At 32.1% G+C, this 71552-nt stretch overlaps 6 protein-coding genes and 1 pseudogene across 8 annotated transcripts; 3 read left to right on the forward strand and 4 right to left on the reverse strand.

Moving 5' to 3' along the window:
• Nucleotides 1-3912: 3912 nt before the first annotated feature.
• On the reverse strand, nucleotides 3913-6431 carry LOC111316987 (homeobox-leucine zipper protein ATHB-6-like). The gene is made up of 3 exons (XM_022919268.2): nucleotides 5774-6431; nucleotides 5186-5559; nucleotides 3913-5050 (listed from the first exon to the last, which is right to left on the reverse strand). The coding sequence occupies exons 1-3, from the start codon at nucleotides 5832-5834 to the stop codon at nucleotides 4496-4498; spliced, it is 990 nt and encodes a 329-aa protein (XP_022775003.1). The 5' UTR covers nucleotides 5835-6431; the 3' UTR covers nucleotides 3913-4495.
• Nucleotides 6432-17437: 11006 nt separating this feature from the next.
• Nucleotides 17438-25024, forward strand: LOC111316986 (ATP-dependent RNA helicase DEAH11, chloroplastic-like). The gene is made up of 3 exons (XM_022919267.2): nucleotides 17438-18612; nucleotides 19625-22763; nucleotides 23596-25024. Exons 1-3 carry the CDS (start codon nucleotides 17686-17688, stop codon nucleotides 24807-24809), a joined length of 5280 nt encoding a protein of 1759 aa, XP_022775002.2. The 5' UTR covers nucleotides 17438-17685; the 3' UTR covers nucleotides 24810-25024.
• A 94-nt stretch (nucleotides 25025-25118) lies between these two features.
• LOC111316988 (transcription factor bHLH94-like) lies at nucleotides 25119-27763 on the reverse strand. 3 transcript variants are annotated; one of them, XM_089753359.1, is made up of 4 exons: nucleotides 27105-27763; nucleotides 26602-27012; nucleotides 26396-26501; nucleotides 25119-25570 (listed from the first exon to the last, which is right to left on the reverse strand). In XM_089753359.1, the coding sequence occupies exons 1-3, from the start codon at nucleotides 27552-27554 to the stop codon at nucleotides 26409-26411; spliced, it is 954 nt and encodes a 317-aa protein (XP_089609485.1). In that variant the 5' UTR covers nucleotides 27555-27763; the 3' UTR covers nucleotides 25119-25570; nucleotides 26396-26408. The 3 variants fall into 3 exon arrangements, 2 of the variants coding, with proteins under 2 accessions (XP_089609485.1, XP_022775004.2); XR_016333055.1 differs by having other exon boundaries at nucleotides 25121-25570; nucleotides 26227-26501; XM_022919269.2 differs by lacking the exon at nucleotides 25119-25570 and having other exon boundaries at nucleotides 26093-26501.
• Nucleotides 27764-34966: 7203 nt separating this feature from the next.
• LOC111316992 (histone H3.2) lies at nucleotides 34967-35702 on the reverse strand. Its single transcript, XM_022919272.2, has one exon. It carries the CDS (start codon nucleotides 35570-35572, stop codon nucleotides 35162-35164), a length of 411 nt encoding a protein of 136 aa, XP_022775007.1. The 5' UTR covers nucleotides 35573-35702; the 3' UTR covers nucleotides 34967-35161.
• A 13248-nt stretch (nucleotides 35703-48950) lies between these two features.
• On the forward strand, nucleotides 48951-50193 carry LOC111316135 (E3 ubiquitin-protein ligase ATL6-like; annotated as a pseudogene).
• Nucleotides 50194-58006: 7813 nt separating this feature from the next.
• Nucleotides 58007-59360, forward strand: LOC111316136 (putative clathrin assembly protein At4g40080). The gene is made up of 2 exons (XM_022918145.2): nucleotides 58007-58512; nucleotides 58597-59360. The coding sequence occupies exons 1-2, from the start codon at nucleotides 58079-58081 to the stop codon at nucleotides 59243-59245; spliced, it is 1083 nt and encodes a 360-aa protein (XP_022773880.2). The 5' UTR covers nucleotides 58007-58078; the 3' UTR covers nucleotides 59246-59360.
• Nucleotides 59361-63307: 3947 nt separating this feature from the next.
• Nucleotides 63308-70782, reverse strand: LOC111316137 (protein DETOXIFICATION 27-like). The gene is made up of 8 exons (XM_022918146.2): nucleotides 70400-70782; nucleotides 69768-70309; nucleotides 69522-69608; nucleotides 69242-69298; nucleotides 64555-64793; nucleotides 64330-64448; nucleotides 63747-63836; nucleotides 63308-63641 (listed from the first exon to the last, which is right to left on the reverse strand). Exons 1-8 carry the CDS (start codon nucleotides 70688-70690, stop codon nucleotides 63594-63596), a joined length of 1473 nt encoding a protein of 490 aa, XP_022773881.2. The 5' UTR covers nucleotides 70691-70782; the 3' UTR covers nucleotides 63308-63593.
• Between the last annotated feature and the right edge of the window lie 770 nt (nucleotides 70783-71552).

The raw sequence follows: 71552 nt of genomic DNA on the forward strand, positions 1-71552 counted from the left end.
TTTTTAAGCTTGATAGATTTGAATGCGGATTGAGAAAGTATCTTCCCACCTTAAATTCTTTTAGACAAAAAAATTATAGTGACAAAATTTAATATTAAATTATAGCATAATGATAAATTTATCTTTAATTAAAAAAAAAAAAGGAGAAAACCTAGGCTTTGAGATTGAAACATTTTTTTTAAATACAAAATGACAAGATCTTTTCCATACAACCATTATGAGCAGAATTTAACATCTTATCCTCATCATATTCTTACTTTTTCACCACAAATTATAAAACAAGACAACCTTAAGGCATTATAGACTAAAAGGCAAAACCACTAATAAGTGGGACTATGGCTTCTAAAGCCTTTTGGATTTACTACAGCTTGCATACAATAGTACTTTTTATTCATTAATGTGTAAAATGCTTTTCTATTTTTTTCAAATGAAACATCATGTTCTTATATAATATTTTAGTATCAACATTATTAATTATTTTTTATATAAAATTATATTTAAAATGAAATATGACATAATAATAAATATATCAAATTTACTCGCAACTTTAGGATTATTATGTTTCCTAGCTTAATCATCATTTAAGGACCTTTCAAGGCTGCTAATGGCCGAAAAAGTATCTAATTTGGTGAAGTGGAGGGAGGGATGCCAATAAAGATGATAGCTTAATTTGTCTCGACGGATTTTGATTTTATTTGATTTGATATTTTAAGGTGATTTTTTTAAATTAATTTTTGGATTATATTAGATAAAAAAAATTAGAATTGAATTTTAAGCAAATTTGACTTAACATAATTTGATATATATAAAAAAATTATTTTTTAATTTTATATATACATATTTACATAATTTTATATTTATACTAAAAAATAATATTTTATAAATTTTAAATTAAATTAAATTTATATAATATCAAATCAAATTAACTTCATATATAAAAAAAAATTATAAAATCAAATCAATTCAAATATTGTAAATATAAAATAGACGAACAAAATTACGTTCCGACCCGTCCCGTCCTTCCTCGTTTAGATTTCTGGATGCCAAACTCTGTTTGTGGACAAATTTGGGCTTCAAACAGATACAAATAAAGTGATGAGGAGATTTTCACGAATTGAATATCCACATTTGAAATAATATGCATAGGCTCAGACTGAGTATACACGTGTAGAAGAAGCGTCAGAGAAGAGTTTAGTACAGGGAACTAACAACCACAAAAAGCCGGTCATGTTTTCAGACAAAAACCAATCTTGTACTTCACCCTCACCATGTGACACACCCTGCACCTTCACATTAATTGCTAGCAACGGGACTGGTTTTATTTTTACGACTTTTCCAAAACAATTTGTACTGGCGTACTACAAAAACAAACAAAAATAAAAAAAGCTAAAATTTAGAAAAAGATACAAATTAAAAATAAATAAAGAAAAAGACAGTATGCTTTTTGGAGCCAAGTGATCAAATATAGATTACGTGGCTTAATCAGTGGATTAGTGCATGCAGCGAGTTGTTTCATTTTAATTTTTATATTTAAAGTTATCATAAAATTTAATATTTTATCAATAAATTATTAGATTATTAATTATTAATTTTATTAGTGTTCGATTCCAGTTTTATGCGAGGTTAATTTTTGTATAGTAATTAATTATAAAAATATAAAATTAAAGTATAATATAATATGTTATCATTAACACTAGAGATAAAAAAATGATTTGATTTACCGTACGTAAAAAAGGTGCACGTTATATTTAAAAAAAAAAATCATAACGAAATTATAAATACACAAAAGAAAAAAAAAAAGAAAAAGTTTTCAAACACCTTCTAGGATCATAGGATGAAGCTTTGCAAAATTAAGTTTCAAATTTCAGTAACTTTATACTTTTATGTTTATTATATTGAAAAAATAATAAAAATCATAATTTGAAAAAAAAAAAAAAGGAGATGCCTAATATTTGATTGTCAAGTTCAGTGGCCAATAAAATTATTTGATTTTGCATATTATATATAATATTAAAAAAATATATTATTAAAATAGATAAATTAAGGTTCAATGACTTTCATTAAAAAAAAAAAACTTAATCACTAACATATAACACATTAGTAAACCTCGAAATAATCATTTAAAAAAAATAATATGAATTTAAGGTTTCGAATACAAAATAATCAATACCCCTTGATTCTTTGAATTCGTTTCTTTTATTTATCTCCCTTAAATTAAAATAAAGTAAAAACAAAAGATCATCGACATTCTCCTTTTCTTTTATCAATCTTTGAGTTTTTTTTTCTAAATTTTTTTTTTCTTTTAGTAAGAGAAAATTTGGAATTTTTTTAAAATTAATTAAAAATAATTTTAAGTTGAAAAACTTTGGGTGGGATGCCAACTTTAACACAAAAAAAGTGAAGGATTTAATGTTTAGTGTTAGCAAAACAAAAAGCTGCGGCTGCTTCCAACAGACGCTTTACAATCATGTGGTGCTGCTTTTTAGGGTTTCTTTAATCATCTTTTGTCTTTTTTTCCTTTGATCTTTAAAGTTTCTCTAGCGTCTTTTATGAGAGGAGTCGCATTCTGGCATAGAAGAGAAGTTTTTAGTGTTAGGTGCGGACTTTTGGTTTGTGCATCCGCATGTGTGTATGTAAAGAGAGATTTTAAGCCAACTAATAAAAGGAAAAAGAGTTTAAATGCTGAAGTAACTAAATAAAGATTCAAATATGAATATGTAAACAATGATAAAGTACAATAAAAATTTTCCACACTCAATTATTTTTTTCTCTTCAACCATGCACAAGAAAATAAACAAATTGAATGTGCTTTTTGCTGTTTTTATATTAGTTTTTTTTTTTTGGGGGGGGGGGGGTGGTGCAGCAGAGAATTTGTTTTCTCTACTAATCCTAATGTAAAAAAAAATTATAACCAAAGATAAATGTTTACACCACATGATTTTTTCAAGTAATTTTGTAGAGTTTTTGCAGATCTGATTTTTTATTTTAAAGTTATGTTAGAACTCTCTTCTTTAAAAAATAAATAAAAAAAAAAAAAGAGAGACCCTCTGCATCGATCTAAATGATGACTTTTGTCAAAACAAACACACCCTTTCCTGGAAAAGCAAATATTCTGCAACATTAGAATTTTGGGCGAACCAATCACTTTAATCATCCATCTTTTTCCCAACAGGATCATTTGCTTTTCCATTAGCCACTCATTTCTTTCTTTTTTTTTTTTCTCTTCAATTTTGCTACTCAAAACTACAACTATTGAGTATTGACATGCTCTTTTATTAACTACCAAGCAAATTCCACATCACTTGAAACTTTTGAGTCATATTATTGCTTTTGGAGCTTGTCAAGATTTAAGACACCCTTCAAACATTGGACTGAAAATTTCAATCTTTGATTTAGTTATACCCATGGATAAGGTTCCGATGTTCACAATATTTCAACTTGTTGCAACACCAATTTATCACCTGAATTGGTACTCAGGTGATAAAACTAGGCTGTGTTTAATTTGTAAAAGGAATCAAAAAGTAAATCCAAAAAAAAAAACAAGAAAACCAAAGAATTCTTGTATCCAATATTATATTCTTTTGATAGTCTTAATTTTTTTTTAAAAAATTGACACAAGTTTTAAACAGTATCTTCAAAATTTCAAATTTGATTCATATATATTTTCCTAGAGCTACAAAACTATGCTAATCCCTTCTATTTTTTTTTTCTTCAATTTAATCTCTATTATCTCAATTGTTTAAGCTCCCAGGCCAGAAAATAGAGGAATTTGGCATCATCAATAGGAAGCCTGCAAGCAACTAGGAAGCAACTCATCAATTGGTAAGAATGATATAATATATATATATATATATTTATATATATATATATATATATCCAGGGTATCAGAATTGAAGACAACTAGCGCCAAGGTCCGGCCAAAAATTTTTAACTTTCAAGAAAAATCTGAGCCAAATTCAGTTTAAAAACACAGCAAATTATAAATGACACGCTATTAACTTGAATTTGGAAAAACTACAATTTGGCCTTCAATTTTTATTTTTTTATTTTTGCATAAAAGACACATGAAAGGAAGCCCTGGGAAATGATGATCGATGATTTTTTTTTTTTTCTTGCTTCTCTTCATTAGAAGGAACTTTTGGTTTCCCGGAGATTTTTCCATTTACAGCACGAGAGAAAATAAAATCATTCCCGCACGCCCCTCCGATTTGGTGTCACTTCTCTCAGACTCTTTATCTCTTTCTTCTTCTTCTTCTTGTCTCCCTGCCTCTTATTCAGCTCCAAATTCCCATTTTTTTACTATAATTCTTGACCTCCATCTTTCAATTTTGCACAGGCGGAGATCAGGGTAGTTTAACTTCTAAAATTCCATCTTACAAAATTCTTGGAGCTTCATTTAAGATACCCAACTTGCCTTTTTGCCTTATTTTTTTGCATTTGGTTTGGTCCCATATTACATACATGTTGATTTTGGCTTGTCTTAATTGCTCCTCATTTAGTTCCATTGTTCAGGACAATACCAATGAAGACTTGGAGCTTGTTCATCTGAAAAGAAGTTGCAAGCTTCATCTGCGGTGAAGAAATTTTGTTCTTCCATCTTCACATATTGGTGGGGTTGATAGGTCGTTTTGGAGAACTGGAAGCAATTAATGGAGGATGGTGAAGAAGAAGATGAGTTGAAATTGAGTGAAGAAGTTGTCGATGACATCCAAAGATGTTGGCTTTGTAGGACCTCAGACGAAGAAATAGCCGCGTTGTTGGGGCTGTTGTTGGTGTTGTTGTTGTCTTCATTCAAGATAGCGCTCGAGTCACTATCTGATGACCCATCTTTCAAGTCTGGGAAAAGGGTGGCGCCAACTGATCCATTGCTGTTTTTGAAGCTCTCATAGTTGAGTTCTGCTGGCTCTGATGAGGTAGCCAGAGAGGAAACTGGATGTGGTTCACTTTGTTCCAGTGTTTTATTATCAGTTTCAGGCACAATCACCTCCTTCTTCACAGAAATATTGCTTTCTGTGCTCTCTCCATTCAACTTTGCCTTCAGCTCTCTTATCTGCATCATCAAAAGAAAAATTAGAATAATTCAAATGATACCAAGATCAAATGGATGGAGTAAAAAATGATCTTTGCACTCAAAACAAGCTAAAAGCAAACCAAGCTAGTTATAAGATAAGTGAATTACTATTACCTCTTTGAGAAGAGCTTCATTGTCATGCTGGAGGGTTTCAAAATTGACTTTAAGAGATTCATAACTGGTTTTGAGAAGGCCATAATCCCTTTCCAATTGTTTGGTCTTCCATCTAGCACGGCGGTTTTGGAACCAGACAGCAACTTGTCTAGGTTGCAAACCAAGTTCTTGAGCTAGTTTCACTTTCCTCTCAGGTTCAAGTTTGTTTTCAACCTCGAAATTCTTCTCCAAGGCCTTAACTTGATCTACACTTAACCGCCTCTTCTTCTCAGCAACATGGCCTGATTCTTCCACACAGCCTTCTTCATCTATTCCATCTATCATGGACTGAAACTCTCTACTATAAATATGGTCGTTTCTTGGACTTCGTTCTTCTGTAACAATATAAAACATACAGACAATTAAGATACTAAAACAGGGTATTGTCCAAAAAACTGAAAAAAAAAAAAAAAGTTAACTTAGTTTCACATATGAATGCGAATCTAAGATTGGTTTTTCTTTTCTTTTTTTCTTCTTCGGAATGACTGAATTATGAGTAAAGAGACAAGAAAATAAAGTGAAGTTAAAATTGGGATTGTTTTATTAAACCTGTGGTTGGGCAGATGGAGATCAAAGCACCCAAGGAACCTGAACTGCCAAGTCTCTTCATGGTTGATGAACTTGACGAAAAGAACACTCTTTTAAAAACAGATCGCTTCTTCTTCTTCTTCTTGCTCTGAAAGTCGTTAGTTTTTGTATATGTGTGTGGTTGTTTTTTTAAAAGTGATCAAGGGATGTTGTTGTAGAGATGCAAAATTGTATCATTTGCAAAATCAGTAACTCCCTTGTTTAAAAGAAGACCAACTTGTACAAGGCTGGAGTAGTTTACAACTGTACAACAACCACTTCCCTCTCTGAACTTCCCCATCATATTTCTTCTCCTTGTTCAACACTGTTTCTTCTCTCCTCTCAGTTCCCATCCAAGACAAGAAAAACCAAAAAAAAAAAAAAAAACCCAACAAGCCAAACTTCCAGCAAACAAAAAAGAAAAAAAAAAGAACTCCCTCCCAAAACCCAAACCTACAAGAGAAGAAATCAGAAATCTGTATTTTTTTTCTCTCTTGTTCTCTCTTTTCTTTTACATCATTACTCAATCACATTACGGCAGTCTAAGATTATTCATCTAGAAAGCAAACAAAGTTTTTTTTTGTTTCAAGAGAGAAGAAGGGGAAGATTTAGTGCAGGGAGCTTTCGCAAATCAGTACCCAGCTAGCCTAACCACTTTCTCACACTTTAAATAAAACTAAGATGGATGGGTCACATTTGGGTTAGAATCTGACTGGGGTTAGGTACACTGAACAAGGTTGGCAAATGCAAATGAACCCAAAATTCAATCCAAATGCAATTTTCAGTTTACCGGTTATAGCCGGTTTTCGACCGTCTATTTTGATTTGTTTTTTTGCAGCGTGAAAATGTTGTATTGCGAAAGTGGTGGTGCGGCTCGGCTTATAACGGCTTGGCGCGGTATTTCTCTTTTTTGAGCTTTGAAGATTTGGTTGGCGTCAGCGTATCATGGCCCTCACAACTCGTGGTCGGTGCGATTAATCGCCGATCCTTTCAATAATTTCTTACAATTTTTTTTTTAAATTCAACGTAAAAAATACATAATCTTTTCTCAGTAGATTATCAGATCATCGATGCCTTTATAATTTCATCAAAACTTACTGAAAATGCAATTATGGACGGAACAATTTAAAAACTAGCTAAACACTAGTTTGAAAATTTCCTATTAAAAATTAGATATGATGGTATGTGTATTTCTATTATATATAAATCATTTCGTTTATTAAAACAAATTAATCATTGAGTAACATTTGATCAATTCTTAAAATAATTGGGTTGAATTTTGGTGAGATTGCAGGCAACGGTCCATTGCTCCCAATATTTATTTTTTTCTAGTTTTGAACAAATTTATTACAAAAATGCCAAACCTCATTCCATTCAAAATAACATGCAAATATGATTAGAAATGATTTAATGGCTTCAGTGCAAGTGCCATTGTTATTTTGGTCTCAAAGGGTCACTCCAGTGAGGTAAGAATGAAATTCCTATCATACTACAGGTGACCATGGAACGAAGCCTTAATAAGTAACACTATCCCTCTAATTTCCTTCCCTTATCGACGGTAAGTACCATACCCTGAATTCAAATCTGTAACAATCGACAGCTTTTTTTTTCATGAACTTCAATCAAGAATGTTGATGCTGATGACGTGGTCACTAGGGTGTAACAAATAGCATTGTCCATTTTGATAGCTAAAGGAAAATTTTGTACAATATTAATATTAATTTTTTGATGCAAAGCTTCAAGGCAAAGTTAGTTAAGCTTAAGCTTTTTCAACTCTTCCACCACAGGCAATCATGGAGGGATCTTAAAGGTTCACATTGCTAGTAAAAAAAGAATTGCACAAACATATGTATAGCTAGCCAAAAACTTAGAAGAAAAAAGAAAGAAAGGTTAAAGTAAACACAAGCATAGGGTGATTAATTGAGTGCACAATGTAATACTTGAATATTGTATAGGTTAATTTGTTTATATCTTTGTTGAAATGTCATTTTCAATTGATGTAAACAAAAGTTTACAGATGGAACCAATCATCAGTTTGACAAAAAAAAAAAGTTTTTCATCTCAGGGTTGTTATGACCACAGTTCAGTCTTCATTTTCGTCATTTCTTTTTTTTTTTTTGTAGATTCAAAATCTGTCCCATTTATTTTGAGGTTGATGTTATCCATATTTAAGAGTTATGGCTTATTCAAACAACAGCTGAATTTCATTCTACATGTATTTGTTTTAATGATGTATAGTTATATCATCGATTTTTTTGTACAATTTGTTTACTTATGAAACTTCAATGTAAACTCATAATATATTTTTATTGATTTATGCAATTAATTTTTAAAATAAACATTCAATAAATTTTGAATTCAAATTTTAATATTTTTAATTTTTTTTATCATTAAATTACTATCTTTAGTTATAATATAATATTTATCAGCAAATTAAGGAAGTCTGAATGGTTAAAATTTGAAATCAAGATTTCGTGTTCAAACCATGAAAATATGAGAGAAAACTTACGAGATTATCACTTGGGATCGTGTAGCTTAAAGAGCAAGTAGTTGATATCTTTCTGCAACGTGTTTCTTGCCACAAAGAGATAGTCCAGAAGATGTGCCCTTTGGGTTTCAAAATATATATATATATATATTTACATTTTAATTAAATGACTAGAAATATGAGCCGGTCCATCATATATGCCTTCCCTTTCTCTATTCGACCTTTTATTTTGGTCAGGATGGGATGGAGAGAGAGAGAGAGAGAGAGAGAGAGGAGAGGACATGTTGCCTGCCCTTTATATTATTAGTTTAGTAATTTTCTTTTTTTCTTTAAAGAAAAAGAAAATTTTGGGAAATTCTATCACGAAGTTAATGGGGAAAACAAGAAACAGGTAACTACTTTTACAAATATATTTATATTTTCTTTTCTAATAATATCGTACGTTCTGTCAATAAAATGCTGTGATGGCCTTAAATAAACAAATAAAAAAAATAGTATCACCCATTCTTTTATGCCTGCGACCATTGACCTGGAAGATGGTAAATCAACTCAATACATTTACTTGTCAGATAAAAATTAAAAAAAAAAAAACTTCTAATCTGAAGTTAAGGAGAGAGATAGAATGATTGCTACTGTTTCAATTAATCACTGTGAGGAACTCGTTTAAGATTAAGAGCATAACAATTAACACCAGTGAACATAAAGAAAAAGAAACTTTGGCAGATCTATTGTTTCAACTCTTGTTAGTTAGCAAAAAAAAAAAAAGAGAACGGAACATGGAAGGATGGCACGATTGCACAATCTCTAGCTTTCTTCTCACTAAGATCATATGAACAAAAGAGGAACAATCTTTTCTCTCTTGGGAAATGGGAGAGACTTTCATTTTTCTTATCCTGGATACGCCATAGGGCCACCAAAAAGAATCAAAATGATTAGGTTGTACCCATTGTGGCTAAGTGAAGCCTAGAGATAGGCCCTAGTAAAGATGACCCACACGGCCCAGTGAAAATGGGAACAAAATGTTATGATGGAATTGGAATTGGAATTTGGATGTAGTATCATCAATTTCAGAGCACAAAGCTTAAAACCAGAAAACCTTACATGGAGCCAAAAGGTTCTAAGCCCCAAAACTCAGAACAATGTTTGAAGTTGATTCATTTATCAATACATGTTGAAAGCAAAGGATGTTTGATCAAACTGATCAATTAGAGAAAGCTCCTGTACAGTCAATTTTTTCGGAGGCAAATTTCACCCAAGCTGTGATCAGCAAAAGCACAAGTGGGTATGGTCATCAAAGAATGGGGAGCCCACCACCATGAAAAACTTGGTTGATGCTATACGAAAGGTGGGACACAGGAACTATTTCTTTGATGACAACAACACGTGTGAGTTAGGTTTCTCGGGTTCTCAAGTTTCAAAGAGAGGAAATAATGAGTTATGAGCATGTGAAAACTGCCATGTTCTCACATAAAAGGTTGAAAATTTCTTTTGAAAAGAAATTGTTTGCACCCACGAAAAAGCATATCAGAGAAAAGCTGTCTGCTATGACGCCAAGATGGTCCACGATGATCTATTGAGCTTCAATTACATACAAAGATCTAATCAAAGTGTTGCTGAACGCAGACCATTTTGAAAGTGAAAACCCTGATGAAGAAAATGGGATTTACAAACATTGCGTTCTGCAATCAAGCAGGAAATGATTATTGACTAGACTTTTGAAATGTTTGAGTATTTTCTGCTACTTTTTTCTTCGTAGTAATAATCGAAACCAACTTGACTCAAATATAAAATCGCTATTCAAATCTCCATCTTTATGTTTTTGACAGTTCTTATTGGTAGATAAACTTCCAATCAGAAGGAATATGCTAAAAACCTGTAATAAACACGTAAAAAATCCACTGGTCTGGTTCTATGGAACTCCAGTATGGGAAAAACCTTGAGCAAACAGGAATGAGTGTAGGACACATTGATTGTTGTCGCTGACTGGTGCAAAAATTCCCACAGAACATTGTTGGCTTTCATCTACTCATCATTGATGTATGGACATTATGACAAGGAGCACAGGTTCAACAGCACCTTAGCTTCTTGATTCGGATAATGATCACTCCTTGAAGAAAGTTACAAAAAGGAAAATGCCTACAGATAATGATTAATTTCCACCGAGAATATGTTACTTTGTCAAGTGACCATAACTTGCAGTCTAGTCATGAGTCACAGAGTCATCAGCACATATCCAATACTGTGACACCGGCGAATGGCATATACCCAGGTTTATACGTGGCCAAAACAAGAATATCCCAACCTTATCTCCCTAAACAGCTCAAGTTTTGGTCTGGTTTGAAACTTAAGTTGATAAGCATATGGGACAGTGAATCCGGTCAGAAACACTCAGGGATAGCAGTGCCATACATAGAACAGTTTGGAACTGATCAAAAAGTATCCTGCAACTGCAAAGCATGTATACTTGAATGATTAAAAACGATTTTTATTAATATACAATACCATATCATCACCAACTTGTTTCTGGATAACTTTCAGTCAATTTTTGAGACCTGAGAAAAGGTTCTTTTTTTGTTGCGAAACAGGACATTGAAGATCTATACTAACAGATACCATGAATTAGCCTTTTCTCCTACTGCAGCCAGCTGAGGTAGGCCCAACACCCACCAAGCTGCAGCTATATGTATATATATATATATAACGAACATCTGCTGGAGGTTTGTGCTTAAGCCCCGGCTGATTTTGTAGAACTTTAGTAAAAAGCTCATATCTATCAATCTTCAAAGTTCAAGCTAAATATTAAATGAAAATCCGGGTAGGTAGCCAGCAAATCTTAGATCAATAGAAAAAGGTGAATTGCTAAATTCTAGAAGCCTCAGAGACATGCACGGGGAATTCGTTATAGGTTTGATACACTCATCCTGTTACAGATAAACGACAAAGAGAAGCAAATATAACTCTGTCATCCATCCATACATATTAATCTTAGCCCTCAAAAGCAAAAGGAAAACCTTATAGCCATAAAGCAAACTTTGAGTGAATTAATCTACCACTCAGAAGGCGATCACATGGCATTTTGTTGAGAGGCCTGCTCTATTTCCAGAAAAAGATGATTGATAACCAAGTTTGAATAAGACGTTTCAAAAGTGACAGGAAACAGGCACTTGAAAATTGTTTTCATAAGGTTTTTTTTCTATACTTTGGAGAGTAGGAAAGAGAGGTCTTTTTGTCTTGGATAGCTCCTAAGGGCTATGAACAAGTGTACATAGAATCTAACAGGGATACAAACAAAACAAAAGAAGAGGAAAGAAAAACAAATACAAGGGGCCAAACCTGGAAAAGTTCATTGGGGTGGGTGGGCTTTTTAGAGTGTAGACCCCTTAATGGTAGGCAGCTTTTCTATTTTGCTTTCTTTTCTATTTTGTGAGTGCTGTCCAAAGGCTAAGTTGAAAAGCATGGGAAAGCAGAATCTTGCTAATGACTTTATTTTCCTCAATTACATAAAAAGTTGCATTTTTTCTTTCTCCTTTCTTTTTCCCTGCCTCCTAAAATAGAATTTTACATTAAAAAGGAGAGAAAGACCAGTTGGAGAAGTCTATGGAGTTTGGCTCATGAGCTGGTTTTCATGGAGAAGCAGCAGTTTACTTCAAACTGGCTTGGGTATAAAAATTTTGCTGAATGTGAAAAATTATCATATAATCCTCTCTCCCATGACAAATAAAATCCCTCATGGATAAAGACTTATTATTCTGGCTGAACAAGGCCTTGTTCATTAATATAAATGTTAGGGTTATGAACAAGGCCCTATGATTTTCCTGTCAAGCAAGAAAACAAATAACTAAGTACCATGATCTAACACAATAAATGTTGGTTCTCTGACAGAACATCCTCAACTTCTTAAGGGCATGACTCTTGTTTTATTAAAGCACAAGACATAATGTCCTATGGTGCTTTTAACTTTCCAATTCAAGTGAAGTATTTTGGTAGCTAAATTTAAATTAAAGATCTGTTAAATGACGATACAAGCACCAATAAATCTTGCCGGATGCTTGATTACTCATAACAGTCTAAAGACATCATGAAATTTCACAAAAGGATAATCATATTTTAAGCAGTTTGATTGCAGAAAAAAAGTTCTTGTTTTAATGAAAGTCCCATGCTCGGATTGAGATCAGGGTTTTTGACCTTGCAACTGTTCACTAACAGAAGGAACAAGCCCCTAAGTACAATGATATAAAATACTACCAAATGTTTTTGATCGTTGAATTCACTTATTCTGAATTTAATCCTCAATCCTAAATCAGCACTGTGTACTTTTAAGTCTTTCAATATATACACCCATGTGCAGAAAACTAAACCTACATTTAATACCAATTCAACTCTATAGTCATAGGACTCGTGTCACATTCTTAATCAACAAATTTACTTCAACATTTTGCATCTAAAAATGAAAAAAAATAAAGGAAAGAGGAGATATCATTTCAATCTTTTGCACCATCCAGTTCCATTCCCCTACTTGCACCACCTACTCAACCCACTCCACCAGCAATGCAATATCCAGTACAATGTGCTAAAATAGAAGATGAAAAAATAAATGTAACTATCTATGTGCTAATGTGCATAGTTCCATTAGAAAGAGAGAAAACACTGGTTTGTCTCCATAGGTAATTGAGGAATTAACAGCTATGAACTTGTGTCAAATGAAGATCCCATTTTTCTATTGAGATTGATTATTTATGAACTTGGATTCAACCAAACAACAAGCCCACAAACAAAATGGTGATAAGATACTTCCCAATGCTTTTAGTATTTCAAAGGCACCTGTTCCAACTTGATACATCAGAATTCAGAGATAACAATTTTATAGCACTGGTCTACTTCATCAATTCAAGTATTACGTTTCACCATGGTTGAATGGAACTTTCTTATGAGACATTTTAAGGTCCATTAAAGTCTATTCATGAAGATGGCCACGCTTAGATCTCAAATCATCACTCTTGAACTTAGCCACATGAAATCATTACTGCAAAAAAGCAATGGCCAGTCTGTGTTTTAAGGATAACAAGCAGAAAACAAATTGCATTTTGCGAAACTATTTACTCTCCATCTGTGTAATGGTGTGAGGAACAACAGTGTTTTTTCATGGATTTATATGTATTGCTTGAAATTATCCCAACCAAATGGAAATAGAACTAGAAAGTATGCAGATTGGACAAAAATTCTCACATGGAAACAATATTTTAGCTCCAAGAGCAAAGACATATTTCCCAGTTATGACCGACTATTGACTACCACAATTTAAACTTCAGTCACTGAAACAAAGAGCCCAACACTCTACTAACAGACCACACAGCTATTGGCCAAATTGAGTGGTTTTATTTTGACCCAATTCTGCACTTTCAACTTTAAGACACCTACGTTATCTATTTATCAGGACAGCAAGCAGTTGAGGATATTAAGTTATAGGAGCCAAGTAACCCAACTAAACTCCTTGGATTTACTAGTTATCCAGAGCACTGCAAATGGCATTTCATCTCTAGAAATGGAAGGGCACCAAAATCACAAATCTTGACTGTCTATAATTTAAAACAGTGATTATACTGTCACCAAAGAAAACACTTTAAAACTATAATTTTATACTTCTTACAGCCGTTAGGTACATGTAGTTTCTTTTAGTTTAGAAGAAAACCGTGACAATGATTTCTTATTCTCAGATGAGAAGGGAAGAAGTTCATTATATGGTTACAACTTACAACATTAATGTCATATAAGAACAAATGACATGCCCTCAATGGGACATTTTAAACATTATAATCTGAAAATTTTAATTTAAAGATCTCATACTCAAATATTAAAGATAAATAGTTTATGAAATAGTACTGAAAGTGCTACAACGCTCAAATTATTAGTCAAAGCTTAAAATGGACAAACTTGGAGTTTAACTCAGTTAGATCAAGTAGTCAGATAGCGTCCAAAGGTTTAGGAGGTTTAGGGTTTATATTCCAGCACCTGCAACGCTTCTCTATGCTGAAGCTGCGACTTCCTTTATAAAAAAAGTAAAATGGACTTGTGCTCCAAACTAAGATATCAACAGATGGACACAATTATTGATATCCAGTATTGAAATATAAAATTCTGTCTGATACTAGTTCAGGTAATTACATGGTTGAATTTATAACAACAGATTCAAGGTCAGCAATTGTTCGATGGAATTACAATTTGTTAGATTTTGAAGTTGTTTTTTCTTAACCTTTCTCAATGGAATTCCTATAGTCCAAAACAGAGCGATATTCATGAAATGTCACAAAGATTTCCATATTTTTCTTGCTCAACGCTAAATTTTCCTTCTTTTTTTTTTCGAGAGAAATGTTTCTACAAACAATATAATACTAAAAAAGCTAACAAGCAATGAATTAAACTAAAAAAAAAAAAAAGAATGAAAAACAGAGATATTAGAGGCTCACGATCAAAATGAGTATGACCACTTAGTTCGAGGAGTTCTGGTCCGGCGGCGGTGAGAGGAGACATAAAACTTGCAGGATTTTCCCGGCGTTGATTTTGTATGGAATGGACATGGACGGTCGTAATTGGCAGCAGCGCTGGTCGGAGGTCGTCGGCCGTTGGATGAAGAACCATGAGTTCTCCGAAAGAAAAGAGCGCTCTTGTTGCCACATTTTAACTGGCGGTAGTTAAATAATTATCAAGAATACTGATTCCAGTTAGCCACGCGTCACGTGAAGACTTAATCATCCACACAAATCCTGTGGCAGTTTTACGTAGAAATATCAATTTAAAACATGATACAAATATAATAAAAAAATAAAATATAAAAATAATTTAATTTAAAATTTAATAATAATTATATATAAATTCAGTAAAAATAAAAAATTATATTTTATATTTTTATATCAATATAAATTATAATACTAATTTTAATCGACAAAAAGTGAATAACTATTCAAAATACTAATTTCAGTTAACTACGTGTCACATGAAAACTTGATCATCCATACAAAATCTTGTGAGTGTATTTGGTTAGATGGAATTTATAATTTTTTTTTTTTGAAAATTTGATGGTGTGTATTTATTTTTTACATTTGATTTAAAATAATCCAAGAAAATATTAAATTTTTAATAATATTCAAAGTTTCAGAATTAAAAACTCACATCTTCTTATAATATTTTAAAATTTCAAAAGTAAAGTTACTTTGTTTTCAAATTTAACTTGAATAAAAATTTTGTCACATATCCATTACCTTTTAAAAAAATAAAATTGAAATCTAATTTTAACTTTTTTTAAAAAAAAATTTATCTAATTTTTAATTCAATTTAATACGTGATAATTAAGGCATTAAAAAAAACGGTTTAATTAATAATCAATTAAAGTGTTAAAATTAATCAAAGCATTTCTTTTGAACAAATTTTTTATTTGATATATTTTTTAAATCTTTAAAAAAGTATTGAATAAGATGATTTTTTTTAAAATGTCTTAATTGATATCAATTAAGACGTTTTTTAAAATAAATATTTTATTTGATTCATTCAAATAAGGCATTTGTAAAAAACACTTTATTTAGTAGATGATTTTTCAAAATTTTTACAAATTCAAATAAGATATTTTCTTTAAACAAATGTCTTATTTGAAATTTTTTTAAACATATTTACAAAGCTTTTCTAAACATCATAATTGATCTTTTTATATATTTTATATAGCAATTATGACTTAATATCTAATTAAACATCGTAATTGGGTATATTTAATTACAAATTAATTTTTTTTATTATTAAAGACATCATTTATCGTTTGAGTTTTTTTATTAAAATAAAATGAAAAAATTACTTATAATTTGTTAAAAAAATTATGGTAATTATATAAAAATTAATAAAACTAAAATTTGATCAATCAAACGAATAAATTTGATTATAAAATACTCTAAAAATCAAATAAAATTTCAAGTATCAAACTTTCTCAAATATTACATTTATTCCTAGAAATTAAAATTATATGAATTAAACATCTTCTAATAATTTTATATAGATAGATACAAATACAATATAAAAATATAATATAAATATGATAAAATTTAAAATTATAATAATAATAATTTATAAATTTAATAAAATAAAAAAATTATAACATATAATTTTTATATAAAATATTATATAAATATATAAATTTTAATATTTAAGGATTCGTTAAAGTTAATTTTACACGGTTTATTACTTTTGGGGATCCCCAAGAATAGCGTGAGCCGTGTTAACTCTAGATTTACTTAGGTATAACGACAATGGGTCGCAGCGTACGAATGGACCCAGTTTTTAAAATCTTGCTGCTTTTCGGTTGTCACGTAGAACAGAGAATCTTATCCTGCGCTTTTGTACGCACGGGCATTTTTCTGTTCCTGTTGGCTTTTACACATGGCGGTTTCTAATAAGGCCACGTAATGAAATTAGAATTTATTTGCCTAAAATATTGCATTCGAAGTTTCATTATCATCTACTTCGCGGGCAAGTAATGCTTTTGATATTTTCAATCAAATATTGTTTGGAAAAAGGCTTTTTAAATAATTTTTCAAGAATGACTTTAAATAACACAAAATTTTTTACAAATAAAATTTTAATCGATATCAATTGATATTTTTAAAAAAATTTTAATTAATTAGTATATTTTAAAGCTTACTTTCTAGTAATTTAAAAGAATACGAGTACATTTTTACGGTTAATAAACTTTAATGTTAGTCCAAATTAATATATGTTTTAATAATTTTGAATAACACAATATAATAAATTAACAACTAAATGCCTAATTTATTTATTAAAATTAGAATTTATGATAATTGTTATCCAACATGTAAAGTTTGGTGATAAATTTATTCAAAAGTATAATGATAAAATTGTACCCACTAAAAAGATTAATAATAAATTTAAATAACTCATATAAAAAATAAAAAATTCTTTTTTGTGACAAATGATTTTTCATAAGCAAAAGCAATATTACTATATTAGAAAACCTTGTAGTGGATTTTTTTTTTTTTTTGGCGTAGGATTAGATTTAGAGATAATCAAAAGAAACATAGAAGAGAAAAGAAAAAGAAAATTTGGATGTGCTAGTTAAGGTAATAAGGTATAAGAAAGCGGAAGTATCCATTGCCTGTTTCCCATTTGCCGTAATCCTTACCTTCCCAAACCTTTTTATTTTTTTGAATAAAAAATTTTAAACCCTATTTGAAAAAAAAAAAAAAAACTCTTCGTTTTCTTCTATTTGGTCTGACTACTCAGTCTCTTCTTCTCTACTTCGAACTCCATAAATCAGAAGGAAAGAAGAACTGAGAAACAACCCAAAACCAAATAGAACTGTTGTTTTTTGCCTTTTGATTGATTGATTTATTTTTATTTTCTCTATGCCATGAAGAATTTCTCTGCATCCTCCAACCACCGCCAACCCCCGCCACTTGGTGGCCATAAACCTTACCAGCTGCGCCACCATAGCTACCAAAACGATCACCATCAAAGACCCGATTTTTGGTCAGTTAATAACCAATACCAACGCCGCAGCTACCCACCGCCAGCACCCAACGTCGTTGGTTCCACCAATTCCAACATCCTCCAACGCCCAAACTTCATAATTCAACTCCTTCCCGACTTTTCCTCCCCCTCCTCCTTCCCCTCCAATCCCAACGACCTCCAAACTCTAATTTCTCAACTCAAACCATCCCCTGAAAGTTTCCTGATTCACACCACTGGAAAAATCGCGGCTTCCCTGTGTTTTCGGGAATGGACCCAAACCCTCTCTGCAATTCTTTCTCTCTGGAGTTCCCGCCTTGATGGGTCCTACCACTATACTCCCAACCTTATTTCCAGCCTCCTCGTTCCTTCTGACACGGTGGAACTCATACAAAACCTTAAAACCCTTTTCTCAAACCATATAAAGGGATTGATGGAAGGGGAATTGGTTAAGAAATGGCAGAAAAGAATCGAGGAAAAATCCGATGAGATTGCTGACGTGTCAGGACAAATGGGTAAGAGGCATTATCCGATGGGAAGGTTTTTTGACTTGAATGAAAAGAAGAAAGCTTCGATGGCTGAGAGATCCATGATTTCGAAGCGGTTGAAGGAGTTTAAGGGGGGGATGAGGAGTTTGCTGCGGTGTTTGGAAGATGGGGAAATTGGGAATGAGGAAGAAGAGGAAGCTTGGGAAGTTTTCAGGGTTGTTGGAGAGTTTGATTGGAAGAGAATTCATAAGTTGATTTTGAGGGAATTTAGGAGGTTGGAAGATGGTTTGCCTATATATGCTCATAGGCAAGAGATTCTCACTAGAATACATGGTGAACAGGTGAAAATTTATTTCTCACCCCTTTTTTCTGTTTTGTATTCTGCTTTTTTTTTTGGGGGGGGGGGGGGGGGGGGGGCGGGGAAGGGGAGGTTGTGATGTATTTTGGAAAATGGATTTGGATTGCAGTATAGAAACTTGGTAATGCAATTTAAAAACGTGAAAAGTTGGTTATATACTTGCCATCTGTGTTGGAGATTAAAAGCACTTGGTTTATATGCGTGAGACGTGTTCATTTAAAGGATTATCATCTTATATGTTGGCAGTGTAGTTTAGAGTTTAGAAACTTCAAAAGTAGGTTTAAGTACTTCCAAGTGCAATAGAGTTTAAAAGCTTAAATTGAGATTTAGGATAATATTTAGAGCTATCCTTTTGAAGTTAATCATATATGTGTCACGCGTCCATGTAGTTGCAAATGAAGAAATTTACAACCAATTGTTAGGGTCCATCTAACTATACATGTTAACTTAGTAATTCAGTGTTCACTTCATTATTTATAGTTAGATGAGCATGCGGTAAAAGTATGACTCTTGTGAACTTTCTAAATTTCACTACTACTGTATTGGATAATATCCTTGTGTTTAGAAAAATTAGCGAGGAGCTCATTACCAATTAGACGACATGTAGGATAGTCTGCAAATAAATTGTATGAGCTGGCTGTTCAATTGCTTAAATTGGGATTTAGGATAATATTTAGAGCTAGAAAGTGGATTAGAACATTTAGATACCATGAAGGTTGAGAACTTAACATAGGGTAAGAGTTGCAAATGAGCAAGTTGGGCACAGTGGCTAAATTGATAGTGAGGCCTAATACAAATCCAAGTTTTTATCAATCTCGGCAAAAGAAAAACAAGATTCATTTTATCTTCCCATGCAGTAGTAGATAGTAACTGCAAGATAATTAGAAAATTCTCTCTGCTCTTTTATTTATTTTATTCCTATGTTACTTGGGTGTTTAAATTTACTTGCAGTGTAGGGCTTTTCCTTTTATCTCTTATAACTATTAAATACACAGATAATGGTGTTGACTGGAGAGACTGGTTCAGGGAAGAGTACACAGCTGGTTCAGTTTCTTGCTGATTCAGGAATTGCCGCTCATGAATCAATTGTATGTACTCAGCCACGTAAGATTGCTGCTATCTCCTTAGCAGAAAGAGTCAGAGAAGAAAGCATTGGGTGTTACGATGATAATTCAGTCATTTGTTATCCAGCATTCTCATCTGCTCAGCAGTTTGATTCAAAGGTAATATATATGACTGACCACTGTTTACTGCAGCATTATATGAATGATAGGAATTTGTCTGGAATTTCATGCATCATTGTTGATGAGGCCCATGAAAGAAGTTTGAACACCGATCTTCTTTTGGCATTGATTAAAGATTTACTTGTTCAAAGACTTGATTTAAGGCTCATAGTAATGTCTGCGACGGCTAATGCAAATCAACTATCTGACTACTTTTTTGGTTGTGGAATCTTTCATGTGATGGGGAGAAACTTTCCTGTTGATATTAGATATGTTCCTTGTGCAACCGAGGGAACTTCTGGTTCTTGTACGGTTGCTTCATATGTTTCTGATGTTATAAGGATGGTTGCTGAAGTTCATAAAGCTGAGAAAGAGGGGAATATTCTTGGCTTTTTGACTTCCCAGTTGGAAGTAGAATGGGCTTGTGATAATTTTGAAGCTCCAAATGCAGTTGTGTTACCGTTGCATGGAAAGCTATCATTTGAAGAGCAATATCGTGTTTTCCAGAACTACCCTGGGAAAAGAAAAATTGTATTTGCAACAAATATTGCAGAGACATCACTCACAATTCCTGGGATCAAGTATGTGATTGATTCTGGTATGGTTAAGGAGAGTAAATTTGAACCTGGTACCGGAATGAATGTTCTCAAAGTGTGCTGGATCAGCCAGAGTTCTGCTAATCAACGGGCTGGTCGTGCTGGGAGGACAGAACCAGGAAGATGCTATCGACTATACACAGCGAGTGATTTTGAGTCAATGCCTCCTAATCAGGAGCCTGAGATTCGCAGAGTTCATCTCGGTGTTGCCGTTCTGAGGATCCTTGCTTTGGGAATCAAGAATGTTCAGAGTTTTGATTTTGTTGATGCACCTACTTCTAAAGCGATTGACATGGCAGCTAGGAATCTTATCCAGTTGGGAGCCATTGTGGAAAATAATGGCGTTTTTGAGTTAACTGATGACGGACGGTACTTGGTAAAATTGGGGATTGAGCCTCGTCTTGGTAAACTAATTCTCAGTTGCTTTCATTGTGGTCTGCGTAGAGAGGGCCTTGTTCTTGCTGCTGTTATGGCAAATGCCACTAGCATATTTTGCAGGGTGGGTAATGAGGATGATAAGGTTAAAGCTGATTGTCTTAAGGTGAAATTTTGCCACCGGAATGGTGATCTCTTTACTCTGCTTTCTGTGTATAAGGAATGGGAAGCTCTCCCCTATAACAGGAAAAATAAATGGTGCTGGGAAAACAGTATAAATGCTAAATCAATGTGGAGATGCCAGGACACAGTAACTGAATTGGAAATTTGTCTGCAAAAGGAACTTGCTGTTATTACTCCAAGTTACTGGTTATGGGATCCTCATGAGTCTACTGAGCGTGATAAAATTTTGAAGGTGAGCGTACTTTCTTCCCTTGCCGAAAATGTAGCCATGTATTCTGGATATGATCCACTTGGTTATCAAGTGGCATTGACTGAACAACATGTTAAGCTGCATCCTTCATGTTCATTGCTGATATTTGGTCAGAAGCCTAGTTGGGTTGTTTTTGGTGAACTCTTATCAATAACTAAGCAGTATTTGGTCTGTGTAACTGCTTTTGATTTTGAATCTTTAGCCACTCTCCATCCTTCGCCCCTGTTTGATGCATTCAAGATGGAAAGCAAGAGGTTGCAAGTGAAGGCGATGACTGGTTTTGGTAGTACTTTACTGAAAAAATTTTGTGGGAAATCTAACCATAATCTTCGATCTCTTTTATCACGGATTAGGACTGCCTGTATGGATGAACGTATTGGTGTTGAGGTCAATATTGACCAGAATGAGATTCTGCTATTTGCCTCATCCATGGACATGCAGAAGGTTCTGGCCTTTGTAAATGAGGTGCTGGAATGTGAAAGGAAATGGTTGCTTAATGAATGCATGGAGAAACCTGTATTTCATGGACAGAGTGCCTCACCATCTATGGCACTTTTTGGAGCAGGTGCTGAGATTAAGCATCTTGAAGTTGATAAGAGATGTTTGACTGTTGATATATTCCATTCAGATGTTAATGCCCTTGAAGATAAGGAGCTTTTGATTTTCTTCGAGAAATATTCTAATGGCATTATTTGTTCTGTCCACAAATCTCAAGCCAACGGGCAGGAGAGTGATGACAAGGAAAAATGGGGCAAGATAACGTTCCTAACTCCTGATGCTGCCAGGAAAGCTGCTGAGTTGGATGGAGTTGACTTTGCTGGCTCTGCACTGAAGGTACTTCCTTCAGTGACATCCTTTGGAGGTGATCAGAAGATGTTCACATTCCCTGCTGTCAATGCAAAAGTTTGTTGGCCTCATAGGCAGAGTAAAGGGTTTGGAGTTGTTAAATGTGATCGGCTTGATGTTGGTTTCATTATTGATGATTTCTCTAATCTGGTAATAGGAGGAAAACGTATTCGGTGTGATGTTGGCATGAAATCTGGTGATGCTGTAATGATATATGGAATTGATAAAGAGCTTTCTGAAGCTGAAATTTGGGATTCACTACAGCGGGCAACAAAAAGGAAAATCCATGATTTTTTCCTGGTGAGAGGAGATGCTGTGGAAAATCCAACATGTGGTGCTTGTGAAGAGGCACTCCGGAGAGAAATATCCCCTTTTATGCCTAAAAGGAATCCCCATACATATTGTTGCCAGGTTCAGGTTTTCCAGCCTGAACCAAAGAAGACTTTCATGAAAGCCTTGATAACCTTTGATGGAAGATTACATTTGGAAGCTGCAAGAGCTTTAGAGCAGCTAGAGGGGAAAGTATTACCTGGATGTCTGTCATGGCAGAAGATAAGATGCCAGCAACTGTTTCATAGTTCTATATCCTGCTCTTCATCTGTATATGCTGTTATTAAGAAGCAACTGGATTCTTTGCTAGCAAGCTTCAGACGTCTAAAAGGTACTCCTACTGGCATAGCACTTTTATTCTTTTTTTTTAATATGTCTGATATTCATGTGCACGTTCATAGTCATATACACGTGCCTCTGCTTATGTGTGAAGATAGGTGCGCCAGAGCTAGTCATTTAATTGCTTGTTTTGCATTCTAATTTCCAGTTATATCAATTATGTTTCCTTCCATTTAGGATTTAAGGGGTGGAGAATTTGATGGAATTTTGAAAAATCACCTATTTAGGTTGAAATTCCACTTGAATTTTGAAATTCTCTATTTTTTTACCCAAACGAGGAAATTCATTTTTAGACTTTTAAAAGCCTTGATTGAAATAAAACTCTGCTCCAAATATCTTCGAAACATACCCTTAGGATTTTGGTGCAGTTATTCTGATTTTAAACTATTTAAACTGCATTGCGACGCATGGGTGATCTTAAAAATTAATTAAGAGGTGCATTTTAGCATATAAAACATTAGAATATATCTTCTTAGAAATGATGAAAAAGTTATTTCTGCAAGCTGATTTCTTGAGTGCTACTTTAGTTGGCTCTGTTGTTTTCAGCTTGTTTTTGCCTGTGTCAACATCTCCATACATCGTGGATTTTCTGATCAATTAAATTGTTTTCTTGGTCCAAAAAAAATAACAGAAATAATTGGAGGTTGACAGTTTTTTGTCGTACAGAAGTGGGAGTAGTGGAAAATAACTTTCCAATTGGATAAGAATCCTACTCAAAATACTTAGGAGTTTGGGCTGGTTAGAGATAAATTCTTCCAATTATTATCAGTATAGACTAGAGGTTGCATATTCCTCATAATGGCCATGATATACATCTTTTGCAGGTGTAGATTGCTATCTAAAGGCAAATGAAAATGGTTCCTATCGGCTGAGAATATCTGCCAATGCCACAAAAACTGTGGCAGAGCTGAGAAGGCCGGTGGAAGAGCTAATGAATGGGAGGACCATAAAACACTCCAGCCTCACTCCTTCCATACTACAGCATCTGTTTTCTAGAGATGGCAGTAATCTGATGAGATCATTGGAGCGAGAGACAAGAACCTATATTTTTTTTGACAAGCATAGTCTCAATGTAAGAGTCTTTGGCTCTCCGGATGATATTGCCGTAGCCCAGCAAAAATTGATTCAATCCCTTTTGTCCTACCACGAGAGCAAGCAGCTTGAGGTCCAACTTCGTGGTCAGCGTCTGCCTCCTGACCTGATGAAGGAAGTGGTTAAAAAATTTGGGCCAGACCTTCACGGGCTCAAAGAGAAGATACCTGGGGCTGAGTTTACTCTTAGCACTAGGCATCATATTATTTCCATTCGTGGTGACAAAGAGATGAAGCGAAAGTTAGAAGAGATTGTTCTTGAGATTGCAGAGACAGGCAAAGATTTTGCCGAGAGATCTGATAGTGAAGTTACCTGCCCCATTTGCTTGTGTGAAGTAGAAGATGGCTACCAGCTTGAAGGCTGTTCCCATTTCTTCTGTCGTTTGTGTTTGGTGGAGCAATGTGAATCTGCCATAAAAAACTTGGATAGCTTTCCAATATACTGTGCCCATCAAGGTTGTAAAGTTCCCATATTGCTTACTGATTTGAAGTCTCTCCTGTCAACTGAGAAGTTAGAGGAACTCTTTAGGGCTTCTTTGGGGGCATTTGTTGCATCCAGTGGAGGTACTTATAGATTTTGCCCTTCTCCTGATTGCCCCTCAGTTTATCGTGTTGCTGATCATGAGACTTTTGGCGAGCTATTTGTGTGTGGAGCATGTTATGCAGAGACTTGTACTAGGTGCCACCTGGAGTATCATCCATATCTTTCGTGTGAGAAGTACCGGGAGTTCAAGGAAGATCCAGATTCATCTTTGAAAGAGTGGTGCAAAGGAAAGGAGCAGGTGAAAGCTTGCCCAGTATGTGGGTATATCATTGAGAAGATCGATGGGTGTAACCACGTAGAATGTAAGTGCGGGAGGCATGTTTGCTGGGTCTGTTTAGAGTTCTTTAGTAGCAGTGATGATTGTTATGACCATTTGAGGGCTGTTCACATGACCATCATCTGATTTTTTCCTATATTCTTACATTTTACTTGTGTAGGTTCTGTTACAACAATGCATGTAAATAGAACCACATTTATATATATATAGGATTATACACACGTACACACATCTTGAATGTCCAACAGGTTGGGGCAGATGTAGATAACGGCTCCTGTAAATGATTTTGAACTATTTCACATTTCATGTCTATTAAGGCATTATTATGAACCCTGCATCGTAGAAGTTGTGTGCTCTCTCCAAAATGGGATTATTATCAGACAAGTAAGAAGAGAAAAGAACAAAAACATATGAAAAACATTACGAATATTGTTTCCGAGCTCACCATTTGGTTCTTCAATTTGTATGCTTTCTTTTGATTTCCGATTTGCTACGATTACTGGCACAAAGTTGTAATATACCATTCGAAACAAATATCTACAGCCAAATGCAAAACCCACACTAGAAATACCAAGGCAAAAGCGCCAAAGTAACTAACCATGGCATTGTCGCCCTCAATTATCTCTTTCACCAATCTTTTCCCCTATGGTTTGTCACAACAATTCTGAGAATTCTACTCTTGCTTTAGCAATTGTAATTGCAGCTTTGAGACTTTTGAATCTCAAGCAATCTCACCCACCGCCGATAACCAAACAACAGCAACGAATCTTTCATAAGGGCATTTGATATACGTATGTTCCTTCTTCTCAGCCAAGCCTGCTATACCTTCCTTTCTGCTTCCCTTGCATGCGTTTGAGAAATGTATCACCAGTTGCTTGGCCCACTTTCTTTGACATGTAAAAATGGGCAAACAAGAGAGTTCATTCGTGTTCCATAATCGACTTGGAAAAGAATTAAAGTATGTACTTTTTTTTTTTCATTTTTATCTCACATTTTCTATACTTTGCTCATATAGATATTGAACCCTGATCATATTATTTGATAAAATTAAAAAATATATAAATATAAAAGCAAATGAGACTAATGGGTTTTTTGGTTGAACAAAGAAAAATTAAAAATTCTAACTCTTTTCAATAAAGAAATATATATGCACATACTATTGAATTTAATATCCAATATTCAAGTGCAACGGAAGAAATTTTAAAATGTAAAGATGGCCAAATTTCATCATTTATATCCAGTTATCATTAATTAATTAATTAATGATAAGCCAAAATGTTAAAATAAAATACAATTTTTTATATTCTAAAATACAAGATATCTAAATTCGAAACTTAATTCTGTTAGTTCACACAATCACTTTTAAAAATTTATATGTTGTAATTTTAAATTTTAAATTTTAATACATATAATCTTTTTCATTATTTCATACTACAATTTCTTTTGTAAAAAAAAAAAATTGAAGTCTCATGTTCCTTGAACATAATTATAAAATAAAAAAAAATCCATATTAGTATTATAACAATGAGAAAATTTTGAGTACCAGAATTTAACACGTTACAACGTAGATATGTTTTGAATTACTAGGATTGGGCCGCCTGGGAACTTGGCCTGAGGAAATCCGAAATTCCATTTTTTTCTTGCTTTATGGATCATGGCTGCCATGCAATGCAAGCAAAGATTAGCAAATAAAATAAAAATAGGATCCCAACCTAAAGTTATGAATTAAGCAGCTGCCTCTTCTTGAAACCTATCCACCATTTCATAAACAGCAGCTGCAATTTCATTCACCGTAGTAAGCTCACAATTATCTTCAACCTGTCCCAAAAAAGACAAACAAAAAAAATCATAAATCCCATACTAATTATAAATAAAATTTCATAAAAAATATTGAAATGTTGTAGAAACTAATAATTACCTTAACACTGAAAGAATGAAGGACGATATTTTCAACAGATGTGACATTGAGGTGAAGAACGAAAAGGCCTAGAGAGTGAAGCCCGGAAACCATTTTTAAGAGCTGTTTTGGGTGTCTTTTGGACAGTATTTTGAGGTTTGCTTGGCTCTCCATCATTGTTACTTCAACATCAGCAACAGCGGATGATCGTTTCTCAGCCATTGATTTGCCGGCGGCCGCAGCGCAGCTAAGGTGGGTACCGGTTGAGCCAGTTGAGTACTGAGGAAAGAAAAAGAAATCGGAGAAGAGTGAAGAAAGGGAGGAGTTATCTGATCTTTCTTCCAATCGTTTCCGTGCTTCCAATGATTGAAGGAGATGCTCTAACTCCTTTACAAAATTAATTGCTCCCCCTATGATTGATGCTTGATCCCCCTATGAAAAATATGAGACTGTCAAATCAGTAAATTTTCTTTTCAAACTTGATAAGTTCAAAAGGAATACGTGAAAAAGAAAGAAAAAAATACCCTTTGAACGTAAGAGGTAGGCATCATAGACCTAAGTACAGCAAGATAATCATTCATTTGCCGCCTTCTATTTCTTTCAACAGCAATATGAGTCATCCTCTGATTCTCTATTTCTTCTCTGTTCTTGACACTTTTGGTTCGCCTTCTCTTCCGCCTAAAAGATGAGGCGTCTAGTGGAGACTCCACCGGAGGGAGTCCACCGGTGACAAAGACATTATCTTGGGAGGAAGACTTGGAGTTCCATTCCTTTAAGGGTTGGTGCACCACTGCACTGAAACCAAAGCCTCTACTTTTAGTAGGAGTTTCTTCAGTACTACAGTAAGCTTTTTCTTCTTGTTGTTGAAAAGCAGTGTCATAGCTGAAGGTTCCACTTTCTCCTCCAAAGCTATGGAAGTCTCTGCAGCCATAACTAAAAGGGTCTTGCTGAAACACCACAGCTTCTAATGCCATGATATCTCTTAATTTCTCTCGTTCACAGTTCTGAGAGCTAGCTTTCTTGACAAACAAAGTGTATGGATTAGCCTATTAGAATTAGAACTATGCTCTGAACAAAGAACTTTGAAACATTAATCACAAATTTGGGCTCTTTTCCTATAAGATGAGAAGTCTTCCTACCTTTCCTTTATAAAGTGTTTTAATCTAATAATATTCATATATGTGTGTGTATATATATATATATATATATATATATATATATATATATACATATATATATATATTTGTAGACACCAGGTTGCACAGGAGAGCTTAGGTAAATTTCACCATAAGTCACCCAACTTATATCTAAATCCCATTTGGATAATTAAATTTTATTTTGTATCATTCATATCACTCAAATTTGTTAAATATATCAAAATTGATCATCCTAACAGATTCCATCCAAAATTTGACAAAAAAATAAAATGGCAGCCATATCATCTGCTACAGCATCTAACTAAACCCATAAAATTTCATAAAAGACGATTAAATTTTCATCCAATTTTCAAATAGCTTACTGAAATTTAATTTTTCATTATAAGATCACTAAAATTTGTTAAGTATATCAAATTTGGTCATTCTAATAAATTTAAAGAAAAGCAAATATTTATTAAAAGTCTGTCTTTTCTAGGTTTACTTTTTTTTTTTCTTTTAATTTTTTGTAAAGTATGAGAGAATTTTTGATTACACAAAAAATATGAATGTTATTTGGTTAAGTTTAATATTGAGATTTTATATAGTTTTTATTTTGGATTAGATTTATTAAAATTACTAAATTTGATATACTAAATAAATTTAGTAACAAATTAAAGTTCATCTTTTATTTGGTTAGGATTAGGCGAAAGTTTAATGATTTTTTAATGAAATTATAATGATTTAATTAAATAATGTGACGACATGTGATTGATGACATGATAATCTTGTTATTTTTCTGTCAAAATTTAGATGAACTCTGTTAGAATGATCAATTTTAATATGCTTAATAAATTTTAGTGATTTAGGTGAAATAAATTAAAATTGAATGATTCAAATGAAATATGGGTATAAGTTGAATGACATAATAAAATTTATCTGAAAGTTTGTGAAGGGTAAAGAGAGAGAAACAGAGACAAAGGCAGAGAAAAAGATAGAGATAGAGAAAGAGAAAGATAGGTTCTCTTCTTATTTTAAAAATATTAAAAGAATATTTGTTTGATTAGTTGAAAAAGAGAAATAAAAATACAGAGGTATTATGGATGTTCCATCACGTGGCAGTAATGATAATGCAGAGGAGTTTGTTCTCTCTCGAGTATGTTGCCTTGGTTTGATTTGGTCAGATGATAATGACAATTTAGACAGGGAAATCCCTGGAGCAGGGGAAAGACAGAAGTCAGAAGGAGGGGAGAATCCATGTCCATGACCATCTGACTACACAAACAAAATGTTAAGGAGGCGGTGTCTGCAATAATGTACGATAAAGACCACATTAACTTACTTCCTTGCCCTAAACAACATTTCTGTTTTCATTAATTACTTTTAAAAGCCCCCACATTTGAGATGAACCATTCCTAGATGAACACACAAACCCCAAACTACAAGTGACGAACGTGGCTAGCCTGGGCGTCGACTGGGGCAATCTCTCAATATTTAATTCATATATATTCTTTGTCGGAACAATTGCAAAAAAGTGAGTCAGTGTTGGCTGAGTTTTCAAAAGGACAAAAAAAAAAATAATAATAATAATAAACACAGCAGATATCAAGAGAGAAAGAATGAAATGAAATAATTAAAGAAAGATTGCTTTGGTCATCACATTCCGACAATAATGCTATTATGGCTACGTCATGCTGTTTGCCCCATTGTTCTAAAGCTAAAAAATCGCAGATAGATCGATCAAGCTGGCAAGCAACTCCGTCTTATCACCATGGTGATTGATTGAGTGGAACTGAAAAAGAGCTTTTGTGATTAGAAATTTATTAGTTTTACCTGTTACTTTAGTTCTAACAAATGAACCAAAAATTGCATATGTTAATGGTTGAAGCTGATAATAATAGGAAGCTATAGTTGAAGTGTCATTTAAATGTCTTTTCAGCATACAGATGGCGATAGTTGCAGTTTTTTGAAAAGGAAAAATCCAAGAAAGGAGGTTTGCAGACTTTGCCTTTGTAGGAAAATGAAAACCTGAACCTGAGCCAGTCCAAGGCGAACACTCCCCCCCCCCCCCCCCCCCCCCCCCCGCCCCCAAGCCCCATGCACGTTTCGTCTGCCCCACTTCCCTCCCTCTCCATCTCTCTTTCGCGAATGAGGACAATGAATGCCCAATTCAATGCACCTTCGTGGGGGGTTTTGGTTCTGGGGTTGTTTCTAGGGCACAAAATTCAAGAAACCAAAACAAGAGCCACCAAGCTAGATATTAATGTTCTTGAAGCAATTGATGCAGCTACAATTGATTTGTGTGGGGGATCATATGCCGAATTGATGGGACGGAACATTGTTTTTTCTTTTTATTTTCTCCTTATATCCACATCAGAAAGATAGTATTTTCACTATAAATGCTCTGGTGAATGTCGTTTTATTATGCCTAAGCAGTTCTAAAAAAAATTGCTCGTCATTTTCATCTCTTTTCATGTCATATGTTCTATGCAACATTTTGGTTCCCTCAAAAAATTATAAGTAAAACTATGGGCGTGGTGAATCCATTATTTGATGTAAGAGTGTCAGTTAGAATATATATACACCCTGGAGACTGGCCGGACCCATATTTTGATGAGGTTTGTCGTCATGTTGCCATTAATTAGATTCTTGCCAGGACAGCTTGCCGACTTCTTGATTAATTAGCTTAATTATTAATTAATTAATGTTATTGGATTTGCTTTTTTAATATTTTTCATTCTTATCTGAATGTTGGATACTTTGCATCTAAAGAAATCTCCACGTTTTATTAGCTAGTGATTGTCAAATGTTTTGGACTGAATACTCCTTGTGACACAACAGCAATAATTGATTTTAGATCATATATATCCTCTTTAATAGTTCAAGTAATGATTATTCATATCTTTTTATATAATCAATTCATTAATTTTTTTTTTTGTACAAAGAGAGATCCAGGATAGTAGAAGAAGAATTGCAATTCATTAATTTGAATTATTCGAAAATTGTTTATAATAATTCAAATTATCATGAAAAAACACGTGTCAAAGGTGACTTGAATCCTTGCATGCTCATATCTCATAAGCCAATGTGCTACTCTTAATTGTGCCCTTAACCAAGTGTTAGTGTCACGGGTTGAGACTAATGTCACGGACTTAAGAAAGAGTCTTGAATCTCACATCGAATATAATAGGAAGGTCACTAGGGTATATAAGGGTTCACACTACCTTCACCTTGTGAGGCGTTTTTTATAGGATAAAACTGTGAGGTTAAGGGGGCTAGAGCGGACAATACCTCACAAGAGTGTGAACCGTGGTGGTCAGGTTGATTCGGGACGTCGGAAGGGTGAATGCCCGGGTCTCGGAGTCGCGCGGGTTCAAAGCTTGAGTCTCGACCCGTGACAAGTGGTATCAGAGCCAGTCCTAAACCGTTCGATCCACGTCGAGCGCTTCGAGGGAGGTAGGCAGGGTGGCCGACCTCCGTGACGAGGGCGTCACGAGGTTGGGTGCCGTAGAATGTCACGGACCTAAGAGGGAGTCCTGAATCCCACATCGAACATAATAGGAGGGTCACTGGGGTATATAAGGGTTCACACCACTTCTGCCTTGTGAGACGTCTTTTGTAGGATAAAACTGTAAGGCTAAGGAGGCCAGAGCAGACAATACCTCACAAGGGTGTGAACCGTGGCGGTCAAGTTGATTCGGGACGCCGGAAGGGTGAATGCCCGGGTCCCGAAGCCGTACGGATTCGGAGCTTGAGTCTCGACCCGTGACAAGATAATGTCACGGACCTAAGGAAGAGTCCTGAATCTCACATCGAACATAATAGGAGGGTCACTGCGGTATATAAAGGTTCACATCACCTCCGCCTTGTGAGACGCCTTTTGTAGGATAAAATCGTGAGGCCAGGAGGGTCAGAGCGGATAATACCTCACAAGGGTGTGAACCGTGGTAGGAAGGCTGATCTGGGACGCCGGAAGGGTGAATGCTCAGGTCCCAGAGTCACGCGGGTTCGGAGCTTGAGTTTCGTCCCGTGACAAGTGGTATCAGAGCCAACCCTAAACCGTTCGATCCACGCCAAGCACCTCGAGGGAGGTAGGCAGGGTAGCCGGCCTCCGTGACGAAGGCGTCACGAGATTGGGTGCGGGAGAATGTCACGGACCTAAAAAAGAGTCATGAATCCCACATCGAACATAATAGGAAGGTCACTGGGGTATATAAGGGTTCACACCACCTCCGTCTTGTGAGGCACCTTTTGTAGGACAAAATCGTGAGGTCAGGGAGGACCAGAGCGGACAATACCTCACAAGGGTGTGAACCGTGGTAGGAAGGCTGATCTGGAACGTCGGAAGGGTGAATGCCCAAGTTTCGGAGCCGCACGGGTTCGGAGCTTAAGTCTCGACCCGTGACAAGTGATATCAAAGCCAACCCTAAACCATTCGATCCACGCCAAGCACCTCGATGGAGGTAGACAGGGTGGCCAGCCTCCATGATGAGGGTGTCACGAGGTTGGGTGAAGGAGAATGTCACGAACTTAAGGAAGAGTCCTAAATCCCACATCGAACATAATAGGAGGGTCCTTGGGATATAAATGGGTTCACACCATCTCCGTCTTGTGAAGCGCCTTTTGTAGGACAAAACCGTGAGGCCAAAGGGGGCCAGAGCGGACAATACCTCACAAGGGTGTGAACCGTGACGATCAGGTTGATTCGAGACGTCGAAAGGGTGAATGTCCGAGTCCCGAAATCGCACGAATTTAAAGCTTAACTCTCGACCCGTGACACTAGATAGTTGCCAATCTTATGGCCAACAAGCCAATCAAATAGCGAATCAAAATTTGATTTAGTGATAAAGAGAAAGTCTTAAAATTTTAAGATTTTAAATTCAAATTTAATTATACGTGGATTTGATTGTTTAATTATATTTTAATTTATTAATTAATTATTTAATAATTATAATATAATAATTTATTATTCAATTAATTATATAAATATAATATTTAATTATAATATATGACTATAATTGTAATATAAAAAACTAATCCAAGTATAGATAAGGCTACAAATAGCCTTGAAAAATAAAAGAAAAAAACTTTAATTTTTTCGAAAGTGAAAATACTTCATGCTTTACTTGATAGGATGCAAAGAGATAAAAGATAAAAAAAAATTATTAATTCAATTATTAAGCAATAAAGTAGAAAAGAGATTATAAATCTTAATAATTGGACTAATAATTTTTTTTTCATATTTCCTACTAAACAAAACGTTAAGATTAGTCCATTCAGTTTTCACTAGTCTTAGCTGTCCACTTTGGATAAGCAAATAATTCTCTTTCAGTATCTCTTCTATATGTTCAACACTATTAAAAATAATTTTCACATAAAAGCGTGAAAATCATTAAAATTTATAATCTCAAAGCCTTTATATTATTTTTCATTTTTTTTTTATAAAAATTATATTGTTTAACCTTTATAGTAGTTAGTTGCTGGGTAATTCCAATATTATGGCCCTTTAGTGGCCTAAGCCCAGACCTTTCAGTATCAAAATTAGCCACTCCTGGGTTTAGATTTTCGGCTAATGGTCACACCTGGAACAAGCTGGGCTGACTAACATTCATTATTATGTTGTTGCAGGTATGCAAAACATTCTGCCTTGCTAATCGAGCTATTAAATGAACCCCTCTGCAGCGGAAGTTCCATTGGATACATTAGTTTCGATTTACAAACAAGGTTATGAAGTTGTGCGGAAACAATCTCCATCAGCTATGTGATAATTTGCCAAAGAATTGGCAATGCAGATCCACTGGAACTTTATCAGGCTGACATAGGCTTCCCTAACATAATGGTGGATTTGCATTACTACAATAAGCTTTGAATGGAGATTGGAGCAAATGGCCCACTTGTTTTTATTGGCAAGTGAAGTTCTATTTTCTATCCCAACAAAACAGTGTTCTACTTAGAGGATTATGTTTTAGATTAAGTGAACTTCTAATCTTGCTGTTAATCAAAGATGTTTCATAGTTGTTGAACTTTTACATTTTCAAATTATGTTACTCTGTATACTAACTTTTAGATATACACAATCTACTTCTGATGCAATTCTTACATTTCTATTTGGATTATGTTTCAGGTGAGTGGGTAAATGAGTGGAATGTTACAAGTGGGTCTCGACCAGATTATCAAGACTCTGGAAGGGCACAGTATTTATGATGCAGCTTCCTTTGGTTGGGCTTTTATTGGACACTCAAAAATGATAGAAAGCATTGGGATTTTTAATGGAACATTAGAAACAATTATCTCCAATTAAGTAATATTCTAAACCCATCTTCATTTTGTTTCCAAACATTGATGTTTAGTTGTTTAGGGCGCTGAAGTCCTATTACAGTCAACTCTCTGTTTTATTTCTCTGTTCTGAACTGCATGTGACTTTTATTCATGCAGGTAAGTCACAGAACAAGAAAATTTTCAACAGCATAATATGGTTTTTACTTGCATTGGTATGGTTCCATCTGTGTCAAATATTGAGACCAATGGAGTTGCTTGAGACCCAGAGATCAAGAGGAAGATCAAGTGCTGCTTTTTCTTTTCTTTTTTCCCCCATTTTTGGCACATTTGCAAGCCCAATAAAAATTGTTAGGTCAAGAGAAAATCCATAAAAAAATGTGGCCAATCCGGTCATTCCGATTTTGGCTTCTATTTCTATAAGCATTCTTCCCATATCATCTCAATCTGATATCTAGCCATTTTTTCTAAACCATGATGTATAGTCTCTTGACAACTTGACCAACTGTAAAATAGCCTATGAAAAGCACAACCAATAGCCCGAAATATAAGAGTGGCAAGTCAGTGAAAACCCGAAGCAATCTCCATAATGAAGGGAATTTTCTCTGTCCTGATCAAGTGGTAAATCAGGGTCTGCATGACAAGCCCTTCAATATAATAGCAGAACGGAAGAAAGTTGCACTTAACTGGCTATCAGAACTGTAATAAAACCAAACAAACAAAGAGTGGACACATCAGACAGTGCAGACAGGACCTTTCCATAATTGCCATTATCTTCTTTTTTTTTTGGGTATTATTTTCATATAATATTTTAAATTATCAAGTTTAAGCTCAAATGAATTTGCATTTAGGCTAAAAAATTTAGGCACTTGTAAGAAAGGCTTTTGTTTTGTGGTCAGGAGCACACCAAGGCCAAAGCTTGCTTTTTTGGTGCAATCTAACAGGAAAAAAAAACTGAAAAACAATCCTCAACCAGGTGCATAAGTTATGATTTTGATAGCCATTTGCAAATATTAATACGACATTAACAAACACTTAGCATTAATAAGACATTAACCGTAAACCAACTCTAAAACCAATTTTTCCCCTTTAATGCCTCCATATATCCCGCATTAAACCCTAAAACACACACTAAAAAGAGCTAAAACAAATAGTAAAGTTAAGCCCAACAATTAAGCCCTCTCGCCCCTAATCCTACGAGCCAACTGGATATCCTTAGGCATGATAGTAACCCTCTTAGCGTGAATTGCGCACAGATTGGTATCTTCAAAAAGACCAACCAAGTAAGCTTCAGCCGCCTCCTGAAGAGCCGCCACGGCACTACTTTGGAACCTCAGATCAGTTTTGAAGTCCTGGGCAATTTCTCTTACCAGCCTTTGGAATGGGAGTTTCCTGATCAGGAGTTCGGTGCTCTTTTGGTACTTCCGGATTTCACGCAAAGCAACGGTTCCTGGTCTGAACCTGTGTGGCTTCTTGACTCCGCCAGTGGCTGGAGCTGATTTTCGAGCGGCTTTTGTGGCTAATTGCTTCCTTGGTGCCTTGCCTCCCGTGGATTTCCTGGCGGTTTGCTTCGTACGAGCCATTTGGGTAGTGAAAAATGAAACCGGGTTTTATTGATTTCTTCTTTGTTTCTTGAGAAGGTAAGAAGATTTTCGACACAGAAACGTGAGGCAGTTGGGGGGTTTTTTATAGAGAAGTTCAGGTGAAAGATCTGAAATTTTCAAGTGGAGGGAGGATATTTCCTTTGTTTTTCTTTTTTGATCGTACGGTGGAGAAAGTGTGTGACTAAGATTGCGATCCGAGTGAAATGGAGGTGACCAATAGGATTTGTTCGTTAAGGCGCTAAATATCTTTACTTTCACGCCCTTTTTACGAAATTTTGGATGGTTTTGGATGTTCGAAAATTTTGAAAACAGTTTTTTGCCGTATTTCGTCTTGTGTGTGGAAAAAGGTTGTCGTTTTGAAAATTTTGAAGCCCAAGCCCTAATAAAAAATGTGTGGTTTGTGCTTTCTTTGAAGACTAAAGTGATTTCTCATAGATGATGCCACTCGTGTAAAACAAAATTTGACGTGATTGTTCAAAATGATCTCAAATCCAAAGACTTGCAAAATAAAAATTATTGGTGTCATACTCTGATCTGACTGTTTTTGTGAATGTAAAAAAGAAAGATGGTTTGTGTTCTTTATCTTTACATCCCAACGTATAAGTCAATAAATATCATGTTGATAAAAAGTAAGAAAGAGAAAAAAAAAAATGAATGGGATCAACTTGTCTTCGTAGTAGATGAGTTTTTATATTAATAAGTAAGCTAAAAAAGATCATAAGGGATAATTAGGATAAGATTGAATTGAAGTAGCATTGATTATATTAGATCGATTTAACAAATGATAAAGATATCTTTGGTTATCTACTGAAGGCTTTGAGAGGAGTAAAGATCATTATATCATTTTAACCATCAATTGCCTCTAATACTCTGTCCCTTCATCAGGCGATCTAAGTATCAAATCATCAAATTTATTACTAATGTCCTCAGTGTGAAACAAATTGGTTGCATGGTTCGTCGAAGGGTGACGTTGTATAAGGAGGTAAATTTTGGACAATGATTAGCTTTGAACCATGATCTGACTTGACGATTATTCGATCTCATGTGTGTGTTTTAGATTAAGTGCATAATCAGTTTAAAAGGTTATCGAGATGATAATTGTCCGAGGTAACTCGAGATTAATGTTGGAATTCATCTAGCCTTAATGAGATTTTTTTTTTAATTTGGATTTGAGCCTTTATTTTGGACCTTAGAGGTGAATTGAGCTCTCATTTTAAATGATATTTTGGACCTTAGATGATAATTGTTCAATTTAAATGGTCTGACTTAAGGTTCATCCAGTTAAGCCGGTTTGATAGCATTAAATGAAAGAAAAGTGGTTTAAGTAATAAAATTTAAAGTAGAAAGACAAAAAGACATCTTCTCGCTCATGTTCCAACACGTGATGCGAAATATGTCATCCATATGGGCTATAAGGGTCTGTATAAAGGGCTAGTAGGGCTTCAATTTTTCACCTTTTACTTTCTTTGCTCTCTATTTTACTTAAAATAATTTATTTCAATAGCTTTCTAGTCTTTAAAGTTTTTTCTATACCTATTTCGATATGTATTTCTAATCATATCCCCTAGTATGAGTTTTACAGAGGCTGAGAGTTATAAGGTAGAGCTAAGGGGAGGTTAGCGGGGGCAACAGGATGATGACCTGATCCTTTCTATTATTAGAGGCCGTAACTATACAAAGAGGGTTTATTGGTTCAACTCGATGTCCAAGGAAGGGCAGTGATGAAATGAAGAGAATGCTCGGGCAAAAGATGAATGAGTTTTAAATACAGGAAAAGCTATGTACTTAGATCAACTTCGAACTTCAACATTGACTTACATTTTTCATCTCTCAATCGATTTATCTTTTATGATCGACCTTTTTTCCTCTTTGGTTGTTTCCTCTTCTAGGATTTAATCTTCTCCACCTCCTGCCACTTCTACTTTCCCTCTTCAATCAATTTTTTTGGACATCTCATTATCTCTTTAGAGGTTTCCATCTCATCCTTCTTTCTTTTAAGATTGAACTGTATCATCCACTACTCTTTATTAAGATCCATCTTTCACCCAAAAGTTAGATTTTTTTTACGAGTGAGGTTCTGAGAAGGAACAAGAGAAAAAGAGCACTTTGGCCAGAGAAAGTGACAACAAGGGGGAGAGTCTTATGGTGCAGGACAAACTCATCAAGGTCCCTATATATACTTCGTGTGACCTCAATGTGATTCTCAAATATGTGATAAATGAGTTAAAGTGTAGGACAAATTCAAAAGACTGTCTTAACATGTGCTCGACACATCACATTCGTGCTTTGGGTACCATTTTCTTTTTTTCAAGAAAGAGGTACATTATAATAATGTAAACTCTTCAAACTGGGTCACTGATAGACTAGAACCATATCGGCTCTACATATATTGGGATTCGTTCGTGGTCAGTTTGAGATTTTCACTTCATTCTTTATTCATTTTAATTTTTAATTCTTACAATTTGACTATTACTCAGTTCACCCCAAAATTTATTCGATACATAGTTGCTTTTATTATTCTTTGTAATATTCTTTTTTCTCTTCCTCTATTCAGGGAGCTCTTCTCTCTTAAAAAATATCATAATGATAGCAAGTGATCTTATATCATAGCTCGATCAAATAAAAGACTTATCATCAATTACCCGAGCTTAATAAAGAATTAGAAGTTGCTCTTCCTATGCATTAAGAAATAAAAGGTAAATAAAGGTAGTGAGCTTGAGGTTAAGGCCTAAAAAATAATAAGTACACCCAGCTCTTTTGTGGATGTATCGGTGACCTTTTCTATCCTTAATTTGTTAGATCGGGATAAGATTTTAGATTTTACATATAGGGGGAGCTCATCATCGATGCTCATAGGTTAACCTCCTCATAAGTAATAAACAAAATATAGTAATGAGATAGGTTTAAGGTAATCTCGTAGGCTTTTATTTTAAGTTGATTTTAATCTAACTATTAACTCAAATTTACAAAAATGGCCAGTAGCAATGACTTTGATGTCTCAGCGTACCAACACTCCCTAAAGCCTAAAAAGGGTCAAAAGAAGATCTAGCTTGGGGCCCTGTCTCATAGGGAGATAAGGTGGTAGCACCTCTATGCCCTATTCTCCCTTAGGTCAAAAGTCAAAAGCTAGGGTAAGTCAGGACCAGTCTTTCACATTGACGCCAACACCACCCATTTCAACCAAAAGATCATAAGTAGAGATTTTTTCCTTTACTTTTGAGAACCGCGAAGCTAAAGTGCTAAGGTCTAGCTAAAAAAGAATATTCGCTGGGTTGGAGTATGCTTCAATAGATGACCTCATCTCCAACCTTGATGTAGCTAGAAAGTTCTACAAGATTGTAATTTCTTCTCTTGGTGAGTATCTCCTAACCTCAACTCAATTTCTTATTATTATTTTTGTTTTTATTTTCTAAGTCTAAGGTCTTTTCGTGTAATCTAAAAAAAGTTCCCACCTCAACTTATGAAGAATAGTATCCAGGCCTTTCATCATGCTTATCTTGCCATAAGGCATGTACTAAAGGTTAAGAAGGATATGGTTGCCCTCACCAAGAAGTATAAGAAGAGCTCAGAAGCATTGGGCAATGTCAAGTCAAGCCTTAGTGTGTCCCATAATAAGAAGGTTGAACTAAGAAAAAAGTTAGATGAGCTGATAACGAAGCTAGAAACCATCTTAATTGACAAGGCCTTAGCCAAATCTATCAAGGAATAGGTTGAGCTAAAGCTTAATGATGCTCATGCCAAAATCACAAGGCTGAGGTTCGAGTTGGAGGCTTGAGACAAAAGAGAAAAAGAGTTGAAAGTGAAAGCTATGAAAGAGTACAAGGCCTCTAATGACTATCTCTAGATAAAGGTAAAATTTTCAAGAAAAAATGTACTTAGTGCCTTCTAGCTAGCCAAGGATGAGGTATAATTCAAATTCTCTTCTTTAAAACTCGATCTTTCTGATATTGACATCAATAATATCAGATCGAGAACTTATCTAAATCAGCTCGAGAAAGATAAAGAATAAGAAGATGATGATGAAAATAAGGTACTAAAAGATGAGCTAGAGTTCACCTTAAGGATTGAAGAGAAAGTTATGAAGGTCATCGAAGGTGAAATCATCCCTCTTACTCTTGCTGATAAGAGTGCTCCCCTTATCACTGTTGGTGCTGACGAATAAATTATATAATTTTTTATGTTTGACTTTGTAAAATTTTTTTGTGTAAAACCAACATAATGACCTCTCATACTTTACCCAATGTATGTTGTTATAATGAAATAGTAGGAAAAATTTTCTCAAGTTTTAACTTAGATTTACCGTCATTTCTTTCTTATTTACATAAGTTTAAGAATATAACCGATCTAAAGATGAATAATTAGACTAAAGACATGCATAATTGTTTAAATTAGATGAACATAATTACAAGTTCTAGGTTAGATTTCTTCAAATCATTTAAACACAAGCTTATCGAAGATAATTTAATGTATTCACATATAAATTAATACAAATGTGAGCTCGATTTAAACTGATCTACTAGTAATAGACTTAATTTTCATCTCACATCCTTGGGATGGCAGTGTCATTCATAAAATAATGTAAGTGTGAGCTTGGTTTATATCAAGCTACTGATAATAAATCTTTAAGTTATTTACATTTCACGTCTTTGGAAAGAAGTTGTCATTTAGATCATATAATTTATAGGTCATATCGTGAATGACTTCTTTGACAATATATGGTCTTTTTCATGTCAAGGCCAATTTGCCGCCTCAGTCATCTACCATTGAAGCTTTAATTTTTCTAAGTATTAGGTCACTTTTTTTATGTGTTTACAATAGACCCTATCATTATAATAGTTGGCTACCTTTTGTTGGTAGCTGCAATCCGTGTTAGGGCTATGTCTCTATGTTTTTCAATGAGGTCAAGGTCAGCCCTAAGTGTCTTTGTATTTTTTTTCTTCTGACGTTAATTCAACTCTTAAACTTGGCAGACCAATCTCAATCGGCACTACAACCTCTGTTTTAAATGCCAAGTGAAAGGGGTTTCACTAGTAGGCACCTTTATGATCATCCTCAAGGCCTACAAAACTCCCAATAGCTTGTTGACCCATTTTTTTTTTCATATCGAGTTTTTTTTTCAGAGATTCTAATATTGTTTTATTTTACAGCTTTCGCCTACTTGTTGGACTGAGAGTGGGGAACTAACGTGAACTTAAGGTCGATGTAAAAATTTAAGCACCATTCCCTGAATCTTGGATTTTTGAATTATTTGCCATTGTCCGTTATTATAAACTGAGGTAATTCAAATCTATAGACTATGTTTTGTCACACAAATTTCTCAACTTGTGTTCCATAGTGGTGGCTAAGGCTTTAGGTTTCAACCATTTTATGAAATAATCTGCTGCCACTAAGGCAAATTTCCTTTAACCCTTGGTTAAGGTGAATGGTTTGAGGATATCCATTCCCCACTGTATAAATGGTCATGGGCTGATGATAGAAGTGAGCTCAGTTAAGAGGAGATGTTGCATGTAGCAAATCTCTGACACTTGTCATATCTTTTCACTAGTTCGATCATATCCCTCCAATGGTAGGCCAATAATAGCCCATTCTTCAGCACTGTATAAGCCAAAAGACGATGTCTGAAGTGATTTTCACACATTCTTTCATGGATTTCTTATATGATGTACTCTGCCTCTTTTTCATCAACACATCTTAAATATGTTAGGGTAAAAGATCTTTTGTATAATTTTTTTTCAATCATTGTATACTAAGAGACCTTTCTCATTAATGCCCTAGCTTGGACTTTTTTATCGGGTAACACTTTCGTAGTCAAATATGCTTTAATTAGCATAATCTAGGTTTTTTCTCTGTGACTTATCCTACGAACCTATCCTCGATGCTTTTATACGCTAGTTCTTCTGCTTGAACTCAGTCCAAACTTCTCATTGCTACTTCTAAAGACAACTTAGATAAGGAGTCTATTATTAAAATTTTTGACCTCGTATTTTTTTTACCTCAGCTTTCTTGAAGCAAACTACCAAGGCTAGGGATTTGTTAAGATACTTTCAAATTTTATCTTCTCAAGCTTTGAACTTTCCATTTATCTAACCAACCACTAGTTGAGAATCACTATAAATAGTTATGTGTTGAACATTCAGCTCGGTTGCCAACCTTAGGTCAACTATTAATGCATCATATTCCATTTCATTGTTAGATGCCCTGAACTTGAATTTCAAAGCGTATAAGTACTGTAGCTTTTTCGAACTATTTAAAATGAGATCGACTCCTATGTCCTAGCTTGTAGCTAATCAGTCAACATAAAGCTTCCAATTATCCTTATCCAAGGTTTTTTCTTTTTTTTTAAACTGTCTTTTTGGTTGTACTGAAGTACATTTTACGATGAAGTCTACTAGTACCTATGATGTTAATACTAATCTGGTTAAAATATGTAGATCGAATTCACTAAGCTCTACTATCCATTTGATTAGCTTTTTAACATTTTAAGCTTCTGTAAAACTTGTCATAGTGGCTGATTGATCAAAACATGGATTGTATGGGCTTGAAAGTATGACCTGAGTTTCTTAGCCGAGGTGATAATGGCATTGCCCAATTTTTCTATGCCATTGTAGTTAATTCCAAGCTTTGTCAATACTTTGCTTACAAAATAGATTGATAGTTGTTTTCTTTTTTCTTCTTGAACTAACACTGAGCTAATAGCCTGATCTGTGCTGGCTAAGTATAAGTATAGTATTTTACTGGCCCTCAGTTTAGATAGGACAAGCAAAGAGGATAAGAACTCTTTAAGTTCATCAAAAGTTTTTTGGCATTGAGGAGTCCACCTGAAGTCAAAGACATTCCTAAGAATTTTACAAAATGGTAGACATCATTCTGCTAATCTGGATATGAATCGATTGAGTGTGACTATTCTACCGATTAACCTCTGTATTTCTTTTATTAAAGACTGTGCATTCATTCCTAGGATTGCTTGAAATTTTTTAAGGTTCACTTTTATTCTCTTTTAGTTGATCATGTAACTGAAGAACTTGCCTAATGTAAACCCAAAAACGTATTTGCTTGTGTTAAATATCATATTATACTTTCTCAAAGTGTTAAATATTTTTCTGAGGTCTTTCAGATGCTTAGTCAAACTTTTACTCTTGACTATCATGTCATCTACAATTACCTCTATATTACGATCAATCTGATTTTTAAATACCTTGTTTACCAATATTTGATAAGTTACCCTTGCATTTTTTAATCTGAAAAACAATGATCTTACAACAATAAAGGTCTTTCTCAGTAATAAAGGTCATTTTATCCTCATTCTCTTTTAATATTTTAATTTGATTATAGCTAGAATAAGCATCCATGAAGCTGAAGAGGCCATACTTGGCATTATCATTTACTAGTCGATCTATATTAGGGAGGAAAACTCTGTCTTTAAGGCAAGCTTTATTTAGGTTAGTAAAGTTTATACACATTCTCTATTTTTTGCTATGTTTTTTTACCATGATCACATTGACTATCCACTTAGAGTATTATACCACATTGATAAAGTCAACTCGTAATAATTTGTCAACTTTTTCCTCAATAGCCTATTATCTTTAGAGGGTAAAAGTTCATTTTTTTTTGCTAAATTGGTTTTACCTTAGGATTAGTGTATAGTCTATGGACCATCACTTCATAATCATTTCTAGGCATGTTAAATGGTGTCTAAGCAAACATGTCAGTATCATCTTTTATGAGTTTAATCAATTGGTTTTTGTGTTAGAGCTTGGCTCTGATCTGCATGTGTTTTTAAAAAATGTTATTCCAGAAAGTCATAAGGTCTTCAGTCGACTTGAGTCAATTTGCATCCAAGTCTGATCTTTAATCAATTATCTTTTTTTGTTCAATTAAGTCCAGATCATTTTCTTTGAAAATAGATCCCGACATAATGATTAGTATATTGAAGAACTTGTTGAACATATTAGTAAAAGTGAAGTATATGTTTCATTTCATGCTATGTTTTGATCGACGAATTAGCTCAATCCAAGTAACATCAAATTGTTCATACCGACTTAAAAGCTTGATCGTTTCTAATGTTGTTTCAAAAAATTCAAGAAATAGAAAAAAAAATTAAAGTTTTTCAGAGCTCAAGAGCTTAGAATGGCTTAAGAGTGCATTTTTCCAGTTCAATCTTACGTTTTTTACTTTTGTTAGTAATTTTTTGCTTCTTATCAATTTTCTATATTGGTTTTTCTTTGTTTCCAATCTTGGTATCATTTGAATTGCTTATTTGCTTCCCAATCTTATCCTTCATTATTGTGATGTAACATTGCTGTGTCATTGATTGGTCTTTTCGAACTTCTCTAACCCTTTCAAGTGTTGAAAATTTTACTTTCAAAAGTGAAGCTGAGCTTATAAGCCCTATAATAGACTGGTTAAGTTAGTCTAATATCATGTTATAGGTAGATGAGACATCCATTACCTTGAATTCTATGATCGAGGTAATTGTCTTTAGTTCAGTCCTTAAAAATATTGAAAGCTTAATAATTCCTCTTATGAGCACCTATTCATTCCTAAATCTCACTAATGTGATGGTAGATCGACTTTAACTGATCTTTGCCAATCTTTATTTTCTTTAAACAATCATAATACAAGACATCGGTTGAACTTTCATTATCAAATATGATTCTTTTTGCCACATAGTTATACACCAAGGCTATGATCACTATGGAATCATTGTGTGGGTGTTGGATTCGTTTTAAATTTTTTAAGTTAAATGAGATCGGCTCATCTCTACAGTCTTTTTCTTTTTTAGCTGAGGTGCCTATTGCCATTACCATGTCTGGGTTAAATTTTTTGTTGTCAAGGTGGAGCTACCTCTTGTAATCACGTTAATCATCTTGGCGATTAACCTACTATTGTTAGCTCGACCTTTTATTTGATTCAGCTCTTCTCTTCGAGCATCTCTTTTTCCCTGTTTTATTTTTCTCTCTCTACCCTGAATAGTTGCCGTATGGTCTTGTATGTAGTCCATTCTAAGTTGGTATTGTCTTTTCTATCCCGTAAATTTCTTCAGCTGACCTCGTCTTATCAGTGCTTCAATCTTATTTTTTAGGTTAACACAATCTTTGGTATTATGGCCAATGTCCCTGTGAAAGGCATATTTTTTGTCGAATCCTTCATTTTTCTTTGCCTCAATGGCTTAGACCATCTAAAGTAGGGATTTTTTTCAATTTGCATCAGAATCCTCTCATAAGAGGTATTCAGTACAGTGTAGCTTTTTTTCACTGGGACTTCTAGCCCTATGTTGTCTTCCTTTTGAGGGACGATTGTAAAATTCTTACCTTTTTTTTTTTACTGAGGATAGGGGATGAACCTCTCTCACCTCAATTAGTTTTCATTAGAGCTTTATCATTAATGTATTTCTTTGTTATTAGCAGAACATCGACCAGAGTTTTGGACAGTTCTAGTGACAATGTTAGCTTTTACGATAGAGTTTTGGCTAGAGTCCACTTGTCAGGGCGACAATAGCGGCCATTTGTTCCAAGTCTTTAACTTGTAGGGCTTTCACGTTAAAACACATGATATAGCTTTTCAAAGTTTTATTCCGCCCTTAATGAATTGACATCAAGGTTAGGGTCATAAACTCTTCAGCTACTCACAAATCTAGATAGGAATGAGTGGCTAAACTCTTTGAATATAGTGATTGACCTCAGTTCTAGATTGTTATTCCAAAGTGAAGCTGCATCTTTTAACATAGTGACTAGACCTTTGCATATTAGAGTCTTATCTGCCCCTTACATTATCATGTTAGTTCTATAAAGTTTCAATTATCAAAGCTGTCAGAAGTACTGTCATATGTCTCCAAGGTTGGCATTTTAAATCCTTTAAAAGGCACTTTAAAAGGCATGACTCTGTCAATTTCTTTAATAAAAGGTGAGATCTCTAGGAACTTGAGCTCACCCTTAAATACTATTGCTTTTTTTTTAGCTTTTTTTTCATTACTTGTATCTGTGCTTTCAAATTTTTGTTCGATTGAAATTTATAATCTGTTTGTTTGGATTTTTGGGTTGTAGCATGTGTGAAATTGTGGTTGGGGTGACGATAAGTTAGGTTTGTGTGTTCTTCTTCTTTGGAGGTCAAAAAGGCCTCTGTCTTTTCATAGCTTGGTTATCTGATAGCAACTTCTCTACCATATATGATTAAGTCATACACTTTTGAAACTTGTGGTGGGGTTATAGTTTATAGCATCTGCTTGAGAGCTTGTATTTGTTTTGTTAAGGTTTGAAATTGCTTTATGCTTGATCCCACCCGTGGTTGAGCTAGGCGAACAGAATACTGGCTAAGGTGAGTTTTTGTTCCAACTGGGGTAGCTGTTTATCCATTCTCTTGGGTTCTTTTTCTTGGTGGTATTGTTTTGTGCTTGGCTAAATGAGATGTCCTTTACCTGGCACACCAAATGTTAATGCGGAGTTTCGACCTCAGAGTATTTTTGTGAATGCAAAAAAAAAAAAAAAAAAGGTTAAAGGCAAAGGCAGGGGGTATTCCTTACCTTTGCATTCGACACGCAAGTTAGTTAAGATTAGGTCAAAAAGAAAGTAAAAATAAGAAAGAGAAAAGTGAATGAGATCAATCTATCTTCATGATGTCTGAGTCTTCATATTTATAAGTAAGTTGAAGAGGACAATAAGAGGACAGTTAGGATAATACCGAGCTGAGGTGGCACTGACTATATCAAGTCAAATTGACACAAATGATAAAAATATTTCTAAATTATTTGTCGAAAGCTTTGAGAGGGAAAAAAGCCACTATACTCTTTTGATTATCAAATGCCCTATAACATAAATAATTAGGTGGTGTCAAAGTTTGAATTTTGGGACATATTTTAACAATTGAATCAATATAAGAGAGATTAAATAATCGAAGATGGAAAAATAAAAGTTAGCATATCAAGCTCATAATCCATAAAGTAATTTACGGACATATCAAATCCAAATCGTAGATATTAATGGTAAATGGTAGATTAGATAAATAAATTCATCACATGTTTTTTATGATAAAAATTGGAAAGTTAGTAAGATTTTTATTATTTAAATTCTAATTAATACATATAATGAAAATTGAGATAAAATCCAAATTTATCATATATTTGAGCAGTACAATTTTGATGTTTTTTATATGATTCAAAAATTAATAAAAAATTAATAGTAAAAAAATATTTCCTAGTTTACTAAGCCTTCGTTTGGAATGTATCGCACCTTCGTTTGACACTTCATTATTATATAATAAATTAATTAATAAATGTATTATAAAATAAATTAATAAATATTTTTTAATTATTTATTAGCAAAACTATTATTTGATTTTAAAAAATTAATAATTTTTTAATAATTTATTAATTTTATAAATATCAAGTAATTTAATATTTTAATTACATACAATTTGTAATCAATGTACTTAATAATTATTTTCTCTTTTCAATAAAATTTAATTCACCGTTACCATTACTTATACATCTAAATATATATTTTACTATTGATTTTAATTTTATCATTATAGTAATTAATTTTACCTCTATCATTATTTTTAATCTTATCGAAATCAATTTTACCATCCATTCAAATGGATCATAATTCGATGGCATAATTCTTGGCAGCCAATATACTCTTGAATTTAACTTTTTGATAATTTCTTAATCAAATTAAAATAAAATATTAAAATTACACCTATTTGAAGATGAATGATAAATTTTAAAATTATTCTTAGTAAAATGATAAATTTGAATGTTTTTTCCTAAAAAAAATAGTATATAAAATAATTTGATAATTAAAAATTAAAACATATAGAAAATCATCATCTTTCTTAACAATAATAGTTTCAAATCTTTCTCCTAGCAATCCCCCAATTACGCATTAAGGCTTGCAAAAGAGTAGATGTAAAATTTGTTTCACAATATATGATTTGAAATATTTTAGTTATAAATCGAGAATTTAATTTAATTAATTTATATAATTATTTTTAAAAAATTTCATCCAATAAATTTAATGTTTAAATTCTAATATTTGTAATTATTTTTTTATTTTTAAATTGCAATCACTTATATATATAAACATATTAACTATGCCTCTGGCAATTACCTTTGTCATTCCCATGGAAACCTCAGCAACGCCATTAACCCAAAATAAATCCATATACAAAATGAAAAAACCTTATATCTTTTGACTGTCTCGAGTGCTACGTCTTTTGGAGCTACTTCCTAATAATGTCTCTTCAAATAGCAAACGGGCATTGCAATTTGCATTTTTCCTAAAAAAAAAAAAAATTAGATCAAAATCAAACAATATATATTTTTTAATAAAGTTTGTCGACATTTCAGCAACCAAACGATTACAACAAACTTTATCTTTAACTCTTTTTTCCTTTTCTATTAAAGATTTATTGGAATTCAATGTGAGATTAATTTTGATAAAATTAAATGAGATTAAATATTATAATAATAAAATTAAAATTAATGATAAAAACATATATTTAAATGTAAATATAATAATAATGATAAGATTAAGTATGATAATTAATTATTTCATAAAAACAATTGCTTATTATAGTTGAAAAATATTCTATTTTTACATTAAAAGAATCAATTAGCAAGACAATGGACTACTCTAAGATCCAATGAACCATTGAATCTTTCTCCTTTCAATCAGAAACCGAAAAGAATTTAAAGTCAACTACACTATGAGATACTCTATATTCAAATGCACCTCATAACATAATTAATCATAAATGCCTAACTTCTATCTCATTGAAGGTACTTTAATTCAAATTAGCCCTTATTAGATAAATCATTAAAGAAAAAAAAGCTCTATTTGTTTCGCGAAAATGATTTATAAAAAATATTTCTACATTGATATTTATTTGATAAAAAATTAATTAAGCAACGAAAAATAATTTATTAATTCATAGAAAAAATGATTGTTTTTTAAATTATCCTTTTTTTTTTTCAAAGAGAAAGATAATTTCAAAAAAAATAAATGTTTATAGATAAAATTATTTATTAAAATTGTAAGCATAATTATACTTAATTTAGATTTTGAATATGAATTTTTAAACAAAACTTAATTTAACCTGACTCAAATGTTATTATATTAATAAAATATTTTTTTTAATTTTATTTAAAAAATAAAATATTAAGATTCTTCTAGAAAATTAACCATAAGCTAACCTGGGTTTTAGCTGTATTTTCCTCAAGGATCAAAACAATAATTAACTCATCCACGTGTTTAAAATTTAGCCATTGTTGTTAAATGACGTCAGCATCCACTATATATTTTATTTTCCCTCCTAACAGCGACCGCTGATTCTTATCCTTCTCCCACTATCCTCCTTATATTTTTCGTCCAAACCCAAAATATCAGTTAAAAAGTGTTTTAGCTTCATTCTCCAAATCTCGATTCCCCTGGTCCTGATGTCAAATTGCAGCCGTTGGTTTTTCTTGTGCATAGTAACCGTCGTCGTAGTGTCGGCGCAGCCAGCAGCTCCACCCAGGAGGGTCTCGTACGGGCTTGACTCTCACTTCGACCCGTCGATGGTGATCATCGTTATGGTCCTCGTCTGCGCTTTCTTCTTCGTTGGTTTCCTATCCATTTGCATCCGCCGTTGCAACGAATCCAATGGCATCGCCACCGCAGCTTCCTCCGTTAAAAGGTCCCGGCCGAAAGGTCTTGATCAGACGGTGATCGAGAATTTCCCGGTCTTTATATATTCTTATGTGAAAGACCTTACAACGGGGAAAGGAGCGCTAGAATGCGTGCTTTGTTTGAGCGAGTTCGAAGACGATGAACCGTTGAGTTTGCTACCGAAATGCAGTCACGAATTTCATCCTGATTGTATTGACGCTTGGTTGGCTTACCACGTGACCTGTCCCGTTTGTCGAGCTAAACTCACTCCCGATTCCGATGCCAAACCAGTACAGTCGAACTCAAATATCACGGAGCCGAACTCGAAGGACAGCAATGAGCCAACTCCTCCAACAACGCAACGAGTCGAAGAACTAAATGAGTTCGTCATTCAAGTAGACGAAGAAACCTGATCGAGAGCAGGGAAAATAACGGGGAAGTTTCCACTTTTTCACTCGACAGGTCACTCACTGATTCAACCGCGACAGAACGTGGAAAGGCTTACGTTAAGATTGCCAGAGGAAATCAGGAAGCAAAGCGGGAAGTTGAAGCTGACGAGAAGTTACGACGTCGTGTTGGGAAGGGAAAGTAGTCCGAGGAAAGGTAGAGGAAGGAAGTAGTTGAGGGAAGTTACACAGAGCAGTGTGTGTTTTTAAGTGCTCCGCCGTTTGAGTCGAAGACTGGTTCCGACGAGTCTCAAAAAGGTGGCGCTGGAGGCATAGATGGAGGAGATGGGAAGAATTCGAGGAGAGGGTTAACGTCTGTTAAAGGGAAGTTAAATTATCTTAAGCTTGATTTGCATTCAATCGTACTTGATTTTGATTCAATCGTCCCGCTACTGGGCACCGTTTTTGATGAAAATTTGATGCTTAGAGTTCACTTAGATTGTTGGTGAAATCAGTGTACGATTGAAAATAAGATTAATTACTGAGACGATGAAATTAAATATTTTAGTGAGATGATATGAGTTTGGATATAAAAATAATAAGGATAATGAAATTAATTATAATGAGAAGAGAAAATGATTATTAAAAATAATAGAGTAAAAGTTATATTAAAAAATTAAATTATTTAATATTAATAAAATTAATAATTTATTAAAATTTATTAAATTAGTTTTAAATAAAGTAATAGTTTTGTTAATAAAAATTAAAAGCAAAAATAGTGTTAAAATTAATAAAATAATTATTAAATTAAATTAATAAACGTATTTTATAATTTTATAATAAAAATAAAATAAAAAAAAGTTAAATTATAAAATTATTATTGTGTTTGTAATTTAATACAAATGTAAAGGATAAAAAAGGAAAAAAAAATTCAAAGTTATAACCATCCCTCCACTGGACCAATTTCTTCCAATGAAAAAAAAAAAAATGCTCCTGCGCAGTGAGAACACTTAACTGCACCACCACCACTGCCACATTTTTCGAATGAATTTTCAGTGAGTTTAAAGGATGCAATCAGCACCCACTGTGTGTGCGATTGCATCCAAACTGGGCCTCAAGCGGTGGTGTGAAGAGCTGTTTTTTTTCACAGGTTGTTTTGGGTCCAGTGATTCAACGCTAGATTGCTTTTTTTTTTTTTTTTTTTTGAACTTTTTTACCCGTTCAATCATATTAAAGAGATAAAAGTATCTTTATAGTTTAATTTTTTATTTAAAAAGTATAAAAAAATTTGTTAGTTAATGTAATAAAAATATTATTTTTTAATTATTTTTATTAATAAAATTATTATTTATAAAAAAATAGTTTAATAATTAATTAATTATTTATTAATTTTATAAATATTAAATAATTTAAAATTTTTATTACATGATTTTAATTCAATATTCTTAATGGTTTTTTTTATTATAATTTAATTCACCGTTATCACTATATTTATATTTAAACAAATATTTTTAGTACTGATTTTAATTTTATTATTACAATAATTAATTTCATCTCAATCACTGTTTTCAATGTTAACAGAATCAATCTTATTATCAATCCAAATGAATGCTTAAGGTTAAGCAAATTGAACTATAATCGAAGTTTAACTACGGAGTTCTATAATAATAAATTAAAATTTTATCAAATTCAATCAAAAAATTAATTCGAATGGATGAAGAATAATTCATATAGTCAATATGGTTATTTTTTTTAAAAAAATAATATTTAACATATTTAAATTCAAATTTTAACATATATATATTTTTTCTTATCTAATTACGTTATCATTTGTAAAAAAAGGAATTTTGGATTCTTAAATGGATAAAAAATATATATTAATTAAAGGTAATTAATCCAGATTTATTCCATTTTAATATTTTTTTAATTGAAACCTTTTGGGATAGAAGCTTTATCTGGTGGGGTTGTCAATTGGAAGTGGGATATGAAGAATTTTAATACTAAAATTCAAAGGCAATATTGACAGGTTAGGAAAAGAAAGTTTTGGAAAGGAGAAGAATAACTTTTTTTTTGGTACGCTAAGAATAATTTTTTTATCACATATGACCCAACCAAGCCAGCGTGACAAATACATGCACATTATAATCTGCATTCATGAGGATCATGTGTTCCACTTCCAAATTGGTGCGAAAAATGGGGAGCCTCATGAGAGGAAAAGCTAAAATTTCACAAGAAATGCATGAATTGATGGAAATTAACCCTTTTAGGCTTCTTCAATTATTTATGTAAATTTCATTCCTGGTTTTATATTCGAAATTTTATATTGGTCAAACTTTATTTTTTGACATTGTGTGATCAAACTCTGTAAACATTCCATTAAACCAAACCAAAGAAAAGGAAAAACAAAAAGTTTACTTTGACTTTTGTTTTCATTTCACGTTATGTTGTTTAATGTTTGATTATAACATTTGAATTAATCAGTTGTCAACTTTGTCTTGCCCTAATTTTCTTTTATACGAATTAGGTCTAATTTTTGGTATACATCCGATGCAAAGTATAGTTGTGAAGAGGGATGGATCCAAAATTTTTTTATCAGTCGACAAGTATTTTAACTCGATTTATCAAAAATTTCATTGAAAAGTAAATTAATATAAAAAATTTTAAACAAATTAACACGTATATTAATTTTTTCTATAAAATACAATTTTTTGTGTCATAGATACAATATATGTATAGTTAAAATTAATTACATTGTTGTTGACGAATATAACTTAAGCACTATTATACCATAAATAAATTATTTTTTAACATATGCACGTGTAAATATTATAGATACCGAATTTTGTTCAGATCTATTGATACTTTAAATCACGTTTTTTGTTTTTGTTTATCAATATTAAACTAATAATAATAATAATAATAAAATATTGATAATAAAATATTAATATTAGTTTAATATTGAAAAAAATACAAAAAAAGAAGAAAATTAATAAAAAAAAGATAAAAAAAACAAGGGGGTTGGTGTACAGCACCGCTTCCCTAATCCCATCAGACCAGTCACCCTACAGCCTACCCTAATCACATTTACAATCACTTAGATCCTTAGCTCCTAAAAACCCCAACTTCATCCCCTTTCAGCTCTCAAAAGCTCTCAAGAAACACAGACTCAGATGCCTAAAACCTCCCAACACCTCATGCACTTAAACCAATCCAGCTACTACCACAAAACCCCCTTTAGACCCTAGTCTTCGCACATGTACCCAAAGCCCTAACACCAAAGCTAACCTTCAACTTGACCTTACCTTGGTTCCAACCTCCACATATGCACCCAAAACCAGAAGCTAGCCTTCTCAGAGCTTGAACCCTTCACCCTCACCTAGCTTCCAAAAGGCTAAAAGGCTAGAACACACGTACGCTTATACACTCTCCAAACATCCTACAAAATCCCCTCCCATAAAAAAGCACAAAAAAGCAAAAAAACAAAAAAATAAAAAAACAAAAACAAAAACAAAAATTAAAAAAAAAAAAAATCCTCCCTACAGGGAGGAACCTAGTGACAAAAAGGTACCTGTAAAATAAAAAAAAATATCATTTTTTATTTATAAAAAAAAAAAGACAGAAACTTTGAGCCCCGATCTACGTCGATCTAGGTTGTTTCTGGAGAAGAGAAGGTCAGATCCGAAAATAAGAAGTTGAAAGAAATCTTTTGAGATTTTTTTGGTGTTTTTCGACCACCGACGGCGATCAGCATAGCCACAGGTGGGGCGACATAGATGACAGGATGCCCAGAAGTTGATGGAGCCTTGGGACTCTCCCAAGAGCTTTAAATTTTTTTCTAGCAGAAAGAATAGAATGAATTAAAAAAAATGGTTTTATATAGAAAGCCAAAGCCTAAAATGATCCCGTTTTGGACTAGGAATGATCGCACGTGGACCCAGATCCGACCCGAGATCAACTTAACCCAACTCGTTATCACTTCTGCATCAACTTAGGATCGACCTAGTTGAATCGATATCTAACTGCTAGTGAACCGGTTCATACCGATTAGAACCGTCAGATTGTCGAGCAGCTTAGACCAGTGTTAACCGGTCCAATTCAAGTTTTTATTTTTTTATTTTTTTATATGTTATTATTTTTGTTATTTTGAGTTTTATTTTTAATGTTCATGCATGATAATTTTTTTTAAATTTGTTAAAATAAATATTTGATTTTTTTTAATAATAATAAAATGAAAACAAAGTAGGATAATAAAAAAAAACTAAAAAATGCTTAATAAGAATAATAATAATTTGAAAAAATAATAAGAATTGAATTAATAATATATATTTTTTATTTTTCCTGCCTAGATGTTGGAGGAAATAAAAACGTCAAACCTTAAAATATAAATTTGCCTAGATGTTAGGGAATTATAAAAAAAAAGAATAATAATTAATAATAATAATAATAATAATAATAATAAATTTTCATAAAAAAAATATATGAAAAATTTTAATTAATTTTCAGAAATCATAAAAATTGAACTTGTTTCGAAAGTCCATCTAAATGTCAAAAATTTTTAAAAATGTTTGCATTTTAAAAATATTAAAAAATCCAAACCTTAAACCTCAAACTTAACCCTAAAATCCAAAATCTTAAACCCTAAAATCCAAAACCTAAAAATCCAAATTTCTAAAAACCCCTAAAATAAAAAATTCAAAACCCTAAAATCCAAAAGTCTAAAGACCCAAATTTGATACACATTTCTGAATCTTCAAAATCTTGGAGCCCTAGCCTTTAAAATCTCGGCTTCACCTTAAAATCCAAAACTCTAAAAACCAAAATGTGATACGCATTTTCGAATCTTCAAAATCTTACAGCCCTAGCTTTTAAAATCTCGCTTAAACTCTAACCAAAATCATCTTAAAATCCTAAGGACACGTATAAAAATTTCACTTGAAATAATTTGTTTTCAAATATCGCCTAGACGATGGGGTGTTTAAAAAATTTTATTTCATTAAGTTTTTATGCAAGTCCTTAATTCGCTTTAATAATAGGACTAATAATAAAAATATACTAATAACATGTGATCTTAAATATAAATAGTAGTACCTAAGCTCTACATAGATATTGGAGAGTCAAGGTGGTCTCATAATATTTAAGAATCCATTTTTTTAAATTGCATTTCACCATCATGCATAACATTTTTTGGCATACACATATCTAGTTGCTATTGTTTGCATTTGATTCGCGTATTTATGCTTTAATTTTTGTTCACTACCTGATAATTCCATCATTTACTTTTTTGCACAATTTTTTTTTACTTTAAAAATGAATTTATAAAATAAAACAAAAATAATATTTCGAAGAAAATAATTACTAGTACTCTGCGTAGATGTTAGAGAGTCACCAGCAATTATCTTTTGCAAAAAGTATTTTTTTTTTATTTTAAGGAGTATTGTGTTCAATCTTAAGCGAAAAAGTTATTCTAAATTTTCCTTAAACGTTGAAGAATTCTAAGATAACTCTTTAATTTAAAGATTTTTTCAATACTCATAAATAAAGAGTTTGAGCAAAAATTTATTATTTTTAAAATAACAAAAGAGAATTATTATTAAATTTCAAAACGAAACCATTTCATCCAACACCGAAAATAGCGCATGATTAAATGGTACCAATTTATAGGTGTTGTGGAGGGTACTAATCCTTCCCCACGTGTAACCGACTCCCGAACTCAAGATCTATTTTCGTAGATAAAAATTTATCTTTTTGATAAACTTTAAACCCATTTTTATAGTTTTATTAAAAATATAAATTTTTTAGTGACTAATCATACCCTAAAAAAGATTAATGGTGATTCTCTTTTTTTTTTTTTATTTTAAAGATCCTTTACATCTGACGGTTTCAAAACCGTTACGACAGATACATACACATATAAATATCTATATTTAATAAAAATTTTCATATAAAATTCTTAAATATAGATATAATATGTGAAAGAATATAAATAAATATTTTTTGTTTTATTGTTTACTTTCATTTGTTATTCATTATAATGTGAACAATAACAAATACTTATTTTCTTAGATACAATGAAACTAATATTTTTTGTATACAATAAAAATAAGAATGAAAATATAAATTTATGTTAGTAGTAGATTATTTTTTATTTTTATTAATTCACACTTTATATATTATCTATATAAATTTTAAAGCTTCTTTATTTGTTTTTCTTAAAAATTTTATATATTATAATGAAATTGTTTATCACTCAAAGTATAAATGTTCAATTATTAGATTAACAATAAAAAATTTTCTTTCATGATTTTTAATTGAATGGAGACAAATATGATAAAAAAAATTTTAATGAAGGTAAAGCTTGAATTTATTTTTATAATAAATCTAAAAAATTTTAGTATGTAAATCTGTCTCTGACTTCGAACATGACTGATTGTACCAGCAAATTGCGACTATTTCGGCAGAAACGGCAGCTCACCCTACACTCGACAGGGATTAATCAGTTTGGTTGATGGTCCCGCAGCATCCTAGTCTGTGTTGGATAGATCCTTTGTCATCATCGTCAATAAAGAAGTCCCATTTATTGATTTGTTTAGCGGCAACGGGAAATGCAGATTCATATTATCGTGTAAAGTGTTTATAAACATTTCAAAAATTAAAAAATAAAATTTTTTTAACATTTTAAAATTTTTTAAAATATTATTTTATTAATAAAATTAATAAATTTATCAATAAATATATATTGTAAATAAATATTTCAAAAAAAATTCTGAATATTACGATGATAAAAGATAGGGAGTTAAGTTCGAGAAAAAATTTACATAAAATTATTTAGATGAAATTTGTAATATCTTTTACTAAAAATGATTAAATAAAAATTGAAATTAAAAATTAAAATTAATAAATGAAAAGATGTCTTTATATGGATTAAGTGTGTGAAATTTAAAAAAAAAAATTAATAAATTTTGATATATATTTTTAAATAGATATTTTAATAAAAATATTGATAAAATTTTTAATATTAAATAAGTATCAATCAAATTTAAAATATAAATAAATTTTTATATATTATTAATCTTGACATTAAATTTTATCAATTTAAAATTTTTATTAAATTATTTTTAAGAAAAAATTTTATAAGTTTTATATAAAAAATTTCATGTAAATTTTGTTTTAAATTGGATGGATCATTGAATTTCTTCTGACTTTTGTCAAACAAAGAAAAGAAGAATTCTCTACTGTCTTACAAGCTAACGGCCATCAGTCTGAGAAACGAGGAAGCAATTGAAGAGGCCAATGAGTTGGGGTCTTAGGCGACCTGTATTTCTTGTTTTGGACATAATCAAATGCAATGTTCTTCTTCACAAAGGTCAGAGTTGCTTGTCAAATGTTTTCCAAAATGATGGATTGAAAGGGTCTAATTTTTCAAAAACATCAGCTCCATTTCAATCTTAATATTTCAGCCATATTAGTTGGCTTGTCGTATTAAAAAAGTTTTTGCCGTATCTCTTTTGGCCCCAAGATGTTCTCAAAAGTTTGACCACCTGCTCAATGTCAATGCGTCCAAGAATAACTGGTTCGTGTTTGAAATTTTTTTAAAAAAGTTACTCTAATATTATTTTAGAAATGTTACGTGCATATAAATTATACCCATAAGCACTTTTTTAATTTTAATTTTTAATTTAATTCTTATAATATCATATGTGTATGAAATTTGTGTAATTATTATGTATATATATATATAATTTTTTCTTATTTTATTTAAACAAAATTATATTTGTTTTCATAGCGTAAAATTTAGTTTGATTAATAAGGGATGAGTTTTCCTTTTTGTCAATCAAAATTTGTTTCTTGTGACTTGTGAGTAGTATACTAATAATAAAATCATGAATATATCAAATAAATATGAAAAAATAAGTTATAATAATAAAAATGTCATTAAATTTTATAATTTTACTTAGATAAATTTTTATATTTTTATTATATTTAATAAGTCTTTAATTTTTAATTTACACTTAAATTAATTTTCAATTTATACCCAAAATTTTTTTAAAATTTTAATTTATACTTGTATAAACCCTTAAAATAAATTATTTTTTCATTTTTGAAATAAAAATTTATTTGGATACAAATTAAAATATAAGAATTTATTTACATATAATAAAAATATAAAAACTTATTTAAAAAAAAGAAATAGTTTAAAAACTTTTTTAATATTTTAAAAAAATACGCCTTCAAAATCGTTAAAAAAAATAAATGAAAATAAAATCTTAAAATACTCCAACATTACCAAAAATATACAATATTACCAAAAATACACTTTATCATTATAGAAAGAAAAAAAGGGAAAAACATTTAAATAGATATTATCAGAAGTTCATAACCCATATCTTCATAATAAATTTTCACTGATCTTTTCCTTTCTTCTTTGAGTTTCTTTCTTTCCCTTCTTTTGTTCTCCAATGGGGCGGATGACAAATCTTAGAGACTTCATCGGAATCATCAAAGACAAAGCTTCTCAAAGCAAAGCAGCTTTGCTTTCCAATCCCAAAACCTTATCGCTCCACCTAGCCTTACTAAGAGCCACGACCCACGACCCCTTCACCGCACCCGACCCAAGGCACTTGGCCGCTCTACTTTCCTTTGGTGATAGCTCACGCGCCACCGCCTCCACCGCCATCGGGGCCCTCATGGAACGCCTCCAGACCACCCGTGATGCCTCCGTTGCCATCAAATGTCTCATCACTGTTCATCACATCATTAAACGTGGCAGCTTTATTCTTCAAGATCAGCTTTCTGTTTACCCTCCCACTGGTGGCAGAAACTACCTTAAACTATCGAATTTCAGAGATAATTCGACACCATTAACGTGGGAACTTTCCTCTTGGGTTAGATGGTAAGTTTTTGTTTGTTTGTTTCTCGTACTTTGTCTCTTTTGTTCCATAAAATTTATAAGAAATATTCAAAACTAAATTTGCAGGTATGCTTTATACCTTGAAAATCTGTTGTCAACTTCAAGGGTTTTGGGGTTCTTTCTATGTTCAACTTCAAGCAGCGTCGATAAAGATAAAGAAGAAGAGAAAGTATCATTACTTACAAATAATGAATTGCTTAAAGAAATCAATTCTTTGGTGAATTTGCTCGCACAGATTGCGGAAAGGCCCAATTCTTTACATGCTAATGGCAACATATTGGTGGATGAGGTTCTAGGATTGGTAGGTGAGGACTATTTGTCATCAATCAACGAGGTTTCAGTCCGAGTCAGTGAGCTTAGGGACAGACTGAGTTGTTTGAGCTATCTTGACTCGGTTGAGTTGGTGTGTGCGTTGAAGAGACTGGAAGATTGTAAAGAGAGATTGTTATCAATTGCGCAGAGGAAGAAAGTGTTGATTGAGACTCTTTGGGGTTCAATAAGTGAAATAAAGGAACAAGTTGGGAACATTAAAATGCACGGAGAAGAACGAAGGTTGTTGACTATGGGGAGCAGCAACAAGGCTAGCAAGCCAGCTCGGTTTGGGGAGCGAGTTCTGAAGCATGGTGACTCAGTTAAGTTCTCTTCAGGAAGGTTTCTAAGCTTCAATATTAACTCATCTTTTCGAAGTTATGAGTCGGTTGAATCATGTGCTTGATGCATGCCTGATAAGGATTGTTAATTCTACAGTAGAGAACAATTTGAGGTTGTAATAAACCAACTTGAGATTGTGAAAAAAAAAAAAAAAAGAAACAAAGAGAGATTGCCCTTAATTTCGAAATTTTGAATTAAATAATTAGATAAATTTTGAAATTATGAACTAATTATTAAGTCAAATGTCCGAATACATCTTAATTAAATTTTTTGTCTGTCTTGATTATTGCTACGAAACTAATATGACTAGTGAATATTGGTAAAAAATGGTATTAAATTTAAGTATCGATTTCATTCTTTCTCGATGAACTCTTTCCTCATGTAAAGCTTAAGACTCTATTCTTATTGAAAATGGAATATATGAAATTTTAATTGGTAGTGATTTTCCTCAGTGGATGAGAGAAGTTAGGACCAAAACTTCAAAGACTGTTTTATGAGCTATATATAAAAGAGAAAACAAAAGAGGAGTTAGGTTTATTTTCGCTATCAAAGACTCACTTTGTCATGAGCAAGTCTTTTAATTAACGCTAAAATGAGCAGACCGTCGATTCCTTGTCAAAGTAAATCTTTTGAATTGCTGGCATATGTTTGTCAACACAATCAACATCTCAAGCTATTCATTGCTCAGATAATTTTTTTTAGGAGATTATATTTGTGATTATAGTTTATGATCAATCCTGAAAGGGATAATTGTATAGTTAGAGTTTAAGATATCAAATTCAGAAGTTTCTAATTTGAATTCTAATGAATAAAAATTACAATCGTTTTTTTTTAATCAAGTAATGTTCTTTTAACATATGTGACATGGTTCTTAAATTTGGTATAAAATATTAATGAGCAAACTAAATAAATAAATTAGAAAATTAATCATATAATTAAACTAAATTAACATGGAATGAGAATTTTTTTTTTTTTGGGAAAAGATCGATTCAAATCATATTCTTTGAATAATAGATTATGTATGAATCAATTGAACAAAACGTTCAAGTGAATGTATTTTTAGAAACTATATCTTGTAAGCATATAAATTTAAGGAATTAAGGAATGAAGTCAAACCTACTTTCCTCGTATGAGTAACCCACTCTGATTGGATTCCCATTTGGAATAACATTTAGGCATAGGAATGGGATCCCTCATTTTCAACCATACTAATAAAAATTATGGTAAAATTACAAAAAAGGCGAAAACTAATAATTATAAAGCCATAAAGGTCCACTTAACCACTAACGATGCAGTTCGAACGTTACATTACAAATGATTTTGCCCATTTTTCTTGTGTTCTGTGCTGAGACTAACAAATCTCGCTTTCAAAAACCGAAACGAAAGTTTTGACAGTTTCAATTTGCATCGATCCTCGTTCTGAGACATTTTTCAAAAACCAAACTCTTAAACTTTTGAGGTCGGATTTGGTTAGAGAGAATTTATAAAATTTTATTTAAAATTTTAATAGTGAATATTTAATTTTTATGTTTGATTCAAGATAATTCAATTACAGGAGAAAGTAATAGATTTTTAATAATATCCAAAATTTTGAAATTATAAATATATATTTTTTTGTGATATTTTAAGATTTAAAAAAAAAAACTTTATTTTTAAATTTGATTTAAATAAAAAATTATAAAATAATCATTATTCTTTTGAAAAGTATGTATAGAAGTAATTACAGCTTAGTTATAAGTTTGTATAGAAAAAAATATTTTTTTATAATTCAATTAAGGCGTTCTACAAGAAGAAATGCCTTAAATAATTTTTTTTTATTTTTATAAATTAATTATTTAAGGTATTTTTTAACAAAAAACATTTTAAATAATTTTTTTATATTTTAGGATTTAGGGGTTAATATTTTTATAAAGGATTATTTGAGCGTTTCTATACAAAAATACATTAAATAGTCATTTTATATTTTTTTATAAAAAAATTATTTGAGGCATTTTCTGTACAAAAAACTTTAAATAATCTTTTTAGGGCTTAGGGTTTAGGATTAATATTTTTATAAAAGGATAAAATAATTATTTAAGATGTTTTTGCAAAACACCTTAAATAATACTTTTATATTTTAAAAAATAATTATTAAATGGTTCATAATATAACAAAATAAAAGAATTGTTTAAGGTATTTTTGTACAACAAAAACTTTAAATAATAATTTTATATACACATAAAAGGATTATTTAAGATATTTTTTGTATAGAAATACCTTAAATGATCATTTTATAAATAAATTAAAAAAATATTTTTAATTTTTCCTTGATATAAAAAAAGTAGCAAACACATTAATTGATCTTTTTTTCTAATAAATTTTCCAATCAATTTTTGTTACTAAAAAAAGTACCAAATGCCTCAATTGATAATATTTTATAAATAAAACAATAATCAAATAAAAATATTTGTTTTCTTTCGCTACTAAAGGCATCATTTATCGTTTTGGTATTTATTATTAATAAAATAAAATGAAAAGTTACGATCATATATGTTAAAGAGATTATGATAATTACACAAAAATTAATATATGTGAATTTCTCCTAACAAAATGAGTGAATCTGATATGCGCTGTCTTAAAAATTGAAGAAAATTCTAAGTATTACACTTTTTTAGGAATTATACCTTCTCCTAAAATTCAAAATTTTATGAACCAAATGCCTTATAAAAGAAAATTATAAATTATAAATTTTTATATAAAAAAATACTCTAAATATAAAAAATTGCAATTGAAAGTTTAAATTTATTAAAATTATTTTTTGAAATAATTTTACTAATAAATAAAATAAAATTTGAATTCAAAGTATAAGTGTTGTTTGACGGGGAAAGGTGAAAAGCAATCAAAGATTTAATTGACACATTCAACACATAAAAAACAGAACAAAAAATTTGATTAGTTTAATAATGTTGCCAATTTATGGTGAGAATGAATTTAATTAACCATCTCTCTTACTAAAACTAATTTAAAATAAAAGGAAAAAATGATTAATCAAGTATGATACTCTTAGTTTAGTTTTAATGATTATAGTTAAAATCCTAATACGTTCAAATATAAAAAAAAAAAAAAAAAAACTTAAACCAAGTAATTTAGGAAGTCATCAGTCTATACTTTGCTAGTAATATTTTTACTAGACAAATTGTGCAACTATTTGAATATAAAATAAATGCGAGAAAAGGTTTCATCACTCCACTTTTCTAGCTTTTTGCTGGAAATCCAACGGAAATGTCGACGACTGAGTGAGGGACAAAGTTCAATCTCTAAACCAATGAATCCATTGTTTAATGTTCTGCAGTCATTCAAAAAGATAATGCAGCAAAAATTTTCACTGCTCTTCATGGGAAAAACCAACACATCAATGGTGATAGTGTGATAAAAAACCAGCCCAAGAGCTTATCACAAATTTAATTAGGCCTTCAAAATTCAGAACTCGTGGCCCTGAAAATTCGAAATAGATTTCTATTTCTAACTCATTTCAATTCAGCCCACTTCTTTCCATGCAATGTAGCTCTACAACCCAAGCTCAAATCAGTAATTATAAGAAAAATACTGTTTTATGAACTATTGGAGGACTGGAGTTCAAGATTGGAATCCTACCCATATCTCCCATATTGTACCAAAGAAAAAAAAAAGTTTAATTTAATTACTCTTGACGTTGACGATTTTGACAGTAACATCGTCAAGTTTACTAACTTGATCAATATCATAGTTGAAATTGTAAATTGACGCAAAAATCCAATTTCCTTTGCTGTTAATTGGTTTTTCCATTCGATTACATAAATTCATAGAGAGGGCCGGGTGGGAAGTAACAGAGCATGAGCCCTGACGGCTGAAGCAGCAGAGAGCTTGATAAAAACCACTCCAAGCTTAAAATAAAAGAGAAACAACTGACTTCTGATTACATGCACCATCAAAGATAGCCAAGCAAAGGACAGATGCGCCTTGAGCTGGCTTTTGCAAGAACATTTGCGAAGGAAACATGAAAGCAAAAGCTGAAGTGAATGATGGTATTATCATTAATGGTGAAGTAACCCCTCTTAGCTCTGCCACATTTGTAGGCAGTCCCCCATGAACTTTAGGATTGGACAGGTGAATAGAAACACAAAGAAATGCTCCGTGGACGACCGTGGTTTTTATTGCCACAACAATTTTGCAATTTCATTCGGAAATTAAAGAAAATTACAAAGATGGTAGTACCAGCTGGAAAAGAAAAAAGAACTACAAACAAGGAACTTCAATATCAAATGGCCAATCAAAGTTTAGTAGGCCCTTGTAACTTGTAAGATGACTAAGACCATTCGGATCACTTCAAAATTAGGTAATGTTTTCTGTCATAAGATCCTTGTCTTAAACAAGATTAATATATGAGCATTCAATTACTTTGTCTCTGACCACTTCTTTACGTGCAGGCTTGCTTTCGCAGCCTGAAAATCCCAAGAAATAAAGATTCAGATGTCATGAAGTTGGAGAGAATCAAGACAAGTAAACATAGTAGCAACTTAAGGGACAAAATAAAAGAAAGCTCCTACCTCCTTGTCCCAATCACACCGAATGGTAATAATGGCCAGTATCACAGTCTGAACTGCTGTCCCACCAAAGATCATTCCAGCCCAAATTCCCTAAAAACAACATACGGTATATACATCTATAACAGGATGATTATAATGAAAAGGATCATCAAGCCATAACTACAGATTGTTCAGAATCTCAATTTTCTCATAGTCGGATTTTTTCAAATAGTGCTCAAATGACAAATGGGAAGTTATTTTAATGAAAATTAGGAGTAATATTTTTCCTATGTAATCTTATTTGACTGATTTCATAGTCATTATATATATTTTATTATATATATTTTATGTAAATTTGACAATTTTTATATTTGTATCAAACATATATAAAACATGAAAATTTTTGTATAACAACCAGACACAAAACATATTTTTAGTTTATTAAATCTATATTTGATTTTGATTAATATTTTAAATTATACCATTTTCATTTTATTATCATTTTTTATCTTATCATCATTTTATATTTAAAATTATCAAATCTAAATTTAACTCTTTAAAAAATCATAATTAATAGAATCATGATAAATATGTGCTTAATTACCTTTACTCCTAGGTGGAAGCCCCATCCCATCAAGATTCCGAGTGGAACCCCAATCAGATAGTAGCAACCCAAATTTATGTAAACCACATAGGATTGCCACCCAGATCCCACTGCAACCCCTACAAATATAAAAGACCAAAATTAATGTAAAAATTTATTAAATCCTTCATAATTACTTAAATGAACTAACATATGAAGAAGATAAGAAATGATTTAATAGTTTACCAGATAGAATTGGTTGAACACTATTGAGCAGAATGGAGAAGGCCAAGAGAAGTGAGAGGTTGTTTACTGCTTTCAAAACTGGTTCACTTGTGGAAAATATAAGAGCAATCTTATCATGAAAAATCATAATCAACGTCCAAAAGAAGATGCCAATTATAACTGATGTCACCACTGAAATTGTTGTTGCAAACTTAGCTCCTTTCCCATTCCCAGCTCCAAGCTCATTCGCCACCCTCACTCTGCATCCGATTGTATCATATATCTTAAACATGACCAATTCAAATGTCACATTTATTTTTATAATAATCCAATAACTAGAAAGTTTGATCTCTTTCAAATGTTTCCTATTTTTTCCATGCAATTGATCCAATTAATTTCTTTCCAAAAGGATGTAGCATTTTGTTGCTGATTTATGTTTTTCTAATTCTTGCACTTGCTTTAATTTCCATATTCACTAAATTAAAGGAAAGCAAACTAATTCAATACAGTGATGATATCATTTGCTTATTGAATTGGATATTTCAACTTTTGAATAGATATTTAATTTAAATAAAAAACGATACGCAATGCTCAACTCACAATGATTGGGTTATTAATGTTCTGCAATTGATAATCTATTTTAGTTTAATTCTTGATCATAGTTTTTTTTTCAATATGCCTTAAGGTAAGATCCATAAGGATTGATTCAAATTTCATAAAATATTTGGATATAAATTTATTCGAGATGGGATTGGTTAGATATTATTTGATGGATAAGAAGATTTGCACAAAAAGAATTCTAAGAGAAAAGGAATTTTTTATAGTCAAGTTACTATGCTTATAAATAAGTGGAGTCTTCATAAGATTAAGTATGAAAAAAAGATGTAAGAGAGTTGTAAGATTTTATTTAGTACCACCTTATAAGACTATAAGAGATTGAGAAAGTGATTATGGGTGTGTATGTTTGAGTAGATTACAGGAGAATGAGAAGGTTCACAAAGATATGGTGTATGGATGTATATGGGTATATATTTTTTTAGGTTGAGAATACTTTATAGGACTAAAAGAAAATGAGATTGTCCATGGGTATTGATTGTGAGTGTTGATTGATATGATTTGTATGTTTGTAATTCTTTACAACTAATAGATCATTTTTTTCATCCATGGATGTAGCTTATTTGGGCTAAATTATGTTAAATTATTATCTTTTGTGTGGATTTGGTTATGCTTTTACTAGCTTCGTTATTTAATTGGATTGGAAACTTTTTAGCCTAACAACTAAAATCAGAGTTATCTTGATTCTAACAATGGGTATGAAAGCTAAGTTGGAATCTTGTAGATAGGATTTCTAATAACTGGTATTAGAGCGAATGTTCAAGATATGAGAAGAGGCAAATTCAGAAGAGCTCAATTCAAAAAGGAGTTCTAGTTCATGTGTTGAGAAATCAATTTACGTAAAATGAGAAAACACACAAAGAGAAGATGATTGTGAAACTTTTATTGTAGGTGGAGCCAAGCATGTTTAACATGAAAAATAAAGATTTGATGAAATTTGAGTCAAGGTGAAGATTGTTAGGATTGACTCAAATTTCATAAGAGATTTGAATAGAGATTTATTGGAGATGGGATTGGGTAGATATTATTTAATGGATAAGAAAACTTATAAAAGAAGAATTCTAAGAGAAAAAATTTTTTGATAGTCAAGTTAGTATGTTTATAACTAGGTGAAGTCTCCATAAGGTTAGATATAAGAAAAATATTAAGAGAGTTGTAGAGTTTTATTAAATAGCCATCCTATAAGATTAAAGAAGATTTAGAAAGTCATTATGGGTGTGTATATTTAAATGGACGAGAGAAAAATAAGAGGATTCATGGGTACTGATTATAAGTGTTGATTGATATGATTTGTATATTTATAATTCTCTACAACTAGTGAATCTTTTTTTTTTTTTTTCATTCATGGAAGTAGGCTAATTTAGGTGAATCACATTAAATTATTATCTCTTTTGGTTATGCTTCCACTAACTTAATTATTTAATTGTATTCAAGATTTTTTAGCCTAACAACTAAAATTAGAACTATTGTGATCCTAACAACTAGTATCAAAGCTAGGTTGAAATTTTATGAATAGGATTCCTAACAATTGGTATCAGAGTGAAGGTTCGAAATATAGGAAGAGACAAGCTTAGAGGAGCTCGATTCAATGAAGAGTTCGAATTCATGTATTGAGAGATCAATTTATATGAAGTGAGAAAACTCATAAAGAGAACATTGCGAGACTTCCATTATGGGTAGTGCTAAGTATGTCTAGCATGAAAAATGATAATTTGATGGAATTAGAGTCATTGTTGGGATTGATTCAAATCTCATAAAAGATTTGGATAGAGATTTATTTGAGATGGGATTGGCTAGTTATTTTTTAATAGATAAGAAGACTTGCAAAAGAAAAATTTTAAGAAGAAATGGATTCTTGATAGTTAAGTTAGTATGCTTATAAATAGGTAAAATCTCTATAAGGTTAAATATAAGAAAAAAATGTAAGAAAATTATAAGATTTTATTAGATAGCCATCTTATAAAATTAGAAGAGATTGAAAAAGTCATTATGAGTGTGTATGTTTGAGTAAACTATAGGAGAATGAGATGGTATACATAAGTATGATGCATAAGTGCACATATGAGTGTATTTATTTGGGTTGAAAATACTCTATAAGATTAGAACAAAATGAGAAAGTCAATAAGTATTGATTATCAGTGTTGATTGATATGATTTATATATTTATAATTCTTTATAACTAGTAGATCTTTTTTTTCTTTTATGAAAGTTTGTCGGGCTAGACCATATTAAATTATTATCTCTTATATGGATTTGGTTATACTTCTACTAACTTGATTGTTTAATTGGATTGAGGGTTATTTTTAGAAAGGCTAATGATGAAAAGAAGTTAGATGAAGGGAATGGTGACACTATAGCTACTATGTTTGATGATGGTCTCTTTTGACGACTTGTGTGAAGGAGACTCTAACTTTGAAAGTTGATAAAAGTTGTGTTTTAAATTTAGCTGTTTCTATCCATGTCTACAATTATAGGAATTGCTTTATGGAATTGAAAGAGAATGAGAAGTATAGGGATACTGTGGTTGCCAACAATGAAAAAGTACAGATTCGAGGCATTGAGAGTGTTTGCCTTAGATGTCACAATGTTGTTGTTAAGACTCTTTGTCATGTAAAGTATGTACTGAGTTCTAACTACAATTTAATTACCTTGGGTGAGTTAGCTTTTTATGGGTATGCATACTATAGACAAAATGATTAGTGTAAAGTGTATAAGAATGGTAGTGCGGTTTTGTAAAAAACAATAGGATCAAAAATCATTTGTACATGCTTGATAGAAGCTTAGTTATTGGGATTCCTACGATGAAGGAAAAGAAGACGGGCAAACATGTTAGCTTTGTAGATGCCATTAAAGTGTTTGAAAATTCAAGTTAATAAAGGATTTGTTGAGGTTTGCCTTAAATCTAATCCCACATTTAAAGTTGAGTGAAGTTATAAGAGTTGAGAGTTTATCTTGTGTCTTATATTAGAAGTTTAATAAAGTTATAAGGGGTTTTATCCTTACAAATAAGATTATTTGGTTTTAATTTGATAATCCCTAATAGTTAGATGCTAAAAAAATAGCTAAGTGAGTTGGTTATTAAAAATGTATAATTGGACTTTGGATTAAATTATTAAAAAAGTATAATTAAATTTTGGATTAAATTTTGAGTAAAGAATTTATGTTTTTTTTTTCAAAAATTTCACAATTGTAAAATTTTTTTTTATTAATAAATTAAATTTGGAGTAAGTCATTTTAAATCGAGTCAACCCAAATATATTTATATATTTTTATTTTTATTTTGAGCTTGCTTTATTATTTATATGTATGGGTGCCACAAATATTTGTTTGTTCCCTACAAGATTGTCCTACCAAAGATTTTGGCCTTGCTTTTGTTCTACCTTTATCATCAATGTCAAACAAAATACTTTTAACGTGGGATAAAAAAAGTAACTAACTATTGAAAAACAAGATAAGCAAGATTGAGTTGGCATTGGTGTGACAATTATATAGCTACATCATCCGGCAATTTAGACCTTTCCAATATTAAAATCTAATTATACTATAAAAGAGGTTACAATCTAAAATTAAAAGAAAATATTGTAAGTATTGAAATTTGAATGATTTATATTTTTAAAAGTAATTAAATAAATTAATTGAATTAAATTATAAATTTTATTTATATATTATTCATAATTTTAATTAAATATTTTTATTTTATCAGACACAAAAAAAATACAATTTCAACCAAAAAATATTAACTTGAATCGTGACTCAAGATTTACTGTACAAACTTTTTGTTCATCATTTAGAAATAGTGTCAATTTATCATAATATTTATTCGAATGACGTACAATAAATGAAGGAAAACGAAACTACTCGAAAATTTTGATGATCATTCCTAATCATTCTGACAGGTATTGACAGCCAAAAGGCTGGCTTACATAAACCATGTATGGGATAGATATCTATTTGCCCTCATGTTATCCTATGGCTAAGCATTAGCCTTTGATCGAAAAATGCAACGAAAAGGCAAGGGCTCCACCAAAACTTGGTTCATTAACTTTATAAAAACACAGGAAATTGCTGGCCTCAGGAAAATGAGAGGTCTTACCCGGTTCCAGCAAAGAATGCGAAAGGTGTCATCAGTTCCCATCCATTAATCGACATGCTGCCAAAATAGGCCAATGAAAAGGGTCCACAAATTGAACAAACAGATTGATTAGCACACAAATAAAAAGATAATTATAAAAAGTTCCTATAAATAATTATAAAGCATTCCTATAAATACTAAAAACTGCTTTGTTATACCTATGTAAATGAACGGTTTTGTCGTTTTATTTGACAAATAATCTGTCCAAATATAATTATATACGTATGTTCAAGACTCATACCATATGGACAAAGCATCCACGGCAATCTTTGCGTTTTTCAGATTCCCAGTCATTAAAATTAATATTCTATAGTACCAGTTCTCCAAGCTGTAGATTTTAAAATGTTCATGGAATCGTTAGATGAACAAACCAAAAGGAAATAAAACAAACATATGATTCAGGTAATGCTATAGTTAGGGTCAATGGAATTGGCTTTTGAGAAAAAATAAAAGAGAGAGAGAAGGGGGGGGGGGGGATAGTACGTACCAAAGCATGACCCCAGAAGCAGTAGAGAGTTTGATGAATTCCCAAAGGCCAGAAAATGCTTCCATGGAGAAGCCAGTCCAAGTAAAAGGGCACCCACCACAAACAGTATAGGCAAAAAGGCCGAAAACCAAAATCCACCAAGAAAAGTTCAAGGTAATCGCAGTTCCAACAAGTCCAAGCTGAAGCCTATACACAAACAGCCAACTAACCAACACATGGACCAAGAGAGCCACCAGGGAAACCCATGCAATCACCATGTTTTTCAACTGACTCTGCAAGAATCTCTGCAGAGGAAACTGAAATGCAAAGCTGAAATGAAGTGGTATCATCGACATAGAAACAATCCCTGATAGCTCTGCAATGTCTTTAGGCTGTCCCAATAGCTTCAAGACTGGGGAAGCAAGGAGATATAAAGGCAAAAGCAAAATACAACACAGGAAAAGAACAATCCATGAACGTTGCATGTATACTCCCAACATGTAGTACTTCTTTGCTCCAAAGGCTTGGCCGCATAGTGTTTCAAGTGCACTAGCCATGCCCAACTAATAACAAAGACCCAAGAAGAACGTTAGACAAATTTTCTTTAAAAGAACCAAATAATCAACCATATAGATAAGAGTAATGAGATCTACCAAGAGGCCAATGTCAAAACCGACGATGACATTATTTGCAATGGACATTGCAGCAAGCTCAAGATCACCAAGGTGGCCTGCAAAGGCTTGAGTGATAACCAGCATGGAGTAAGAGGCTAGGCGGCTAAAGACGGCAGGACCAACTATCTGCCATAGCTTCTTTGATTCAATCCATACCCTTTTCATAAGAGATTGATTTTGATCGTCTTGTTCTGCTTTCAATCGCTCTGCTGAAGCTAAATCTTCAATCAAAGGAACCCTTGCTTCTTCTAATGCACCATTACTCGACATATTATCTGGCTAGCTAGTGGTCTACCGACTCTATCCTTTTTCTTGGGAGTTCAATGAACTTAAAACACTTGATGCCCCGTTGCCTTTTTGACGAATATATACACTACGGGAAATACTTAAATCAAGTTTTTTTAAACGAAATTTGTGACTTTTTTTATTAGAAATTATTAAATAAAAATAAAAATTAAAAATTAAAATCAATAAATTAAAATATTTAATTATATAAATTAAGTGTGTAAAATTTAAAAAATTTTTGATATATATAAATATTTTTAGATAGATATTTTTAATAAAAATATTGATAAAACTTTTTATCATTGAATAAGTATCGATCAAATTTGAATTATAAATAATATTTTTTATATTTTTTATATATTATTGATCTCCACATTAAATTATATCAATTTATCAATTTGAATTTTATGGTTAATTAATACTCATAAAATTTGTTGAGTTTAATTTTTATTATAAAATTTTTTTTTGTTAATTAAATTATTATAAAATTTAATTTTTTGTTATAAATTTGTTGAAATTTGTTAGGGTTTTTGTTACCAATGTGTTGAGTTTTTGTTAGTTATTTATTTGTTAAAATTTATTTGGGTTTTGGTTACCAATTTGTTAAGTTTTTGTTAATTTTATATTTGTTGAAATTTGTTTAGGTTTTGATTATATATTTTTCGAAATTTGTTGGTTATATATTTTTATTGGATTTTTTGTTAAGTATTAATGTTGAGTCTTGTTAATTTTTGTTTGGATTTATTTTTAGTATTAGTGGGGAATTTTTTTTATTTGTTGAGTTATTTGTTTTTTATTTGTGAAAGTTTTGTTGAGATTTGTTGGGTTTTTTTTTAATAGATTTATT

The sequence above is a fragment of the Durio zibethinus genome, chromosome 24 (assembly GCF_047325235.1).
Source record: "Durio zibethinus cultivar Kanyao isolate XHJ-2024 chromosome 24, ASM4732523v1, whole genome shotgun sequence".
In the NCBI taxonomy this organism is placed as follows: domain Eukaryota; kingdom Viridiplantae; phylum Streptophyta; class Magnoliopsida; order Malvales; family Malvaceae; genus Durio; species Durio zibethinus.

Bases quoted from the DNA above. Each gene is read 5' to 3' on its own strand.
- LOC111316987 (XM_022919268.2), bottom strand. From the start codon at position 5,834: ATGAAGAGACTTGGCAGTTCAGGTTCCTTGGGTGCTTTGATCTCCATC. The intron at 5,560-5,773 runs GTTTAATAAAAC...ATATTGTTACAG, and splicing joins CTCCATCTGCCCAACCACAG to AAGAACGAAGTCCAAGAAAC. The intron at 5,051-5,185 runs GTAATAGTAATT...TTGATGATGCAG, and splicing joins ATGAAGCTCTTCTCAAAGAG to ATAAGAGAGCTGAAGGCAAA.
- LOC111316986 (XM_022919267.2), top strand. From the start codon at position 17,686: ATGAAGAATTTCTCTGCATCCTCCAACCACCGCCAACCCCCGCCACTT. The intron at 18,613-19,624 runs GTGAAAATTTAT...TTAAATACACAG, and splicing joins CTAGAATACATGGTGAACAG to ATAATGGTGTTGACTGGAGA. The intron at 22,764-23,595 runs GTACTCCTACTG...CATCTTTTGCAG, and splicing joins AAGCTTCAGACGTCTAAAAG to GTGTAGATTGCTATCTAAAG.
- LOC111316988 (XM_089753359.1), bottom strand. From the start codon at position 27,554: ATGGCATTAGAAGCTGTGGTGTTTCAGCAAGACCCTTTTAGTTATGGC. The intron at 27,013-27,104 runs GTATTTTTTTCT...TATTTTTCATAG, and splicing joins CTACCTCTTACGTTCAAAGG to GGGGATCAAGCATCAATCAT. The intron at 26,502-26,601 runs GTAATTATTAGT...TTTTTGGGACAG, and splicing joins TTCATTCTTTCAGTGTTAAG to GTTGAAGATAATTGTGAGCT.
- LOC111316992 (XM_022919272.2), bottom strand. From the start codon at position 35,572: ATGGCTCGTACGAAGCAAACCGCCAGGAAATCCACGGGAGGCAAGGCA.
- LOC111316136 (XM_022918145.2), top strand. From the start codon at position 58,079: ATGGGGCGGATGACAAATCTTAGAGACTTCATCGGAATCATCAAAGAC. The intron at 58,513-58,596 runs GTAAGTTTTTGT...CTAAATTTGCAG, and splicing joins CTTTCCTCTTGGGTTAGATG to GTATGCTTTATACCTTGAAA.
- LOC111316137 (XM_022918146.2), bottom strand. From the start codon at position 70,690: ATGTCGAGTAATGGTGCATTAGAAGAAGCAAGGGTTCCTTTGATTGAA. The intron at 69,609-69,767 runs GTACGTACTATC...TAAAATCTACAG, and splicing joins GCTTCTGGGGTCATGCTTTG to CTTGGAGAACTGGTACTATA. The intron at 63,642-63,746 runs GTAGGAGCTTTC...TGGGATTTTCAG, and splicing joins GGTGTGATTGGGACAAGGAG to GCTGCGAAAGCAAGCCTGCA.